The sequence below is a fragment of the Thamnophis sirtalis genome, unplaced genomic scaffold (genome assembly GCF_051295495.1).
Source record: "Thamnophis sirtalis isolate CommonGarterSnake01/CBP01778 unplaced genomic scaffold, rThaSir2_p1.2 scaffold_13, whole genome shotgun sequence".
In the NCBI taxonomy this organism is placed as follows: Eukaryota; Metazoa; Chordata; class Lepidosauria; order Squamata; family Natricidae; genus Thamnophis; species Thamnophis sirtalis.
Genome location: NW_028261393.1, coordinates 6825983 through 6886853, shown reverse-complemented (window position 1 = coordinate 6886853; position 60871 = coordinate 6825983). Strand labels below are relative to the sequence as shown.

The window sequence follows — 60871 nt, the reverse complement described above, 5'->3', positions numbered from 1 at the left end:
GAACCCGGAGGAGGCCGACACTGTGAGATCTAACGGGTCTTTGGGAGGTAATTGGCAGCAGGCGGTCTCTCAAGTACCCAGGTCCAATACCATGAAGGGCTTTATAAGTTACGACTAGCACCTTGAAGCGTATCCGGAGACCGATCTGTAGCCAGTGCAGCTCGCAGAGGGTAGGTGTAACGTGGATGTACCAAGGTGCACCCACAATTGCTCATGCGACTGCATTCTGGATGAGTTGAAGTCTCTGAATACTCTTCAAAGGCTGCCCCATGTAGAGCGCAACTGTTTAGCAACTGTTCACAGTTATAGCATTAATAGAAAAGTAACTTTATGACTGGGCTCACATCTTCATAAGTGTATAAAGCAAAGGAAAGCTGAAATACAATCCTAAGCACAAACTTAGCAACTGTTTTACTTAAGATTGAATTGCCGGTCCATTTGTGGTCACTAATTGACAACTACCTATACTATTCTAGGACAAATGATTGTTCAATCTTTTCTGAAAATTTCTTGAAAGTCTTAAATAATTTCAAATGTAGAAAAGCACTTTCTTTATTTCATTGAGGCCATGCTTAATCAACAAGCAACTGTTTCAAAAGCCCTAATAATATCATTATCTCTCATCCTGAAGGGGACATAAATATATCTTTCCAATGTTTCATTAATCTCTTAGCAATAAGAGCAGTACAGTTTGTAATGCAAACATCAGTTTCCATGGAATGGTTACGAGGCTCAAGAAAATGCAGGTGTATACAAAAGTATTAAACCAAGGTTATCCAACCATGACGACTTTAACACCTGTGGACTTCAACTCCCATAATTCCCCAGCCAGCCATTAATTTGACTTTGAGACAAGGTTTAATACAGAACTTAAGATTTATGAACTTAATTTCTGTATTAAACCTTGTCTCAAAGTTAAATTAATTAATATATGTAATCGTTTCTTCCCAGAACCTCAGGATCTGGGAAGGCATACATTTTAATGAAGTATTATTCTCATTTATCTATCCTGTTTTCCCAAATATAAGTCCTCCCTGGATAATAAGCCTAATCAGGCTTTTGAGTGTATGTGCTAAAATAAGCCCTCCCCTGAAAATAAGCCCTCCCCAAAAATATTGCAACACAGCAGCAGCCATGAGGTGACCACACTCACCACCTCCTGCACCTCAAAAATAATAAGACCTCCCCAAAAATAAAGCCAAACGCTTATTTTGGGAGCCAAAAGAAAATAAGACACTGTCTTATTTTCAGGAAAACACAGTAATACAATGTTTCTCATGCTTGGCAAATTTAAGACATTAAATTGGCCTTCAACTCCCAAAATTCCTCAGCTAGCATGCTTGTTAGCTAAGTATAATAAGCCAGTGTTTCTCAACCTTAGCAACTCTTAAAGATGTGTAATGGCTGGGGAATTCTGGAAGTTGAAGATTATAATGTCTTAAAAGTTGTCAAATGTTAAGAAACACTGGTCAAAAATTACGAGCCACACAATTAATGATTTAACCCAGATACACAAAGATGTCACAGCAGAATTTAGCTTCCTGCTCAACTACCTTGCTTTAGAAAAGCCACAAAATTCTTTTTCGTAACCACAAAGCTGGCACCTTTGCCTGACCCTCAGTGTCCTGTATAATAAACAGGTGTGTTCATTGCCTAAGGCAGGAGGTATATTGTTTTGTAGGTACACATTTAATTATGTTCTCTTCCTTGTAAAATTAGAAGGAATGTCCTCTACCCAACGAAGCTTCATTGAGAATGTGTGAGGATTGGGTCTCAGGCTGGATGGTGTGTGTGTGTGTGTGTGGACAATCCAAGAGGTCAAAAGAGGATCCAAAATTTCATTTTGTTCGGAAAAAAAATGGGAAGTCCAGAGGGACAAGTCCTACTTCCATTTGCACCCTTAAAATCTTTTACCGATAGCCCAAGAATTCCTTAGAGAAAAATTTACCCAAGCATTTTCCCCGAACATAAAGGGATGCTCAGGACATGGTCAACCATGGGGATGGGTGGCATGGAAAGGAAAGGAAAGGAAAGAAAATTAAAAGAGGGAAGAGAGAAGAGGAAGGGAAGGAAGGAAAGCTTACAAAAATACCGAGTCAAGATTAATCACATCATGCCAAATGCTTTTAAGAAAAAGTCAACCACCACAATCCTAACCTCTGTTTCACAATTGAGTCGCCATGGGTCATTAGGTAGCACTAGCAATATAAATTAAATCAATCAATCAATCTAATACATGTTGGTCAGCTGAGAGCATTGGAGAGACCAGTGTTTCAAGTTACAACTTGCATCTTTGTGTGTCTTTGCTTCGGTTAACAATTGTGGGTGTGGGTAACCCTAACCCCAAAACAAAGAATAGCTTTCTTCAGAGCCAAATTTAACATTCTTCCTTCAGCACTCCTCCAGGGCAGGTATAAGAGAACACCTATAGCAGAACGGGTTTGTATATGTGGTAAAGGAGAAGTGGAAGATAATTCACGTGTTTTATTACACTGTAAGCTATGCAGAGCTTGTAGGTCTGCACATTTTCTCCCCTTATTAGAGAGATTGCCAGGGAGGGCAGACCATTTTTATCTAGGCTTTCTCCTCCAGGACACTAACCCGGTAACCACATATGCAGGGGCAAAGTTCTGTGCTGCTGCAATGTCCATAAGAAACAAATTGGCTACAGAAGTATAGTACCATCTTGTACCAATTATCTGCACATACCTCTAACAATCTTTGGACCATTATGTTATTATCCACTTTTAATGTCAATACTTTTTAATTATATTTTAATGTTAGTATTTTTTTAATATAGTGTAAACACTAATGTTTCTGGTCTTTGACTGTAATAAAGATTTTACTTACTTACTTACTTACTTACTTACTTACTTACTTACTTACTTACTTACTTATGGGTGAGGGAAATGATTTTGATTAGGAAGCAGGTAAACACCTTGTGTTTGATTTCCACAAAAACTGGCCAAGTCTAAAGTCCAATTTACAAAAAAAAACTAATTACAGGGACAAATATTTACACATTCAGTATGTCCAAGGTAACACAGATTTGATTTCCTTCATGCAAAGGGCAAGATATGACTGTCCCAAGACATCCTCTATTGCGCTGTTATTCAACCTTGGCCGCTTTATGTTCCACCATAACTCTGGAACGCCTCAAACAATTTCAATCAAACTTGGTACATAGATGACTTACTCTCTGGAAACAAATACTGTGGGGGTAAGACACCCCTACAACCCCTCGGGGGTATGTGTTCTGTTAAGATACAGCCTGTTGTGCCTTAAAATGGCTTTTACTGTACTGCCATAAAATGGATTCTACTGTACAGTGCAGTGGAGTTGCCATGGTAATGGCTTCGCAGTACTCCACAAGGGGGCTCCCTCTGGTAAGGTGGAAAATCCAACATTAGAAATTACATTTGGTCCATACATTATATATATGTGTGTGTGTGTGTGTGTGTGTGTGTGTGTGTGTGTGTGTGTGTGTGTATGTATGTGTATATATATGTATGTATGTATGTATGTATGTGTATATATGTATGTATGTATGTATGTATGTATGTATGTATGTATGTATGTATGTATATACTTAAAGTCACAACCCCTGGTATGCCCAAGTATGGGAGGAAGGTCACACTTCCACTCTCTGTCATTAGGCTCGTCACAAGAGACCATCCAGACAGAAACCCAATATTTTTTACTGTTGCCTTTTTGTTACATTTGTTATATTTATGCTGATAAATAAATAAAGGGAGACTAGTATAGATCTATTTCAAGCTATTTAGCTCTCATCAGCTAGCCATACCTATGTTTGGGAATCGAACCTGTGCTCCATTGCCTCCCAGGCAGGGAGTTAACCATTTGAGCTACAGAGAACAACTCCTTATCAGCCAGCCAGGGTGGGAGGTATATACTTAAAGTCTGAGTCTAAGTCTGAGTCTAAGTGCTTGGCCTTATTTTGGGGGTGGTGTTATTTTTGAGATGCAGGTGGTGGTGAGCATAGTTACTTCATGGCTGCTGCTGTTGTGTTGCAATATTTTTGGGAGGCCTTATTTTCGGGGTAGGGCTTATTTTAGCACAACAGCTCAAAAGCCCGATTGGGCTTATTATCTGGGGAGGGCTTATTTTGGGAGAAACAGTATATATATATATATAGTTCACAACCCCTGGTAAGCCCCAATTATGGGAGGAAGCTAACTGCTTCCATCATCTGTCAATCGGCTCGTCACAAGAGTCCATCACGACAGAAACCCAATATTTTTACTGTTGCCTTTGTTATATTTGTGTTTTATTTGTGCTGATAAATAAATAAAGGGAGACTAGTATAGATTTATTTCAAGCTATTTAGCTCTCATCAGCTAGCCATACCCTTACTGGGATTTGAATCCCAGTTTCGAATCCCAGTAAGGGTATGGCTAGCTGATGAGAGCTAAATAGCTTGAAATAGATCTATACTAGTTTCCCTTTATTTATTTATCAGCACAAATAAAACACACAGACACAGACACAGACACACACACACACACACATATATGTGTGTGTGTGTGTGTGTGTGTGTGCACACACACCTTTTGGAGTGGGATGGAAGCTGTGTTCACATTTGATGCTTTTTCCATCTGGTTTCGGCAGCCCAATCCGGAGTTGCAGGCAGGGTTTTTTGAAAAAGTGAGTTAATGCCTCTTTGAGAGTGGCCTTATCCCTGCATGTGAAATGGGACCAAAGTTCCTTCTTATATCTTCCTTCCCTGGAGAAACGACTGCAGAAACTTTCCCATAGGTGCCTCCAGCATGATTCACCTGAGTCCCACAACTGTGGGAGATAAAACAAGAGCCGCACCTAGACCATTTCAGAAGTGGTTGGCCTTCTTTCTAAGGGCTGAGAGAAAGTGACTGGCTCAAAAAAATAAAATAAAATAAAAAGCCCAGCTGGCTTCATGCTTAAGATAGGAGAACAACTAACTCATGGTGTCCCATTTTCAAGAACTTGTACCTTACTCACCGCACCACATTGGGACTTTTGTTTCTTTCTGTCAGATGCATAAAAACTAAAGTTTATGCTTTAAAACAGCGTCCCAAGGGTGCTGGTTCGGCACACAAAAATATTTGTTCCACAAGCATGCACTTTTGCGCCTAAAAATGTCTGTGTATGCACACGTTAGAAAAGGGGAAAAAATACATTTTTGTAGTGAAGATTGAAAAACCAAACATCAAGCTGCCGATAGAATCAGTTTGGGGGCACGGCAGGCCAAGTTACTACCTACTATAAGAGCCGAGGTGGTGCAGTGGTTAGGGTGCAGTACTGCAGGCCACTTCAGCTGACTGTTATCTGCAGTTCAGCGGTTCTAATCTCACCAGCTCAAGATTGACTCAGCCTTCCATCCTTCCGAGGTGGGTGAAATGAGGACCCAGACTGTGGGGGCGATATGCTGACTCTGTGAACCGCTTAGAGAGGGCTGAAAGCCCTATGAAGCGGTATATAAGTCTAACTAGTATTGCTACTCAGCCGAACCGGGCCGAACCTGTTCGGCTGAGTAGGCCACCTCTGCAGCGGCCCCCAACCTTTTCAGCTTTATAGGACTGTCGGTGTGGGGGCTTGAGACAGGATGGGTCCACATGAGTAGCAGATCAATGCATGCACAGTGCGGGCGCCCACACATGCTGCCCACACAAGTAAAGCTTCGCGTGTGGACCCATTCACCCACCGCTCGCCACAAGTGGAACTGTGTGTCAGGATTCCAAGTAACAGACCCAAAGCAATCCAGACTCTGAGGCTAGAGTTTCCTCAAAATATAAATTTATGAGGAATGTCATATTGGCACAGCTGGTGAAAACCCGACTCTGAAGGACCTGGAGTTTTCCCTCAGCCAAATCAAAACCCCAAGTTTTTATCTCTATCTCCCCCGTCCCCTCACGTTCCCACAGCTCCAACCGGCCTTACTGTGGCAGCCATGAAGAAGATGCTCCCAAAATGGCTTCAGGGCTGACAGTGTGTACATGTGTGAGCTTGTGTCCTGAGGCCCGGTTCTGAATGGGCTACGGCCCAGAGGTTGGGGACCCCTGCTTTAAAATAGAATAGAATGACAGAGTTGGAAGGGACTTGTAAGTCTTCTAGTCCAACTCTAGGCAGGAAACCCTACGCCACTTCAGACAAATGGTTATCCAACATCTTAAAAACTTCCAGTGTTGGAGCATTCACAACTTCTGGAGGCAAGTTGTTCCACTGGTTAATTATTCTCACTGCCAGGACATTTCTCTTTAGTTCTAAGTTGCTTCCCTCCTTGATTAGTTGCCACCCGTTGCTCTTTGTTCTATCCTCAGGTCAGTGGTGGGTTTCAAAAATTGTTGGAACCTACTCTGTGGGTGTGGCCTCCTTTGTGACCGGATGGGAGTGGCTTGCTGCCCATGTGACCAGATGGGAGTGGCTTGCCGCCTATGTGACCGGATATGAAATTATGAATTAGTACTTAGGTTGGTCCAAGTAGCTATTCAGAAGTTAGTGGTTAGAAGGAATCGTAAAGCAAGATATGGAATTAAAACCAGAAATATTTTGTTGGCTATTTGAAAGGGAGTATAATATATATTTAATTTTACACATGTTAGCAGCTGCTGGAATTGTGTTTGCACAACAGTGGAAAAACAGAGATATGTAAATGAATAAATATTACAATGTTCAGGAATAAATAAATTGACAATTAAAATCAAGAAGGTTTTGAATACTTTTTCATGTGGGATTGGTTTTAGCAATTGCCAACTAACGGAAACAGAAATTAGAAATCCAATAGTATGAAAGAAAACACCAATTATGTAAGGAAAGGTCCCTAAAATGTACGAGGAAATATTACTAGATCATTATTAATGCGTAGATAACTGCGGGACATTACACACCCACCAGGGGTGGGTTTCAAAAAATTTTGGAACCTCTTCTGTAGGTGTGGCCTGCTTTCCGGGTCCACTGGTGGAACCTCTTCTAACCGGTTTGGTAGATTTGACGAACCGGTTCTACCGAATAGGTGCCAACTGATAGGAACCCACCTCAGGTGCTTTGAAGAATAGAATAAAACATCATGGCTGTTTTAAAAACACAACATCCGAATCACAGACAACAATTTCTAAAGAAGGGCATGACTCATTTTCAAAGCTGGTGGCAATTAATCCCAAAAGGAAATTATACGAAGGTATGCTCAAGTAACACATCTGTTTTGTGAAGGCAAAGCAGTCTGCCCCGGTTGATTGCTACAGAAAGGATTGTCAGCCTTTTTTAAAAAAAAAAAAGTTTTTTTTTATTTTTCAACATATAAACATTTCATTTCCCTTTAAACAGTGTGTCGTCTGGGCACAAATATCTCTGTGCATCAGCTTTCAGCATTTACAATATCATTCACATTAATATTGACTCTTAAAATCGTAGTATATTAAACAATTAAACATTATTAACCTATTCATTTTTCTCAGCATATCTTCTAAAAAAATACAATGATAACATTAAGCACGATTATCTTCCTCATCATAACACTAACAATTTTCATCTTGTTTATACCTCTACCTTAACATATTTTCTAGTCTAATTTAATATTCTTTCCTTATTTCCAGGATTGTTAGACTTTTTAATCTAGAGCAGTGGTTCTCGACATTTTTTTGGCCAGGCCCCACCTAAGCATCTCTAAAATCCTGAGCCCCACCCTCTGTGATGTATAATTCTTACTTTACTCAAAAAGTGAACTCTACTCACACAGAAGAAGCCTAAAAGGCCGTTAACTTGGTTTAAACAAGGTTCAAATTGCCCCCATTAGAAATCAAATTTGCCCCCTGTGGGATCTGGGCCCCACGCTGGGAACCACTACTCTAGAGAGAACCAGCTTGTATAGGTTTAGTTGCCATGAAAATTACCAGGAGGGGTTCAGTTTACCCAGATTTCAAAAGAATAATTATCTGAATAACTATGAAACTTCTTAATCCTTGAGACTATGACCAATACTTGAAGCTGTAATGTATATTGTTCATCGTTCTTACGTCACTGTTCGGGAATAAAAGATATTGGGTGTATCCCTACTATCAGACACGGCATGGCTAAAAACAACACAGACGCCACAGAATGAGAACTCACAAGCGATAACTAACTTTATCACAATGGACAAGGAGAAAAGTTTCTTTCTTTTTACAGTTCATCATAGCCCCTTTGCCCACTTAAAAATCTATCCCCCTAGGAGCAAAAATCCCATCCTTTGCCCAATATTGAATAGGCACACAAGATAGGAGGAAACTGCAGAGAACGTGAAGAAACCTTTATTGATAGCAGTTCTGAGAAGTTCTGTTGTTGCTCATATAAAAAACTAGCTGAATACCCGTGCTCCACTAATGTGTTCGGGCTTGATAAAGCGATACTTACAGCTTGAAAATTAATGAGTAGTTACAATCGGACTCTTCTCTCCCCTTCTCTCCCTCAGGCTGGCCCCACCGAAGCTGTTGGAACAGAGTTATTTTCAGGTGGGGAGGGGGAGTAGAACATAGAACTCCTTAGTATCAGAGTGTGTTAATAATAATATAAGAAATACTAATGCTCTGGTAGTTGCTTCGAAAAATCCTTTCTTAGTGAGCGACTAGAAGCCAAGAGGAACATATGAGGCTTTATAGCTCTTGATGTCACATGAGTGGCATTTCGTAGATAGATAGATAGATAGATAGATAGATAGATAGATGGATGGATGGATGGATGGATGGATGGATGGATGGATGGATGGATGGATGGATGGATGGATGGATGGATGGATAGATAGATAGATAGATAGATAGATAGATAGATAGATAGATAGATAGATAGATAGATAGATAGATAGATAGATAGATAGATAGATAGCATGGGTCTAATGCTGAAATAAGCCATCTGAGAAACAACTTTCAACTTTTCCTTGTAACTATCATCTCACAAGTGGCATTATCCACTAAAACCACAATTTTCACTTTTGCCACAAGACCACCATCATGCCCTGGCATGCGGCTTCCTGGATTTGCATCCTCGGACTGAGAAATGGCTGATGATCTTTGCCTTCTATTCGATCCAACATCTCCACATTTCTGTAGATTCACTTTTGTCTCATTTAAGGCCTCTTGGGATGCATGGACTTCAGCTCCCAAGAATTCTCAACAGCGGGCCAGGCTGGCTTCCGAATTTTAGGAATGGTTAAGGTTAGGTAAAAAGGTAAAGTTTCCCCTTGCACGTATGTGTAGTCGTTCCCGACTCTAGGGGGCGGTGCTCATCTCCGTTTCAAAGCTGAAGAGCCAGCGCTGTCTGAAGCCGTCTCCGTGGTCATGTGGCCGCCAAAGGTGCACGGAACTCTGTTACCTTCCCACCAAAGGTGGTCTCTATTTTTCTACTTGCATTTTTTAAGTGCTTTTGAACTATTAGGTTGGGAGAAGCTGGGACAAGTAATGGGAGCTCACTCCATTACGCGGCGCTAGGGATTCGAACCGCCCAACTGCCGACCTTTCTGATTGACAAGCTCAGTGTCTTAGCCACTGAGCCACCCTATGATTAAGGTTAGGGGCCAGCAATATGTCTTTTCTGAGTTCCCACTTGGGTGTGATGCCGGAGGACCAGGGTTCTCTGTGGATCAGTCCCCCAGTACACAATGCTACTCTTCAGAGCAGAGACCTCATTTAATTGGGAGAAAGTCAAGTGGCATTTTAAGGAGGGGAAAAATACATGAGCCATCACCGCAGCTCAGCTCCACTGGTCAGCTAGCCTTCGTGTCTTGCGGGGGGAGCCACACGCGCATGCATGGAGGCAGGTTGATGTGGAGGGCGCACGCGCGTTGCATTCTGGGGGTTCGGCATGCGTGCATTCAGGCACGCACGCACACACTTTGTGCACTCGGTCCAGAAAAGGTTAGCCATCCCTATGGTAGACCAACAACAACTCACTATGTTGTTGCTGGATTCTCTAAACCAAGGATTACCTGCCGTAGCAACTTTAGAATTCCTCCTCAGGCAGCACGTTTACTGAAGGATTTTGTGAGCTTTCGTGTGACATTTCATTTCTACTTTCTTCCATATCTGGAGTAGTTAATCATGTGGGGCAAAGAAAACACGAGGCATTAGAGAACAAAAGGAGTTTCACTTCCTTATGCCAGAGGGCGTAACAAAAGAAGTCCTAGCTACTTCTAGAAAATACCAGAAGGAAATAATTAGCATTAGCATGCTTTGGAGGAGGAGAAATTAAGGAAGATGTCAATTTCTCTCCATTCTCTTTCCGTCTGGTGGTGCCTTTTTTACCCACGAACTCATGGCATGTATGTGTCTAAGGGATTTTAACGTAAGGGATCTCCTGCTATACAGAGATGAAAAACAATACCTTCAGGGCATTTGTCCCAAGATGGGGGATCTGGCCAAAGCTTTCCTAGAAAGCCAGCATGCCACCCAAGCGGCCGATGAATTAGCTACTGGCTACTGACACCCTGATCAGGATAACAGAAGAGTTGGAAGGGACCTTGGCTGTCCTCCAGCCCAACCTCTGCTCAAGAAGGAAGCCCTGTAACATTTCAGACAAATGGATGTCCAATCTCATCTTAAAAACATCCAGCACCCACAACTTCTGGGGACAAACAGTTCCACTGGCTAATTGCTCTAATTGTCAGGAAATTCCTCCTTAGTTCTAGGTTGCTTCTCTCCTTGATTAGTTTCCACCCATGGCTTCTTGTCCTGCCCTCAGGTGTTTTGGAGAATAGGTTCTTTGTGGCAGCCCCTCAAATATTGGAAGACTGCTATCACGTCTCCACTAGTCCTTCTTTTCATTAGACTAGACATACCCAGTTTCTGCCACTGTTCTTCATATGTTTCAGTTCCCAGGTGAAAAAAAAATATCTTCAGGGCATTTGTCACAAGATGGGGAACCTGGCCAAAACTTACCTCCACCCATTCCATTTTTCCTGGAAAGCCAGCAGTCTACCAATGCAGCTGATGAATTGGCTACTGGCACCCTGATCCATCTACCTCAGTAGGTGTCTAATTGCCTTACCCAATCTGGGTGGGATGTGTGATCCAACATCCATAATTTCCCAGCAAGTAAGGCAGAGGTCGGTTCCTACCAGTTCGCACCAGTTCGGTAGAACCGGTTCGTCAAATCTACCGAACCGGTTAGAAGAGGTTCCACCAGTGGACCTGGAAAGCAGGCCACACCTACAGAAGAGCTTCCAAAATTTTTTGAAACCCACCATTGAAGTAAGGCCATTGCCGAACCTTCCAGGAGTTGGAATCTACTTGTCTGGATCAGAGTCTTGATCTTATAGATAAAGGTTCCCCTCCTACGTACATGCTAGTCATTCCCGACTCTAGTGGCGGTGCTCATCTCCGTTTCCAAAGAGCCAGTGCTGTCCGAAGACATCTCCGTGGTCATTCGGCATGACTAAATGCCAAAGGCACACGGAACGCTGTTACCTTCCCACCAAAGGTGGTTCCTATTTTTCTACTTGCATTTTATACAACTGCTAGGTTGGCAGAAGCTGGGACAAATAACGGGATTCAAACCGCCGAACGGTCAACTTTTCTGATCCACAAGCTCAGCTTCTTGGCCATTGAGCCACTGCATCCTCTTGATGTTAACATGACCTCAAGGGCATCTTTTCTCAAACTTAGACGGGCAGGGCCTGATCTATTTATATCTATTTATTTATTTATTTATTTTTATTAGAATTTGTAGGCCGCCCTTTTCCCTGAGGGGACTCAGGGCGGCTCACACAAAAACTGGGAAGGGGGGGAATACAGGCAGTAGGACAAACATGTAATAAAATAGCAAACAACATACATTCATCATTCGGGAGGGGCAACTATCCTATCCCCAGGCCTGACGGGCGAGCCAGTTCTTTAAGGCTATGCGGAAGGCCTGGACGGTGGAGAGGGTACGGATCTCCACGGGGAGCTCGTTCCAAAGGGTCGGGGCTACTGCTGAGAAGGCCCTCCTCCTTGTAGTTGCCAGCCGACACTGGCTGGCCGATGGAATACGGAGGAGGCCTAATCTATGGGATCTTATCGGTCGCAGGGATGTAATTGGCAGAAGGCGGTCTCTCAAGTATCCAGATCCACTGCCATGTAGGGCTTTATGGGTGATTAATAGCACCTTGAAGCGCATCCGGAGATCAACAGGTAGCCAGCGCAGCTCGCGGAGGATAGGTGTAATGCGGGTGAATCGGGGTGCACCCGCAATCACTCGCGCGGCTGCATTCTGCACTAGCTGAAGTCGCCGGATGCTCTTCAAGGGCAGCCCCATGTAGAGCACATTGCAGTATTCCAGCCTAGAGGTCACAAGGGCCCGAGTGACTGTTGTGAGAGCCTCCCGATTCAGGTAGGGTCGCAACTGGCGCACCAGGCGAACCTGGGCGAACGCCCCCCTGGTCACAGCCGTTAAGTGGTGGTCAAATGACAGCTGTGGATCCAGGAGGACTCCCAAGTTGCGAACCCTCTCTGAGGGGTATAAAATTTGACCCCCCAGCCTGAGTGGTGGAATAGTAGCCAAATCTTTGGGAGGGAAACACAACAGCCACTCGGTCTTTTCTGGGTTGAGCACAAGCTTGTTAACCCTCATCCAGTCCATAACGGCCTCAAGGCCCCGGCACATCACGTCCACCGCTTCATTGAGTTGGCACGGGGCGGACAGATACAATTGAGTATCGTCCGCATATTGATGGTATCTAATCCCGTGCCTGCGGATGATCTCTCCCAGCGGTTTCATGTAGATGTTGAATAGTAGGGGGGATAAGACCGAGCCCTGAGGCACCCCATAATTTAGGGGCCTAGGGGACGATCTCTGCCCCCCCACTAACACCGACTGTGACCTGTCCGAGAGGTAGGAGGAGAACCACCGTAGCACGGTGCCTCCCACTCCCACCTCCCGCAGTCGTCGCAGAAGGATACCATGGTCGATGGTATCGAAAGCCGCTGAGAGGTCAAGGAGGACCAGGATGGAGGAATGTCCTTCATCTCTGGCTCTCCAGAGATCATCCATCAATGCGACCAAAGCGGTTTCTGTGCTGTAACCGGGCCTGAAGCCTGACTGGAAGGGGTCTAGGTAGTTTGCTTCCTCCAAGGACCGTTGGAGCTGGAAGGCCACCACCTTCTCAACAACCTTCCCCAGAAATGGAAGGTTGGAGACTGGACGATAGCTATTAAGAACAGCTGGATCCAAGGATGGTTTCTTCAGGAGGGGTCTCACCACCGCCGCTTTCAATGTGGCGGGGAAGTTCCCCTCCCGAAGGGAGGCGGTTACAACCGCCTGGATCCAGCCTCGTGTCACCTCACTGCAGTTAGTAACCAGCCATGAGGGACACGGATCCAGGACGCAGGTGGAGGTACTTACAGCTCTCATGGCCTTGTCCACATCCCCATATTTTGATTCCTATCCTGCCTTACGTTCAGCACAAGGGGCATCTTCCGATGTTTTCCCCTACAATAACCCCGTGTATGAGATAGACAGGAGAACTTGCTGCATCTCTTCTGAATCTTCTTCTGGTCCTTTTAATAGTCTGCACAAAGAGAAGCTTCGGGACGAAGGGGAGACGGCCACATGCTAGCCAGGGAATTCTGGGAGTTGAAGTCCACACCTTTTTTTCAGATGCTAAGGTTAAGAAACATGGGTCTGAGATGACCTGATATTTCCTGCAGAGGCTTGGCCTGTGATTCCATTCTTTTCATTATTAGAACACCAAAATCTCCATATTTTTTTGCAATGGCAAGAGTACTAGTGAACCAGAGAGTATTGCCGATCAATACTTAGAAAGCCACTGCGTTTACCAATGCCTGTGCCTTTCGCGTCTTCTAAGACATTTTAAAGATGCACATCTCCCAGTCCAGCACGCTAAACAGAAATACACCTCCAAATGAATCATCTGTTTGCCCCACTATGTTACCATGTTTGTTTTAATCTCATATCCGCTCCGCCCATCCAAATATAAAGAGGCACCAGAACGACACTGCACCCTTGTTTTGCCTATAAGCATCGTACCACAAAAGTTATCAAGGAGCCAAAGAGAAAAGTCAACAGGTAAGAGAGGAACTTAGATATTCATGGTGTTAAATCTTTTCAATTTGCGCCTGGGAATTGCTTGAATGGAGCTACGAAGGAAAATAATTTGATCCAGCTTTACTCTGTTGTTGTTTTTTTTCCAAAGAATTTTTTTATTTTTTTTAATCTCTTACATACCATTTTAAGTATACATTCACATAATTGTTATTATTTTTTACATTTATCATTCTTACACATTTATTATTTCATTTAATAGGTTATGATATACAGTTTGGGTTGCTTTATTCACCATCGCTTCCTCCTGTTGTAATACCACCGTGTTTCCCCTTTCTTTTTTCCCTCTTTCCCTTCTCTACTTTCTTCCTTCCTCCTCTCCTTCCCCTTCCTTCTTCCCTTCCCTTTCTCCTACCTTGTCTCTTCTCTGTTGCGTAGACGTTTGGGGATTTTCTTGGGAGGGGAGAGAAACACTGTTTGTGTGAGGTTTTTATTTTTTATTTTTTGCTACCGGGCCAGAATATTCCTGGCTCTTGGAATCACTATGGAGAAGGCCAGGAAATAGGAAAAGATTAAGTAACCCAATAGTGCCCTGGTAGTGACAGATAGAAATTTTGAAGTCCTGGGTGGCTTAGTGGCTAAGACGCTGAGCTTTTTGATCAGAAAGGTCGACAGCTTAGTGGTTTGAATCCCTAGCACCACGTAACGGAGTGAGCTCACATTACTTGTCTCAGCTTCTGCTAACCTAGCAATTCGAAAGCATGTAAAAAAGGCAAGTAGCAAAAATAGGAACCGCAGTGGTGGGATTCAAATAATTTAACAACCGGGTCTCTGCCCTAATGATTCCTTCCAACAACCAGTTCACCAAACTGCTCGGAAACTTAACAACCGGTTCTCTCGAAATGGTGCGAACTGGCTGAATCCCACCACCGCCTTCAGTGTTTAGTCATGCTGGCCACGGAGACGTTTTCGGAAAGCGCTGGCTCTTCGGCTTTGAAACGGAGATGAGCACCGCCCCCTAGAGTCGGGAACGACTAGCACATATGTGCGAGGGGAATCTTTACCTTAGGTATCTAGAGAACTTCATTTCCATCCATCATTCCTCACGGACCTCTTTGAAGAAGGACTGCAAAAGTTGTGGACTCACCCAAAGTGCCACGTTTTACTTCCCCCTGCAGTCAAATACGTTTTAAGCATTTGCGGGTTTATTTACTCCTTCGTGGATTTATTTCGATTTTTGTGCCACATCTGACAAGGTTTCTCCATCTCTTGAGATGTCTGCATTTTGAGATTGAAATTGAAATTGAGATTGAAATTTATTTATAGGTCGCCCTTTTCCCTGGGGGGACTCAGGGCGGCTCACAACTCATGGGAAGGGGGGATACAAACAATAACAAACAATAACACATAAGAGCATACATAATTAAAAATAGAGCACAACATTCATACCATTCGGGTGGGGGTGAGATACATTCTTTAACCCCAGGCCTGACGGGATAGCCAGGTTTTAAGGGCTATGCGGAAGGTCTGGAGGGTGGTGAGGGTACGAATCTCCACAGGGAGATCGTTCCAAAGGGTCGGAGCTACTACCGAGAAGGCTCTCCTCCGCGTAGTTGCCAGCCGACACTGACTGGCAGATGGAACTCGGAGGCTGGAGGCAACTGGGATATTACATGAAGTTATATAATACTAGGACTGGCTCAATTCATAAATTTGCAGCTGTTGCTTTCATCTTTTTCACTAATTTGCATAGGGAAAAAAGGCGCACCTGCCCAGGAACCAGAGTCACCTCTGATATCCTCAAATATATCCCTCTTTTTCGACCTGTAGGCATGGCTACTACTTTTGTGCTCATTCTAATTGCTTCCTGCTAGCTATGATCTATTGTTTTCCATTGGCATGTTGTGGGCCTTTAAAGCACAGAGTGTTTGTTCTAGTTAAAGATATAGTCACTCAGCCTGTTAATTATTTAAAAGATCCATCAGCTGATGTTTTATGTGTGTGTGTGTGGGGGGGGGAATAGCACTGGGCTTAATACCACCCATTTGCTCATTTGTGCAAAATAGTCCAGAAGAATTAAAACGAAGCACAATAATGGCACAAAATGGCTTTTTATAGCAAACCACAAGATGTTTAACTCTACCTCTGCTCTAGATTAGAATTAAAGAAAGGTGCAAGAAGTTTTTTTTTTAAAAAAAAAAACTTTCTTTGTCCCTTGTTAGGGGTCTTTAAAAATTCGTTTGAAAATATGAATAGCAAGGTATTAAAAACTGGAGCACCGATAGAAAAAATATATATTGATAAATGGCATTTATACGATGAAGTGGGTGGGAGGTTTAAAAAAAAAACACCCAGACCTTCTAGATACATTATGGTGATTCAAAGAAAGCTAACCAACAAAAAAAGATTATACAATACTACTGTGTTTTCCTCAAAATAAGACCTACCCGGAAAATAAGCCCTACTCCCAAAAGAATCCCTAGTTAAGACCCCACCCACTCTGTTGCACCTGGCAACATGGGGTGGGGCGAGACACACAGGTACAAATCAAGCTAGGGTGGGGATGGGGAGTGGAGCTGCTCACTAGCCGAGGTGGCGCAGTGGTTAGAGTGCAGTACTGCAGGCCACTTCAGCTGACTGTTATCTGCAGTTCAGCAGTTCAAATCTCACCGGCTCAAGGTTGACTCAGCCTTCCATCCTTCCGAGGTGGGTGAAATGAGGACCCAGACTGTGGGGGCGATATGCTGACTCTGTAAGCCACTTAGAGAGGGCTGAAAGCCCTATGAAGCGGTATATAAGTCTAACTGCTATTGCTATTGCTACTTTTGGACAGTTGCAGCCAGGTCTCGCACACCAAGAGACTTGCCTCACCTTGCCAGCCCACTTCTTCTGCGCTCACTTGTTGCTGCTTGCGCTTGTGGCCCTCTAACCTCCTTTTCACCATCAGAGGTGCCATCAAAGCTCATTTCTCGGGTGTGGAGGCCTTTCCTGAAGGCCTCTGATGACAAAATGGAGGCTGGGGGCCCTGCGTGTAAGCATCGGCAAACAGCCGCAGAAGTGGGCCAGCAGTGGCCACAAGATATCCCCTGAAAATAAGACCTAATGCTGCTTTTGAAGGCCAAAAATAAAATAAGACCAGGTCTTATTTTTTGGGGGTGGGGGCGAATGGTACTGATGGGATTATAACATTTATTGAGGTTCATCATAAAATACAGCAGTCTTGCAATTCTTGAAGTACTGCCACGCAGGGAAGAGGGTATAGATTTTTTTTCTCCCTAGCACTCGAGAATCCTACAAGAAGTTACAAACTGAAGCTACCTAGAGAAAGATTCGAACTTGGTAAGATGGCATCTCCTGATTATGACTGTTATGAAGCAGTTGGACAACCTACCTCCTGGAGTTGTGGTGGCTTCACCATTGGGAGTGTTGAAGCAAAGGTTGGATAGCCAATGGTCTAAAATCATGCGTCTCAACCTTGGCAACTTCAAGAAGTCTGGACTTCAACTCCTAGAATTCCCCAGCCAGCCTTGCTTCTCAGCAATTTTAAGAAGTGTGGACTTCAACTCCCAGAATTCCGCAGTCAGCAAAGGGACTCTATAGGTTTGAAATTCAGTTTTTGTCAACAGCCTCATAATTCTTCAACTCTTGCTTAGTTACTCTGCCAAGGCGTCAACCCCAGATACAATCAAGCTGGCTTCCTGAAGCAAGTTCCAGGATTCCCCCTTTCCAATCAGGTCTACAAATTAAGAAGTTTTTTTGTGTGTGGTCTCCCATTCACCTAACCACCTATTCTGATCCTTTCCCCTTTTCAGAAATCAGCCAGGGTCAGCCACGGCAAGCATATTTATATTATTTCATTTACGTTTGTACAGTATTTGTATTTAAATGCAAGCACATTTCTTTTTCCCTGTGGCTCTCAGCCAAAACTAAAGTGCCCAACAAAAGATAGAATTTGTCATTTAGGGTGGGGAAGGCTTGGTTATGAAGAATTGGGAAATCTTAGTTATTTCTAAGCCATCATGAATAGAAGGTAATTTCTATTTCCTCCACTGTAAATGTACACCTTTGAAGCAACGTTTCTCCCAAATATGCTCATTATTTTTCCAGTCAGAGAATTTTAGAGATAAAAAATTTATATATATAAAAAAAACCCTATCCAACTCATGATTCACCAGTTTCATTAGCTTCCCTCCAAGTTCTCCGTTGTTCGTTTGCCATATTAATTCTCTCTTGCTCTTTCTCCCTACAAATTTCTAACCTGAAGAAATTCGTTGTTGGAACATTTATCTCTGCAAACTGAAAGTTCTCCATTCCCAGAAAACAATGAAGTACCTTATTTTTTTCACTGCTTTGATCACTACAGGTAAGTCCGGCAAACACTTGGAACATAGCCTCTAGACTGGGAGGGCGGAAGGCGAAGTGTGATGAAATAGTTATCCACTGTAATTGGAGATTATTGATCGATTAACATTAACATCCATGGTGTTCTCTGAGCTTGCTGGTTTTCTTACAGATGTTTCATTACCCTGATAAAGTACCTTGATGGTGTTACCTAGCTGGGTAATGAGTGACCAGTGTATTGATGCATAAGCCACGATTAGGACACGTTTTTACAGGGTCAGAGAAGGTGCACTGGTCACCATTCCATGGAAAAAGAATTAGATTAGAAAGCATAAATACATAAATCATTAGTGATGCTTTTCCATTCCAAATCATTGTTATTTTATTTTCTACCCCAACCCAACCCAAACAGCAAATGCCCTGGTCTGCCAATGTAACCCGTGTTCAGAAGCAACTTGTCGAGATGCGGAGAACTGTTATTCATCTGACTACGAAATCTTTACCGGTAAATGCTGACACTTCCTGGTTGCTTTTCTGAATATCTACTTCTAGGAACTTTCTCAATTGAAAGAGAGGGAAGGAGGGAGGGAAAGAGGAAGAATGGAGAGAAGAGGAGAGAAAGAGAAGAAGGAAAAGACAGGGAGAGGAGAGGAGAAAGAGAGAGAGAGAGAGAGAGAGAGAGAGAAAGAAAGAAAGAAAGAAAGAAAGAAGGGAAGCAAAAGAGAGAAAGAAAGATGGGAAGAGAAAGAAAGAGAGAGAAAGAAAGAAAGAAAGAAAGAAAGAAAGAAAGAAGGGAAGCAAAAGAGAGAGAGAAAGATGGGAAGCGAAAGAGAGAAAGAAAGAAAGAAAGAAAGAAAGAAAGAAAGAAAGAAAGAAAGAAAGAAAGAAAGAAAAAAGGGAAGCAAAAGAGAGAGAGAAAGATGGGAAGCGAAAGAGAGAAAGAAAGAAAGAAAGAAAGAAAGAAAGAAAGAAGGGAAGGAAGGAAGCAAAAGAGAGAAAGAAAGATGGGAAGCGAAAGAGAGAAAGAAAGAAAGAGAGAAGGAAGAGAGGAGAAACAAGGAAACAAGGAAGGCTACCCTGATTGCCTCCACAGAAAAGCCAAGCTTCCATTCTCGTACAATCGAAAACACAAAGAAGCAGGTAAAAATTCTGCCACACTCAGTGGCTCAGTGGCTAAGACGCTGAGCTCGTCGATCAGAAAGGTCGGCAGTTCGGCGGTTCAAATCCCTAGCGCTGCGTAACGGAGTGAGCTCCCGTTACTTGTCCCAGCTTCTGCCATCCTAGCAGTTCGAAAGCATGTAAAAATGCAAGTAGAAAAATAGGAACCCACTTTGGTGGGAAGGTAACAGTGCTCCATGCGCCTTTGGTTGGTTAGTAATGCTGGCCACATTACCATGGAGATGTCTTTGAACAGCACTGGCTCTTCAGCTTTGAAACAGAGATGAGCACCACCCCCCAGAGTCGAGAATGGCTAGCACATATGTGCGAGGGGAACCTTTACATTTACCTAAAACGCCTGTATTTGAGAATTTCCTTTAAAAGTCACCATTCCATTAATATTTGGGGGGCACAGACACACACACACACACACACACACACACCTCCAATGATCCCTGTTGCAGTCTCTGTTCATTTAAAACTGGAGTGTGGAGTGGGGTGGGATGGTAGAGATGGTGTTTAAGCCTCATGGCTGAAAAAGTCCTTGAAGTTACCTTTCCATAATGCCAGGAAATTGTGAAAATTTATACCACATTTAATTGTTGGGAAACTCAGCTGAGCCTCTGTAGAGTAGACCTAAAAGGTGAAGGCACAGGATCCTAACTCCACACCTGGACTCCACTGAGAAATGTCAATTGTGGGGGGGGGGACCTCCCCCTAGAAGTATGAAATATTTTGGGGGATATTAAAAGTGGCAGAACACTATATTTCCCCAAAGGAGAAATGGAGCTTCCTGCATTGCAAAACAGCCTCCAGCAGATGGAGAAATCTTTAGAAATGAATATTTGTGCCCCATTAAGAAATCCACACCAATCTATTCATAAACAAAATAGCTTTAGCTCAAATGAAGGAATTAAAGGACAGCAGATGGTCTTAACCCCAGTTCATTGAGAAAAGTGGAAACAAAAGGGCCCCATTAAGAAAGGCGGGCTGGAGGAAATAGGTAACAGCATAAAATTAATTACATCTCTTTGGCAGGATTAAGTCAAAGGAAGCTTTAGACCAGTAATGTCTAACCCAGTGTTTCTCAACCTTGGCAACTTGAAGATGTCCGGACTTCAACTCCCAGAATTCCCCAGCCAGCGAATCTGAACATCTTCAAGTTGCCAAGGTTGAGAAACACTTTTTGATGTTGTGTGCTGAAAGCCCATGAGTTCACCCATAATGCAATACGCGTTATTCACATGTTATTAACACGTTATTAACGCAATACCACCACCACCACCCCGTGCACATACATGGCAGAGACCCAAAAGCCATCTGGCTTGCGCGAAGCACACACACATACACAGTGGAGCTAAGCTGGGGCGTGCCACCTGTTTGCCATAGGTTTGCCATCCCAGCTGTAGACCCATTACTAGCTTTTATGGAAACAAGCCAGCCAAAATCAAATAACAAACCTCACAAAGCAAACCTCCAGATTAAAAAGTGCTGTGAAAAAAAAGAGAAAGAAACCTATATAAAAGTACAAAGCAAACCAATTGGTCAGCTGTCCCAGAACTTCACGCTGTGTGTGTGTGTGTGTGTGTGTGTGTGTGTGTGTGTGTGTGTGTATTGGTTCTGCTCAAGAAATAAATGGACCTTTCTTTCTTCAGCAGCCCCCATTTTATTCTTGGCTTGGACCTGGATTTCTCTTCCAACATAGCAATAGCAATAGCAGTTAGACTTATATACCGCTTCACAGGGCTTTCAGCCCTCTCTAAGCGGTTTACAGAGTCAGCATATTGCCCCCACAGTCTGGGTCCTCATTTTACCCACCTCGGAAGGATGGAAGGCTGAGTCAACCCTGAGCCGGTGAGATTTGAACCGCCGAACTGCAGATAACAGCCAGCTGAAGTGGCTGCAGTACAGCATATAACATTACAGAGCTGTGATAGTGAATCTATGGCATGCGTGCCAGAGGTGACATGAAGAGGCCTCTCTCTGGGCCTGTGCGGCGTCACCAGCTGCTCCTCTGGATTCCGGTTATGCGCATGCATGCCAGCCAGCTGGTCTTCGGGTTTCCAGTTCTCCAGCACATGCATATGCACTTGCCCATGCGTGCTTGTTCCGATTTGGGCACAGGGTTCCCCATCACGGTTATAGGGGTTCTCAATCATCCAGGTCATGGTTGTCCCAAAAGTCTTTTTCCAAAAGGGAATGGGAGTTTCTCCCTGAAAACGTTTTTCGTCTCATGCAGGAAGCTTTTTCGAGAAACGTTTTCAAGGGGAAGACATCAAGAAGGTCCCGTTGCCATTTGTAAAGCAGCCTTGGGGATTACTGAGCAGTGCTTTTAACAAATGGCAACAGTTGTCTTTTCAGCTCCTTTGTAACACAGTTTTCCTCCCCTGTCTCTGCAGGGAAAGACACACTACGTAATGCAACAATTAAAGGATGCCAGTCCAGCACAGTGAAGAAAGATATCTGCACACAAGGCTTTGTCATCATGTCCTCTGGAAGTGCTTTTTATCTGATGAACAACGTTACATGCTGTAAAAGCGGAGATTCATGCAATAAGGATATCACTGCACGTAGGTGGAATCACCATTTGATTTTCAAATCTGCTTTTATTTGCATTTCTCCCCCCCCCCCCCCGATTGCCATTTCATCCTGCCCCCATTTTAATAGCAATCTCTCTGGATGGAATTCTTACTGTATTCTTACTTAGCCCTACATGGTTTAGGACCTGGCTACCTGAGAGACCGCCTCCTGCCACTTACCTCCCAACGGCCAACAAGATCGCACAGGTTGGGCCTCCTCCGGGTGCCGTCGACCGGACAATGCCGGCTGGCGACCCCCCAGGGGAGGGCCTTCTCCGTAGCTGCGCCGGCCCTGTGGAACGATCTACCCGTTGAGATCCGGACCCTTACCACTCTCCCGGCCTTCCGTAAAGTCACCAAAACCTGGCTGTTCCGGCAGGCCTGGGGCTGTTGATTAATATCCAGCCCCACTTAGACGGAATGCATGATGTGGAATTTTAATAATTGTATCTTTTTAGTCTTAATTTTTAATATGTTTTTTTTACCTTGCCTGTAAGCCGCCCAGAGTCCCAAGGGAGTGGGCGGCATACAAATCTTATTAAACTAAACTAAACTAAACTTATTAAACTGTGTAGTTAGGTGACTGTATTTATAATGCACCAGGTAAACCCGCAAGGTAAAGAAGGAACATTAGGCTTAAATGTCTAAATCGTCCATTAAAATGTCTGGACCTCAGGAAATTAGACCTAAACGTCCCTTCAATCCAAAGCAGAGGTCACACCTCCAGCTGTTGATTCACAACAGCACCATTCATTGTGCGGGGAATGAATATCTCTCTTTCTACAAATTTTGGGGAGTGGTATCCCCCAAAACAGAACTGGATTAGATTTCCCCTCCCAAATAACCCTGGGATAATTTTGCTCATGGAAGTAGCGCAGAAGGTTCGGCTCAGCGCTAACTCATTGATGTCTTAATTCTTCCAGCACTTAACAAGAATATTCCCAACAGTAAACTGGTTTGCCCATCATGCTTTGCTTTCAATAAAACATGTGTCGCCAAAATAATGAAATGCAACGATCTCCAGAAGAAATGCTTCAATATCACCGGGAAAATCACAAAAGGTAAATCAGTGTTGTGGCCCACCAGTGGAGCTGGCAGAAGATTCGGACAGTGAGGAGGTTGGGGAGGAACATGGGCCAGTCCTGGAGTCTGGGGAAGGCTCTGATGAGGGCTCTGGGTCGGAGGCAGAGAGGGGACAGAACCATATGCCATTTATCAGCTGCCTTTGGAGTCAGACATAAGTGAGGCAGATGAACAGCTGGAGCCTGTTCCCAGTGTGTGCATGCGCAGAGTGGCCAGACGAAGGGAACAACTAAAGAGCAGGGGTCGACTTGGGAGTAAGTCCAGACGAGGAATGGCCCCTCCCAGAGGAAATAAAAGAGGAGCGAAAGGGGAGTGGAGTTTGCAGGAGACAATTAGTTCGCTTAATTGGTTCGTGACTCTCCAAGACTCCTTGCCAAGTTTTGCAGATATCGACCTGTCAGCTCTCCAAGCCAGATACGGTCTGTGACTATAAATCCTCTTTATGGAAGTGAATAGGCACAGAATTCACTGTAAATTAAGAAAAGGGGATTTTGCCAGGACAAGGAGTTGGTTTCATGCTCTTGGGAAGCCTCAATCAGAACAATCAGAGACACCGCATAGATTCATTACATTTTAATCCAGACTCTCATCCCAAAAGCTGTATCCGCTTCTATGTCTAGACTTGACTTAACCACAATTGAGCTGGGGGATTTCTATTGCTAAGCAAGCTGGTGGTTAAATGAGGAGCGCCCGATTTTTTGACCGTTTTTGCCACGGCTGTTAAGGGGGTTCACTGCAGTTGTTAAGTAAATCAAATGGTCATTAAGTAAAGCTGGCTTCCCCCATTGGCTTGGCTTGTTGGACGCCTGGTGGGAAGATCACAAGTGGCTCTCTCACTGCACGACACTGCAACAGTCCTAAATATGTGCCCATTTCCCAGGCATCCAAATAATGAAACATGTGACCATGGAGATACTGTGACAGGAGTTAAGTCACTTTTTTTCAGTGCCACACACAGTAATTTTGAACAGTCTCTAAGGGAATGGTTGTAAGTTGAGAACTACCTGTAGGAGAAGGAGAAATGTTCCATTAGTCTGAGCACATCATCAAATGAGTGGAAAAATATCGGAAGTCAAGGCAAGTGCTGTGTTGCTATTAAGGTCATCGGAAGAGCTGTTGACCTTTGTTCTTATAGCTTCCGACCAGAAATTCTGAAAGGGACACAGTGGCTGAGTGGCTAAGATGCTGAGCTTGTCGATGAGGCAGGTCGGGAGTTCAGCGGTTCGAATCCCTAGCGCCCCATAACGGAGTGAGCTCCCTTGACTTGTCCCAGCTTCTGCCAACCTAGCAGTTCGAAAGCACGTAAAAATGCACCTAGAAAAATAGGAACCACCTTTGGTGGGAAGGGAACAGCGTTCCGTGCTCCTTCGGCGTTTAGTCATGCCGTCCACATGACCACGGTGACGTCTTCGGACAGCGCTGGCTCTTTGGCTTTGAAATGGAGATGAGCACCGCCCCCTAGAGCAGGAATGACTAGCACATATTTTACCTTGTAGAAATTCTGAGAGTTTTCCGCCACTCCATGATGGGCAATACACAAAAAGTCCTATGGAAAAAACGTAACCTCCACTCTCTTCTCTATGGCACAGTTTCAACTGAGCCATGTACCCATTGCAAACATTCCAGACCCCAATTACAGGTAGTCCTTGACTTATGACCACAATGGAGCCCTGGGTGACTGTTGTTAAGGGAGACATTTGTTAAGTGAGCTTTGCCCCACATTACAACCTTCCTTTGCCACAGTTGTTAAGAGAATCACTGCAATTGTTAAGTAAATCCGGCTTCCCCATTGATTTTGCTTGTCAAATGGTTGCAAAAGGGGCTCCCATGACTGTAAAGGTTGTAAATATGAACCTCTAAATATGAATTTTGATCACGTGGTCATGGGGATTCTGCAAAGGTCGTAAGTGTGAAAAAACGTCATGCCACTATAACTTTGAACGGCCACTAAATGAACTCTTTACACCAAGGACTACCTGTAATCCAGTAGGAAGGCAGAAGGTAACAATAGCAATAGCACTTAGATTTATATACTGCTTCACGGTGCTTTACAGCCCTCTCTAAGCGGTTTACAGAGTCAGCCTCTTGCCTGCAATAATCTGGGTCTTTATGTTACCAACCGTGGAAGGCTGAGTTAACCTTGAGCCAGTGAGAATCGAACTGCTGGCAGTTGGCAGAATTAGCCTGCAATCACTGCACCACCAACGGCTCTGATAAAAAGTGCAGACATCCCATTGGTTTTACTATCAATTCATTGATTTAGGTATGGGCCAAGTCAAACAAGTCAGGATCCAAGAATAAAAATAAAATAAAAAAGCAATTCACTCATTTTTAGTGAAAATGGCAGGGGATGGAAGAGTAGGGGGGGGCATAGGTGAGCCAAATTGAGCATCGCTCCTGGGGAGAAAAACATGCTAATTCTAGTCCCTCCTCTATCCTTTGATTTCACAGGCACAACTCCAGCTCAAGATTTCACTGCCAGGGGATGTGCTGTTGAAAACAACATCTTCAAAAACGGTTCCAGTCTGGTCTCAGGAGACACAACTTATGCACTTGAAATTGTCACTTTTCGGGATGCCAAAAGTGGTGCCAGCCAGATTTCCAGTTGCCTATCTTTTGCTATCCTTCTGCCCAGTGTCCTTTGGTTGCTACTGGACAGATCCCTGTATTAACCCCAACCTACCAATGACCTCTCGACTCAAATGTGTGTGTGTGTGGAATCTCCCATTGAATTGTACCAAGGAATCCGAGAGGTTTTGGCTTCAGCAATTGTTGGTGCCCATGTGTGTCTCAATTGCTGGTTTTTGAGTCTCTCTCTCTCTCTCTCTCTGTGTCTCTCTCTCTTTTCTCTTTGTTCAGTAAAAAGGGATTTTAATGTATCCAATTAATGCATATCTTAAATAAGAATAGAAATGAACGTTGGTATTAAGAATGTCACGCAAGTAAAGGAATCCCAATGATACAGATATTGTTTAATTTAATGAGATTTTTACATAGTGGTTTGAAAAGGCTTGGTTAAGATTGGAATAGATTAATTGATTTAAATAATTAAGCTTCCAACGATTGAGTTAAGGCTACAATCATCATACTGAAGAACAAAAATATATATTGGTGTGTCGTTTTTTTTCTGATGATGTATGATTCCCATCTAAGGGGCACCCTTGTGTATGTGTGTGTGTGTGACATTGTAATGGAATGTCTCTTATAAGACAATGCCATCTTTCATTTTTTCTTATATTTAAAAAAAAATCAACTCAGAATAAATGTGCCTGGCAATTATTATTTAAATAAAAAACAAATTAGCAAACTGTGTTCAGAAGTAAATCAATGGCATCTATTTTCTTATAAATGCAGTGGTGGGATTCAGCCGGTTCGGACCAGCTTGGACAAATCGGTACTTATATCCAGCAGCTGGGGCCGCCCACCCACCCACCTTGGCGCTATCTCGTCTATATAATCACCGTGGTTTTGATACAGAGCACATGCGCGCAAGGCACACATGCAAGCAAAGTTATCCCATCTTATACAATCGGCGTGGTTTTGACACAGCGCACATGTGCGCAAGGCCCGTGCTCACATTTTTTTATTCTGGGCTAACGGGTTGTTAACTTATGTGAAGCCCACATCTGTATAAATGGGTGTAAGGTCATTGATGGAGACAAGATTGGAACATGTTCATAGAATTTTAGGGCTGGAAGGGACTTTGGAGGTCTTCTGGTCTAACCCCTTGGCTAAGGCAGGAGTTCTTATTCCATCCCCAACAAATGGATATCCCATCTTGAAAACCCATGACCCTGGAAGGCAAGCTGTTTCATTGACTAATTGGTCTCCTTGCCAAGAAATTTCTTCTTTCTTTTAGGTTGGTTCTCTCCTTGATTGGTTTCGACCCATTGCTTCTTGTCCCACCCTCAGTGAATCAATTGCAAGTTATCCATTGTTTCCTTCTGTTCCTTGGTCATGTTTTGCTTAAGAAAACTCAGGTTTTACTGATAGCTTCTAACTGCCAGGATGACACTAGATCAAGATGAAACTTAAGCCTTCCAAAGAGTCCGTTTTAGGGTTGGTCCCGGGAAAGACCATGTTTTGTCTTGATTATTTTTTTCTTCCTTGTATTTGCATCCTCTCTCTTAAGATTGTGAACCCCCATTGACCATGGATATTGACCTGTGATAGATGGAATGGAATGTAATAGAATAGAATAAAATAGGGAATAGAAAAGAATACAGTAATGGAATAGAATAGAATAGAATAGAATAGAATAGAATAAGAATAAGAATGGAGTGAAGTGAAGTGGGGTGGAGTGGAGTGGAGTGGAGTGGAATGGAATGGAATGGAATAGAATAGAATAGAATAGAATGGAATAGAATAGAATAGAATAGAATAGAATAGAATAGAATAGAATAGAATAGAATAGAATAGAATAGAATAGAATAGAATAGAATAGAATTTTTATTGGACAAGTGTGATTGGACACACAAGTTGTCTTTGGTGCAGATGCTCTCAGTGTACGTAATGAAAAATAAAATAGAATCCATTCATCAAGAATCGTAAGATACAACACTTAGTGATAGTCATGGGTTACTAATAAACAATCCAATTATACTAGGAAACAAACAAAACAATATAAATTTGAAAGGTACAAACAACATGGTTATAGTCATAAGCAGGAAGAGATGGGTACTAGGAAGGATGAGAAGAAGAATAGTAATACAGTCTTAGTAGATAATTTGACAGTATTGTGGGAATTAGTTGTTTAACAGAGTGATGGCATTCAGGGGAAAAAAAACTGTCCTAGTTTTTAGTGTCTAGTTGTTCTGATGTGCAGGGCCCTATAGCGTCATTTTGAGGATAGAAGTTGAAACAATTTAGGTCCAGGATGTGAGGGGTCTGTAGATATTATATGAGAGGATGATACTTCTGTGAAGTAAGGTTAATGGGTGTAACCAGAAACCCTGACCAGAATCTACCAGTATGTTTAATTATTGCAACGGCTAAAGTTGCAATAAATTACATTCTGTCTCAGTGAGCTGAGAACTAGGCTGACATTCTGGGCTGCAATATTTTGGTTCTGTATGTGTGGTAAACACAGCCACTGAAATGACATCAACAACCCACACCACTTCTGAGCGAGTTTGGGCGCACAACGGGGATTAGCAATCCTCCCGAGAACTCTTACTTGGCATCTGGCCATCTGTGAGGAGAATCTGTCACATCGTATTTTCTTTGATCAGCGCATGATTAGAAAAGTAAACGGCCAGTACTTCTTTTGCCTTTGACTTCAGCATTTCTCAACGTGGGAAAAGCACTACTTATTGTCTATGGGGATTCTCAGTCACCCAGGTCATAGTTGCCCCAAAGGTGCTTTGGGATCGGAGGATGGGATGGAAGGAGGATGAAATCCTTCCTTCATCCACCATTCAGTCAAAACTGAAGAAGCTTCTTGGATGAAAAGCGAAATGTCTTCAAAGAAAATCTAAGTACCTGGGCACACAGGTACTCCCATGTTACACCCCTTTTAGGCGGCCTGCACTGGTTGCCAGTTGTCTTCCGGGCGCGATTCAAGGTACTAATTATGACCTTTAAAGCGCTCCATGGCTTAGGCCCAGGATACCTGCGAGACCACCTACTGCCACCAGTAGCCTCCCACCGCCCAGTGCGATCCCACAGAGTTGGCCTCCTCAGGGTGCCGTCGGCCAGACAGTGTCGGCTAGCAACCCTCAGGGAGAGAGCCTTCTCTGTGGGAGCGCCTTCCCTCTGGAATGAGCTGCCCCCGGACCTTCATATAATCCCTGACCTCCGGTCCTTCCGACGCGCCCTAAAAAGTTGGCTTTTCCAGCAAGCCAGCCCGGCCTGAACAAAGCAAAACAAATTATTGATTACTGTTAATTTTAATTCTTTTTTTAAAAAAATGTCATTGTCCATTTTAATTGGGTTTGGGTTATCCTATTTAATTTCTTTTTAACTTTCGTATTATGTGTTTCTTTTAATGTTGTACGCCGCCCTGAGTCCTTGGGAGAAGGGCGGCATATAAATCGAATAAACCTAAATCAAATCTCACTGGCTCAGGGTTGACTCAGCCTTCCATCCTTCCGAGGTGGGTAAAATGAGGACCCGGATTGTTGTTGGGGGCAATATGCTGACTCTGTAAACCGCTTAGAGAGGCCTGAAAGACCTATGAAGCGGTATATAAGTCTACTGTTATTATTATTATATAAACCTAAGAAAATCCAGTCACCTTTTGAAAAAGCACCTCTGGGACAAGTAAACTTTAGTTTACACATGGAACCTTTACCTTTACCTAATCCTCTCATTCTTATCTAACAAAACTCAAATATAGATAGGTAGGAGGTAGGTAGGTAGGTAGGTAGGTACGTAGGTAGAAAGAAAGAAAGAAAGAAAGAAAGAAAGAAAGAAAGAAAGAAAGAAAGAAAGAACAGATCTGTATGGCCTAAAGCTCATTTTAAAAAGTGGCAACAGCAACAAAAGAGAAGTCTTCAAATTGAATAAACCAAATCTGACATATTGTTAAAATCGTGACGCCAAGATAAGAAGGATTTGCTTCTCAGTGGCTTGGTGGGTAAGTGAGACCTGGTCATCTACTTTCAGAAATTACTATATATTTTGCCTCGATTGTAGTCTTTTGCAAGGACACAAGGCTACATGAGAATTTAGTTGCATCCCTGTTTTATGGTGGCAGCTTTTAGCAAGTTCAATCGGCTAATCATGTTTGTTTGCATAACTTTTGAAATGGCTCCCAACCCATTCACATGTTGCCAGGAGTAAATATGTACATGTGAAACACCCACACCCACTCACGTGATCTCAAAAAGCTAACAAACCACACCGGATAACATATCACCAGAAACCCCTGGAGATAATCAAGTGGAAAGTACTTCTTGGTTAAAAGTATTCAGTTCCATTTCTACAACAGATACATCAATGTGTCCGGGGAGTCACTAAGAATTGAAGAATCTTTAGGCTTCACTCTCTCTTTCTTTTAGCTCTTTATTGGGAATAATCTTTTTTTTTTTTTTGTATTATTGACTTTCTTCGTCATCCAAAGCAGACTCCACCTGCAAGCCAAATTTGCACACCTGGGTGTTATGTTTATTGTTCCATCCATTCTAAACTAAGCAGCCTTTGTGTTGTTGAGACATAATGGAGGTTTTGTAGATTGGCCCTTCCGGGTTGTTTTAAACCTTTTATTTCTTTTCATGTCTTCTACTCTCAGGACTCAGGCATTAGGTACAACCGCTGGGAATTAAAATGGACTGCCCCCTCCTCTCCCCAACTAGAGATGGCAACCTGCAATTTTGCAAAAAGATATATTTTTTATGGGTAAGAAAAATATAAGGGAGTGATTAAGTTCCTGAAGGAATCCAAGGCAGATGTTCAATGCAGTGTGATGTCACTATCCTACTTGCAAATCTTGTGGGAAAATCTGTCACTTGTTAGCTTGAGAGATTGTCTTTCGTCCAAGGGCTTTGAAAGATGGACGTAGCACACCAGTGTTTCTTAACAACAACAAGAACTTTGTGTCAACGTAACTGGTTAGCTAAGGCTGAGAAACAGTTTCAGAGCATAAGGGCAAGGTAAGAGCAGAATGGGAGAACTTTCCACAGCCAACTTGCTGCGGCCAACTTGCCACAATTCAGTGTGGCCAGTGGTGGGTTTCAAAACTTTTTAGAACCTCTTCTGTAGGTGTGGCCTGCTTTGTGGGAGTGGCTTGCTGGCCATGTGACCAGGTGGGAGTGGCTTGCCGGCCATGTTACCGGGTCGGCATGGTACAACTTGTAAAACGTGGTGAAACTCACTTAACAACCCTCTTGCTTAGCAACCAAAATATTGGCTCAGAAACTCTGGCATTTGAAGCACACAAGTCTTAAAGCTGTCAAGTTCCAAGACCCTTGCACTCCTAACCCTTTAGGAAAAAAACCCCAGAGGTGTTCAAACTTGACAGCTTTAAGACTTGTGGACTTCAATTCCCAGAATTCCTCCTCCAGTCATGTTGGCTCAGGAACTCTGGCATTGAAGTGTGCAAGTCTTAAAGCTGTCAAGTTTGAACACCCCAGGGTTTTTTTTTTCTAAAGGGTTGCTAACCCTTTAGGAAAAAAATCCAGGGGTGTTCAAACTTGACAGCTTTAAGACTTGTGGACTTCAACTCCCAGAATTCCTCTTCTCGCTCTTCATCTTGATGATGTGCGGACGGGCGGGGGGGGGGGAGAGCTGGAACCGGTTCTAAACGGCACTGTAGATTTGTGGAACCTCTTCTATAGAAGTGGTTAGAACTGGCAGGAACCCACCCCTGAGTGTGGCCAACTTGCTGTGGGACAATTCACCATGGTCAACTTGCCACACAGGACAGCTTGCTATGGGACAATTTGACAAATCAATGTAGACTTAGAAGAACTTCATTGTCACTTTGAATGTACACTAATTGGCATACATTGAAATGAAATTTCATTGCATAAGCTCTCAAAGGCTCTCCAATATACACTACATAACCATGACAGAATGAATGAATGAATACAAAATTATGCATATACCCACATATATTATGTGACACAGGGAAACAACACAGTCTACTTCGGATGTATACTTGGACATGGACATCGAGAGAAAAACAAATTGTGAGAGTTTACCAGATGGACAGGGAACAAAGCTGTTACAGTACCTGCTAATCCTGCCAGAAATACTTCGTAACCTTAATTATTTAAATAAGTTTTGAAAAATATTTTAATTTTGGTCATTTACATTTCATTTGATCCCTCCTTCGGCATCCTTTCTTTAATGATTCTACCCCACTATTTCTTCAATATTAGTGAACTCTTCCATGATGTGTTGGACAGGGTTGAGTTGGCTGTGGCGGGTTGCCTGTGGTGAGTTGGATACAGCAAGTTGACCACGTCAAGTTGGCAGTTGTCACAGCCCCGTTTCTTCGACTAACTGCTTCAAGGAGAAACTGTGAATCCCACAGAATCTGAGCCAAGATTTGTACAGAGAAGCACGACTCCAGACAAAAATAACAATGGAACATGTCCGCAGCCAAAGAGCATACATGTCCAAAGCCACTCTGACTTAAAGCAGAATTACCACTTGATTTAAACAAATATTATTAAAAAAAGAAGAAGCAGAAAACATTGGAGGAAGTTTCAAAAATTATAATGTTGCGTGTATTGAAAGGAGGGAACGTAAAGACAGTAAATATCATCGTTCTTTATGTATCTTGTGGTTAATTTTTGATGATGTGCCATCAAGTTGTTGCCAACTCTTAGCAGCCTCACAGATAGATTTTTCTCTACAACAAATTGACTCCAATCTGGTTTTCAAGTTGCACACACCTTTTAGGTTTAGTCAACTTGTTTTAAGTTACATTTAGCTGAATATATATTTTTATAGAAAGCCAGTTTGGCGTTGTAGTTAAGGCATCAAGTTACAAACCGGGAACCCAAGAGTTTCGGTCCCACCTTAGACACAAAGCAGGTGGGGCAACCTTCGGCCAATCCCTCTCTCTAAGGCCTAGGAAAAAAACAACAAGAAATCACTTCTGAAAAAAAAAACCTTGCCAAGAAATGTGGCTCTGACCTGCTTCTTTCTAGAAATTTCAAGAGAAGACTTCCCTTTTTAGGTACATAACAGGGATGTGCAGTCAGAGGAGGCAGAGCCTCACCACTGTCATCATAAAAATAAAAATAAATGTAAAAGGAAAAAGGCAAGAACTGAGGTCAGGCTGAGCTAGTTGCTGCAGAGTCACCGTGGATGACTCTGCTTAGTGCTTAACTGTTTAAAAAAGCCTCTTAAAAAGCGCCCTCTACAGGAGAAGGCAGGAGAACAACATGCCTCACCTACTGGTGCAACTTTGTGTGTGTGTGTGTGTGTGTGTGTGTGTGTGTGTGTGTTTGAGAGAGGGGGAGGGAGGGAGAGAGGGAGGAAGGAGGGGAAGGGAGAAGAAAAAGAAAAAGAAATAAAGAAACTTATTTAGCAAAGGAGAAAAACAAATGCTGTCGCTTTAAATCGGAACTGAGCATGCCTGGCTGTGGAATTCTGGGAGTTGAAGTCCACAAGTCTAAAAAAATTGCTGCCTCACCAGCCATAAAACTCACCGCACGTCACTGGCACATAATATACCTGAAGATAGACGTAGAACTTGTCTTCTTAACTAGTTCTCTTCTTGCTTTGTGATTTGTTCAGCAATGCTTTGTGGGGCGGGATTCAATTAACAAAATCACCAAGTTTCTATTCAAAATATTCTTAAAAAGAGGATAAAGTTCACTCTTCAGTTATTCTTGTTAGGTATAATTACAGACTGTACAGTTATAGAGACTAACTTGATTCTGAACTTAACAACGGCAGCAAGATTGTTGGTGGCGCAGTACTGGAAGAAGGAAGAATTGCCTACTATTCAAGAATGAACGTTAAAAGTAACAAACCTAGCAGAGATGGCCAAAATCTCAGCATATTTGAAGGACCATTCAGATGAGAAATACAAGTTGGAATGGAGAAGATGGACTGATTATATTCAAAATAAATATGGGACTAAGAAATTTCAGTTAGCTTATGAATGAATGAACAAGGAATGTTACAATTTACTTAAAATTAGCTTAATAGCAATAGCAATAGGAGTTAGACTTATATACTGCTTCATAGGGCTTTCAGTCCTCTCTAAGCGGTTTACAGAGTCAGCATATCGCCGCCACAGTCTGGGTCCTCATTTTACCCACCTTGGAAGGATGGAAGGCTGAGTCAACCTTGAGCCGGTGAGATTTGAACAGCCGAACTGCAGAACTGCAGTCAGCTGAAGTAGCCTGCAGTGTTGCACTCTAACCATTGCGCCACCTCGGCTTAATAAAAGGGGAGTTAAAGTATAAGTGAAGGTACAACGCTAAAGTTAGTCAATTTATGTTAGTGTATGATTGTTAAATGTTTATACCCTGTATTTTGCTCTGGGAAGTTTGGGGGGGGGGGTTGGAAGGGGTATGGGGTTGGGGTGGAGAGAGGAAAGGGGAAGGGCAAATACTTGCAAAAGCTATTAAAACTCTTTAATTTAAAAAAATCACCAAGTTTCTAGTAACCAGATTACTCGTGCCCAATCAGTGTTCGTTAATTATTATAGTTACATCGATCAAGTGTAACAGGGTTTATGTGAAAGGAGATTTTCCCTAATGTAATCCTCAGAATAGCAATCTCTTGTGTAATTGTAATGGTGTAATTGGCTAAAAGTCGCCCCATAATTGGCTTTACCACAACATAGGTAACAAGCATTGGGAGGATTCAGTCGGTTCGTACCTATTCGGGAGAACTGCTTTCTGAGCAGTTGGGAGAACCGGTTGTTGGAAACAAAATCTCCTTCCCACAGCGTTTGTTTTCCCCCCGCTTTACAGGAAGGCATTCAGACAGAAAGGTTTAGGTTTCCATAATGGCTGTGGCTATTGCTGATCTTCAGTGTCTATTCCCCCCAGTGGTGGGTTTCAAAAAATGTTGGAACCTACTCTGTGGGTGTGGCCTCCTTTGTGGGAGTGGCTTGCCACCCATGTGACCAGATGGGAGTGGCTTGCCGCCCATGTGACCGGATATGAAATTATGAATTAGTACTTAGGTCGGTCCAAGTAGCTATTCAGAAACTCTGGCATTGAAGCATGCAAGTCTTAAAGCTGTCAAGTTACAAGATCCTTGCCAGTGGTGGGTTTCAAACAACTTTGGAACCTCTTCTGTAGGTGTGACCTGCTTTCCGGGTCCACTGGTGGAACCTCTTCTAACCGGTTCGGTAGATTTGATGAACCGGTTCAACTGAATAGATGCGAACTGATAGAAACCCACCTCTGCTTCCCCCCATTTCTAATCTAATGATTAATATTTAGGGCAGCTTTTTGCAAGCAAAGAAGCTATTTGTGTTTCTGTACAGGTAACCCTTGCCTTACAATGGTGAATTTATTGACAATTCAAAGTTACAATGGGACTGGAAAAAAGGGGGTCGTTTTTCACACTTATGACTGTTACAGCATCCCCATAGTCATGGGCAGCCAGGCGAGGCGACGTGAGTGGCATCAAGTTGGCCACGCCCACCCAGTCACATGATCACCCAGGTAGGTACGCCTACCCAGCTGGTCATTAGAGCAGAGAAGTGGTTGTTAAATTATTTCAATCCCACCACGGTCACAAGGCCAGGTAATCTTCATCTTACAACAATCCATTTAGCGACCGTTTGAACTTACAACGATGCTGAAAAAAAAGTGTCTTCTGACCAGTTTTTCCCACACTCACAACTTTTGCAGGATCCCTGCAGTCATGTCATCAAAATTCAGGGGCTTGGCAACTGGTTCCTATTTATAACGGTGGGTCACGTGATCCTTTTTTGCGGCCTTCCGGCAAGCAAAGTCAACGGGGAAACCAGATCCACTTAACAACCGTGCTAACTGAACAACTGCAGTGATTCCCTTAACCACCCTATCAAGAAAGGGCGTAAATTGGTTGAAAACTCAGTTAACAAATGTCTCCCTTAGCAATTTTGAGCGCCATTGTGGTTGTAAGTTGAGGACTATCTGTAATCCCATTTTCTTTGCGTGCTGAATAATGCTCAGTTCATTTATAAGACAAAAAAACAACAACCCTAAAGTCAATAGCTTTGGTGACATTTGTCATGTTATGCAAATACAGCTTCTAATTTTGGAAACACACACCTGAGCTCTGTCGCCGAGCAGGAACTTGAGTTTTCTTGATTTGTTTATGATAAGCAATCTAATGAATCATCATGACAGGGCTAGGCTGACCTAAGGGTGTGAATACAGCCATTAAAATAAATATAAAAAAGTTATATTAAGTGGAATGTTATAACGAGCTATAGATAGCGTCAGAGCAGAAAACGCAAAGATGTGTAAGAGGCATAGAAGATATCAGCATGCAAATAGTGGGAAGATTAAAAAAAAAGGATGGGTAGAAATGCAAAGGGGAATTTTTTTAAAAATGGCTATGTGAAAGGTGAAGCAAGTCAAATTGACTGTAGTTTGCAGTGTTGAGCTCTAAACAGAAGGGGGAAATAATCACCTGACGAATTCTGAGAATATTTGCGTAGAACCTGGCAATGTTGAATGTTGTAACAGGGCTGGTACATAAAATCAACAGGGAGACGTAAAACTGTGAATCCTGGACAGTTATGTAATACAGGGAGTCTCAGCTTATGACCACAATTTAGGCCCAACATTTCTGTGGCTAAATGAAACCTTTGTTAGGCGAGTAACAAGTAATTTACTTGAAATTTGGCAGTCATTTAGAACATGGAGGGGGGAGACCTGAGAGGTTTGAAATACTGTGTTTGGGGCAATTCTCTGAGGGGAACGTGGTTTTTCTCTAAACCAGGGCTAGTCTACCTTTTTATACCTACCGCCCACTTTTGTATCTCTGTTAATAGTAAAATTTTCTAACCGCCCACCGGTTCCACAGGAATGGTGATTTATAAAGTAGGGAAGTCAATTAAATTTTAAAAAAGGAAAGTGCTTCAATATCGGACAAAACCCCTACCGCCAGGGCCGGATTTAGATGAAAAGAGGCCCTAGGCTATTCCACTTATGAGGCCCTTTCACCTCCCATTTCTAAGTTTGTAAATTACACGAGAGACAATAAAATACATCATTACTGTGATATATATCAATATATATCAATATATATAGCTGGCCTCCTGACGGAGGGCGGCTCTGCTCTGCAGCAAAGGCAGCGAGGCCAGCCGCCTCCCCTGCTGCGCTCAGCTGCCCGGCTCGGCCCCCTCGCCCTCACCTGCCTGGCCGCTGGTGGGCTCCACGTCGACGGGGCGGCTACTGGGAGCGGCCACGCTTCTTGCCTGACCGCCAGTGCCAGGAACGTGGGTGGGCTCCTCAACTGCCGCGGCGCTGGAACGATCTTAACCAATACATTCTTATGTTTGTTTATTAGTCATATGCGTAGAATTTCTCCTTATTTTCGGTTCAGTGTTTTAGTGTTCACTGTTTTTAGAATAGTGTGATTTTAATTTTGCTAACAATTTGAATGTAGGCCCCTCTTGATCTTGAGGCCCTAGGCTGAAGCCTAGTTAGCCTATAGGAAAATCCGGCCCTGCCTACCGCCCACCATGAAAATTGGAACGCCCACAAGTGGGCGGTAGGGACCAGGTTGACTACCATTGCTCTAAACAATCCATTTTCACTCAATCGTAATGAAAGTAAGTTGTGGCAACTAAAGTATTTGTGCCTGGATATTTTTCTAAGGAGAGGTTTGAACAAACACGAGACGATAGCATTGATACCCAGGTGATTCCCTCTTCTGATGTCCTCCATTTGTTTACTCAATTCAGCTATACTCTTAGCCACTTTTCTTTTGGAATACATTCCTATCATTCTATCCGCTCATATTACCAGAGAGTTGTAATGTAGTAACTATGAGAGGGATAGAATAGAATAACAGAATTGGAAGGGACCTTGGAGGTCTTCTACTCCAACCCCCTGCTTAGGCAAGAAACTCTACACCACTTCAGACAAATGGTTATGCAAAATCTTCTTTAAAACTTCCAGTGTTGTGGCATTTAGATCCCAAAAAGTTAGTTTGTATGTATCCGAATTTACAATCTAAATGCTGGAGATGTGATTGTGTTGACGCCACGTATTATCATATAAGGTGGACTTGTAAAAAAGTTAAAGCATTTTGGATAAACATATGGTGGATTATTCAAAATATTCTTTAAAAGAGGATAAAGTTCACTCCCCAGCTCGTCTTGCTAGGTATAATTACAGACTGTACAGTTATAGAGACTAATTTGATTCTGAACTTAACAACGGCAGCAAGATTGTTGGTGGCGCAGTACTGGAAGAAGGAAGAATTGCCTACTATTCAAGAATGGGCATTAAAAGTAGTAAACTTAGCAGAGATGGCCAGAATTTCAGCATATTTGAAGGACTATTCAGACGAGAAATACAAGCTGGAATGGAGAAGATGGATTGACTACATTCAAAATAAATATCGGACTAAGAAATTTCAACTAGCTTATGAATGAATGAACAAGGAATGTTACAATTTATCTAAAGTTAGCTTAATAAAAGGGGAGTTAAAGTACAAGAGGAGGTGGGATGCTATAGTTAATTAGCTTATCTTAGTGTATGATGGTTAAATGTTTATACCCTGTATTTTGCTCTGGGAGGTTGGGGGGAGGGAGGGTTGGGGCAGGGGGAGGGAAGGGGAAGGGGAAACATTTGTAAAATCTATTAAAACTCTTTAATAAAAGAAAAACCTTCCAGTGTTGGAGCATTCACAGCTTCTGGAGGCAAGCTGTTCCCCTGATTAATTGTTCTGTCAGGAAATTCCTCCTCAGAAGTTGCTTCTCTCCTTGATAGTTTCCACCCATTGCTTCGTGTCCTACCCTCAGGTGCTTTGGAGAATAGTTTGACTCCCTCTTGGTGTCCTAGCGGACAATCACTTAAATATGAGCCAGCGGTGTGTTGCAGCTGCTCAAACCTTTTCTTTTGGAATACCTCCTAACATTCTCTTTTGTCACATACTTCTCCCCAAAGGTAATGGGTCCAAGAAGATATCTAGGAGTGTTCCATAAATGTTGGGAAGAGCTTCTGTGTCTAATGCCATAGGAGTTGGGTATGCCGGATGCCAAGGCTAATCTATGGCTAGTATGACTTGGGTATGGGTAGCCTAGAGAAAAGAAGGACTAGGTGTGACATGGCATGGTTGAACAGGGGCAGCTTGTTGGTCTGCTGCTGGGAGTGGTAAGCCCCTTGAGTGGTGAGCCCCTCTGCTGATCCACACCCATCGGTTGGGCAAAAGCCTGTGGAGGCATTGCCGGGGAGGCTGGACCCGGCAGCGGTCCCATTCTCTGATGTAACTTTCAGAATTGGGATAATGTCAGCGTTCCAAATATCATGCACAATTAAATCAGAGTCAAAGGCAAAACTATGCTTAAAGTTCCAATTTAATAAGGCAGGCATGTTGGCATCGTGCTATGGAATCCCAATTCTGGAAGTTACATCAGAATCCCACCCAGTTAAAAGTTCATGATCCTGTCCCCACACCCACAGTCCATCACATGGTCCAATCTTCTTCCACGCTGGCACCTACGCCCAACTGCTTCCGATCAGCTGCAAAGGTTTGGGAGACAAAAGATGACCTTGAACTTCTAGAAAGGAATTTTTTTATTTTGAAAACAACACATTCTACCCCTTGCTAATTCTCCCCCTTAATGAGAGTGTGGCAGGCCAAAGATTCTTAAAGGAACCGCTGCAGGCCTGAAAATCGCATTATTCCAGTATTTGAGGAGCTGCCACAAAGAACAAGGGATCAATTTATTTTCCAAAGCACCTGAAGACAGGACCAGAAACAATGGATGGAAATTAATCAAGGAGAGAAGCAACTTGGAATTAAGGAGAAACTCCGTGACATTGAGGACAATTAACCAGTAGAACAACTTGCCTTCAGGAGTTGTGGGTGCTTCAACACTGGAGATTTTTAAGAAGGAAAGCTACTGGAATGGAATAGGGTCACCTGTTTGAGCAGGGGGTTGGATTTGAAGACTTGAAGACCTCCAAGGTCCCTCCCAGGTGTGGTGGTATTTACATGGGCCATTCTTGGGCTACCAAGAACTGCCTGCACCAATGCACTCTGCACCATCTGTGTGCGAATGCTAATATTGGGCTTTTTCAGCCCTAGAGTTTCATTACACAATAAAATGGGGGGGGGGATGTGACAAAAGAGAATGGTAGGACTTATTCCAAAAGAAAAGGTTTGGTTAGCTGCAACACACTGGTGGCTCATATTTAAGTGATTTTCCACCAAGAGGGAGTCAAACTATTCTCCAAAGCATCTGAGGGTAGGACAAGAAGCAATAGGTGGAAACTAATCAAGGAGAGAAGGAACGTCTGAGGAGGACTGAGGAGAAATTACCTGATTGAACAATGAATAATTAGTTTAGTTTAGTTTTAGTTTTATTAAACATTTATAGGCCGCCCTTTTCCCTGAGGGGACTCAGGGCGGCTTACAATAATAAGGGAGGGGAGTGCAGAACAAAACACAAAAAGAAAATGTGAATAAAAATAATTAACGGTAAAAACACAACATTCATTCAGCATTCGGGAGGGGCGAGAATAAAGTCTTATCCCCAGGCCTGATGGGATATCCAGATCTTAAGGGCTGTGCGGAAGGCCTGGACGGTGGTGAGGGTGCGGATCTCCACGGGGAGATTGTTCCATAGCGTCGGAATAAGTGGAACAACTTGCCTCCAGAAGTTGTGAATGCTCCAACTATTATGACCAAATAAGAAGAATGACCAAAATAAGAAGAGTTCTTTGTATATTACTAGGCATGAGAAGGCATGTTGATACAGTAGCTTCTGTCAAGCCCAAGGCAGGGACAAGATCCAGTCACACCTAATTGACAGAATCTTGCCAAAATAAAGTTGTAAATTTCTTACCTGCTAGATGCATCGTGAGAGATTCTAGGATGTGGCTACCATGGACCTCCTCCCTCCTCCCCATCCAGCTTGGGACTGCACAGTCTCTTAAGCTGCGCCCCTTTGTGGGAAAGCTTTGTGTTGCCAAAAATCTTCCCCCACTGCTCCCACAAGTACACATTCCGTCACCTTTTTGTGCAGTATTTGTTAAGATGTCTTCTTGTGATTTATATGGGAAAGCAAGACTGGGTGAAGAGATTCTACCAAGCGATTGGTCAGATAAGACACAGTAGAAAAGATGGACTTACTTGGACTTAATCTTCGTAAACGTCAACGTCCACAAGGCAGTGATCGTTGCATTGTGAAGGCCAAAGGCAGAACGTCACAGATTACAGAGTTGTTTATCCGTGTGTTGTCCTGCCATTGGATTCTCAGCTTGTTTCACGGTTCCGTCGCCACAGGAACCAACACTCCCCATTTATCCGGGCTTGTGACCGGCTATGGTTTCCCATAGGCTGGGTTAGTAGAAAAGATGACTTCAACAACAGAGTGGTCAATGTCTGGAATGCACTACCCGACTCTGTTGTGACATCCTCAAATCACCATAACTTTAACCTTAAACTGTCTACTTTTGACCTCACCTCATTCCTAAGAGGTCTGTAAGGGGAGTGCATAAGCGCACCAGCATGCCTACCGTCCCGTGACCCGACAAATGCGCATACGACAAAAGCACACCGACAAAACTGTGGCGAGAAAATCATGACGTCATACACACGCCCACAAGAATGTGTTGACAAAACCGTGCCCACAAAAGCGTGATTTCAGTTAAGGTAAGGGTTAGGTTCAGGGTTAGGTTTAGGGTTAGGTTCAGGGTTAGGTTCAGGGTTAGGTTCAGGGTTAGGTTCAGGGTTAGGTTCAGGGTTAGGGTTAGGGTTAGGGTTAGGGTTAGGTTTCCATTTAGAACTCGTGGTTACTACTTGTTTGTTGAAGGTGCGCTTTTGTCAGTGCGCTGTTGTCGGTGAACCCTACCGTACCTGTCCTACTGTCCCTATTGATTTCTACCTATTGCCTGTGTTCTTAGTCATGTTTATTCTTATTCCTGTTATTTTGTACATGTGACAAACTAAATAAGAAATAGTCTGCAAATAGACAGTGGGCGAGACAAGAGAGTTAGAAGGGAAAATCTCTAGTCTCTTGGGCTATAAAAAGGATGGGGGAATTGTACTTTCAGACCTGTAAGATTCAGTTAATGCAGCTTTACAATAAAGTAGAATTAGTTCATCTAATTGGGTTCCTATCTGATCTACCTAGTAAGCCAGACACAACAGTCACCAAATCATTCAAAAATCATAAGTCTTGTTTTCTCCCATATCTGCTAATTTGCCAGACGAGTGCAGACCTTGGCACATTCAGCATTCTTCTACTGGTTGTTACTGTTGTTGTTGTTCAGTCACTAACTCGTGGCCCCACGTGGCCTGTTTTTGGCCAGTAGAGTTTTGCAGGAGGCCAGGGAGACTGAAAAAAGGCCATGGGGCTAATGCACATGTTTCCCCAGCCCGTTTTGGCCAGCAGAGCAGTGGTGGGATTCAAATAATTTAACAACCAGTTCTCTGCCCTAATGACCAACTGGGTAGGCATGGCTCGGTGGTCATGTGACTGAATGGGCTTGGCCATCTCAAGGTCACTCATGTCGATGGGCACTTGGCCTTAGCTTGTAATAAGGGTTAACCGGAGAGGCAGTTTCTATAAGCAGGACAATCAAAATTAGGCTAGAAAAAACACCAGAATGTTTCCTTCCTGCCTTCCTTACAGGATTAGCCCTGTAAAGTGGAAAAAAACAAAATGAGATTTCTTCCAACAACCGGTTCTCCAACCTGCTTAGAAAGTTACCAAGCGGTTCTCCCGAATAGGTGTAACTGAATCCCACCACTGCAGCAGAGGCACATTACTAATGTGTCCTCTCTTCTCATTTGGTGGCCGGAAAATTTGAGCTTCAGCTTCAGGATCTGTCCTTCCAAGGACGGGGTTGATGTCTCTTAGGAATTCATCTATTACTGACCAACAGAAATCCCCATTAAACCATTGCAAAAACACCATACAAGTTTAATCTCCATCCCTGATAAAGTTGAACATCCCACAGCAACCTCCTCCTTTCTCTTCCAATAAAAGAAGCTGGGTTGGCCAAGACCTCCAGTGAATAGTTGAGTAGTGGTTATGGTCCTATGCTGTTTATCAATGAATCAAACAAAATAACATCCTTCATCGTCATCACTGACCTGCCTTGGACATGTTGGCACATAGCAAGCATCCTCTAATTCTCCTTTCTGAAATAAAATAAAATAAAAGAGGAGGGAGATATTTCTTCTTCAACCCCCTACTTATGATTGCAACCGATTCTTGCTTAACCTAAAGAACCCACAGAGTTACTGGATGATCCCAACAAGCCTCAACCAACTTGTTGGTTCTCCATTGATGTTGCCCCGTTGGCCATTTCATGGTGCAAGTTGTTATTACTCTACCCTGTGTGGGATTTGGCGATCACTCATGTCTTCCATTCCACCCACTGGAGGGAATCAATCCAAAACATCCTACAGGGGAGCCATGCTCCAATAACTATAAAATTCAGTCCCTTTATTTGTTGGTTTCAGGAGAGCACTGGAGTCACTCTGCAGATACAATGGCTGCTGGTCTTGTTCTCTTCTTCTGTCTCATCTCCTCAGTCTTACTGACAGGTGGTGAGTATTGCTATTCAACACTGAGATTCTAGAGCAGAGGTGTCAAACTCTATTTCATTGAGGGCCACATCAGGGTTGTGTTTGACCTCGTGGGGGGAGGAGGGAGGCTGGGGTGGTTGTGGCCAGCCTGATGTCACTTGTGTCGGAGGCCCGAGTGCTCTACCACCAAAAACAGATCTCCTCATCTCTGTTTTTGCCTGTGATGGCCTCCTGCAACCCTACCTTCCAGTGAAAATGGAGCTCACATGCAGCCCTGCTGAGCTCCGTTTTCAGATGGGTCAGTCTCCTGCAACCCTCTGCCAGTGGAGTGACAGTCGGCTGTCAGACTCCTGGACACGAAGTGACATCATAACTAAGTTGTACGATGGAACTTGCAGGGCCAGTGCAATGTGTAACATGTTCTCAGTAGGGTAATGGGACTGGATTTTTTTTAATATGATTTATTGGGTTAGGGATTTTTTTTCTTTGTCTTCACTGTGAGTTGTACTGTGCTGGAGGTGGGTTGCACTCCTCCAATCTCATTGTACATATGTTGTGCACGACAATAAAGAATTATTATTATGAAATGGAGCTCGGGAGGGCTGTGCAAGGTCCTCGTGAGCTCCCTTTTCGCTGGCAGGTCCTTTGCTATTTCTAGGGTGGTCCCATGGGCTAGATCTAAGCACCCCGTGGGCTGGATCCAACCCCTGGGCCTTGACTTTGACACCCCTGTTCCAGAGAGTAAGTAGAAGGAGGTTTCTTAAATGGATAAAGACACATGGATGGAGAAGCATCTTCAGCTCTCTGCTTGTTTTAGCTTTTTAAATAAATGAACGAGGAGGTGAATCAGCAACCAGATAGTTGCAGGATGGGCAGGAGGCTAAGAGTTGGTCTTTTGAGTCAGCCTTCACCCCTGCTGCCAGCAGTAAGAGTATAAGCTATTTTCCTGGCCATATTTTGGAGATGCTGTACCTTCTTCTTATGCTAAGGAGTGACTGGTCCAAAGTCCCCAAGCTGACATTTGTGCCTAAAGCAAAACTAGAACGCAGAGTTTCCCAGCTCCTAATTCAATGTGTTCAACCAAAACACTAAAACAAAAGTCATAGCTTATAAACTGTGAATTCTTCATAGTCTCAGGATACTCTGTATTGGTTCTTAATCTGCTGGCACTCAATCAGCTTGTTTAGAAGGCTGATCTCAATCAACAATAAAAAGAAGTCTTTCGGAGAAGATCACATCTAAAGAAGAGAATGAAAGATCATGTTTTCCTATTTAAAAGCTGAGCTAATTTCTGATATCCATGTTTTTCAATCTCTAACCTTCGAAGTTTCAAATGTGTGCTAGAAATGGATACACACGTAGAAAAAAATGTTATTATTTTTGAAGTCTACACAGGGCTTTTAAATAACTATTGCATCACCCGGTTGGCTCACTGCATGTATAATCATTTTGCTTCTCTCCTCTGCAGTCAGATCTCTAAAATGCCAGACATGTTTTGCCACTAGAGGAGAATGCAAAAACGAAGACATGAAATTGATGGAGTGTAAACAAGACCAAACACATTGCCTTTCCTTGTCTTATCTTGCTACGTTCAGTGAGTGAAATACCTTTTCAGTTTAGCGGAAAGTCCTTATTACCATCACTTAGTATCTCAAGCATCAAGGAATAATTAAGTTTTCTTGAAGGTGGATTTCATCATTGACTTCAACTAATGGCAACATATTTTGCCAATTTCAGTGGGTTATGCTTACTAGAAATGTTGTGTTGGTGAAAATATTATTTTCTGTTACTCTACAGTACATGGAAGGGACATGGTGGCTCAGTGGCTAAGGTGCTGAGCTTGTCAATCAGAAAGGTCGACAGTTCAGCTGTTCAAATCCTTAGCACTGCATAACAGAGTGAGCTCCTGTTACTTGTCCCAGATTCTGCCAACCTAGAACTTTGAAAGCATGTTAAATGCAAGTAGAAAAATAGGAACCACCTTTGGTGGGAAGGTAACAATGTTCCATGCGCCTTTGGCGTTTAATCAGAGGTCTCTTCGGACAGCGCTGGCTCTTCGGCTTTGAAATGGAAATGAGCACTGCCCCCTAGATTTGGTAATAGCTAGCACATATGTGTGAGGGGAACCTTTACCGTACATGAAACACACTGGGGGCAAAGTGGTAAGAGAAAGAAAGGGATCCAATATCCATTTAACAGTGCAGAATAGTTTCCAGAAGTTCACCAGTCAAAATTAACTCTTCCTCCCTACCTGAAATAAATGGAGGAAACCATCTCCAATCATGCATGGGGTAATTTTGTTCCTTGAAATGACTATTTTTGTGACTATTTTCTTTCTCCTATTAAGGAAAACCATATAATCTTCTTGTCCAGCCAACATCCATTAATATAAGGGATCTCAAACAAAATATTGAATTGAGCTCAGTGCTTTTTAAACACTGCCTTTATTTTCTTTTTTTCTAAATCCCAGCATTTCATCTCTGTTTCATAGCTAGTCCTTCACTCAGTTACACAGCTAAGACTTGTGCAAAGGCTGAGGAATGCAATGACGGCTTTTACAGCATGACCACTGCACAGGGACATTATACTCAAATAAACCTTTTCTGTTGCCAGTCAAACGGTTGCAATGTCCTGCCTCTTTGGTGTAAGTAATTCAACTCAATGTTTATTTGCATAAGGTAGAGAAGTTTAAAGGTTGGCAGTACTGTGGGCAGGAAGTGAGAAAGCCAGGGGAGCAAATTTGACCCAGCTTAAGGAGAAAGCAACATCTAAATCATACCTGTCTCCACAGAGATGCAAAGTTTCAAAGGAGCAGCAAGCTTCAGGGGGTGAGAGGGTGAGGAATAACAGCATAACAGAGTTGGAAGGGGCCTTAGAGATCTTCTAGTCCAACCCCTGCTCAAGCAGGTAATCCATTTCAGACAAATGGTTATCCAATTGCTTCTTTAAAACTGATAAATTAATGAAAGTTCATTTCTTGAGCGAGCCATTGTTGGGTCAACCACAGGTACTCCTCAAATTACAGCTATGATTGAGCCCCAAATTTATGTTGCTAAGTAAGAAGTTGGCTATCTGAACTTTGCCCCATTTTACGACTTCTCTTGCCACATTTCCTAAGTGAATCACTGCAGTTGTTACATTAGTAATACGGCTGTTAAGTGAATTGATTTTGACATTGAGTTTGCTTGTAAGAAGGTTGCAAAGGGACCCCAGGAGTGTCATAAATGGCAGTCAATCATGAAAATCACGTGACCCTGGGGATGCTGCAGTAGTCATAAGAGGTGAAAAATGGCCGTAAGTCACTTTTTTCAGGGCCATTGTAACTTCAAATGGCCAAATGGTGGTAAGTTGAGGACTCCCTGCATAGGAGAAAAATAGCATCCATGTGTCAGTGGAGAAATGGCTGCCCTGGGTTGCAATCAGCCATTGGAGGGAAGCGCTTCCCATCACTGAAGTTGCCAATCAGAGCTGGGATTGTCATAAGGGGAGGTGAGCCCTGCAGGCTGTCCTCTCAAAAGGGCTTATTAAGGGGTAAGGAGAAAAAAATGCCTATTTTGAAGGGGGCCCTCAGGACATTTGGGATGGAATGATGGAGTAGATGGAATATGGTGCCATTTTCATTGCTGGTCCAACTCTACCTTCAGACCAGGGGTGAAATCAACTTACCTTCACTTTCGGTTCAGAAAGGTGAGCGTGTACCACATACACATATGTGCAGGAGCTCCCGAGCATGTGCAGGAACTTCTGAGCATGGCAAGGAACTTCTGAGCATGCACAGAGCATCAAAAATGGGATGTGATGATTTCTGGGTGGATGTCCAGGGCCTCCCACCATCACCACAACCCGTTCTCCTGAACCAGATAGAACTGGCTGAATAGCACCACAAATCCAAGAGTCCTGGCTGGGAATTCTGGAAGCCAGAATGTGAAAGAGATCATGAAAAGGTTTGCTAAACTTGTGTTGATTGATTCCTACAGCGCCACTCCGTGATGAACTCAGGCCCAATGGATTGGTATGTTCTGGATCATACACAAGACACGGAGATTCTATCCAGCCACCTCAGCAAATTCTCTGTCTCGGCCAAGAGACCCATTGTGTCAACCTTAATTTTACCATGAATACATGTGAGTGCAAACTTTTATTTTTTAAATCAGAGAAACCATAGAAAGAGAAAAAGGAAGTCCAGGTTATTAAAAATAAATAATTAAAATCTTATAAATTGTGGTGAGGGGAATTAAAAATTGTGGGAATCTACGTTATTCATAGGGTTTTGAACAGATAATTGCAATATAGAGTGGGGTTTGGGGGAAGGAACCTGGAGGAATATTACTACTGTTTTCCATATATTTCTCTCCTTAATGCAGATATCCTTAGCAGTGGTGGGATTCAAAATTTTTTGCTATCCGTTCTGTGCGCGTGGCTTGGTGGGCATGGCAGGGGAAGGTTACTATCAACTGGGACTCAGGAGGCAGAGAAGAGATGGGGGCAGGGCCAGTCGGAGGTGGCATTTGCTGGTTCTCCAAACCACTCAAAATCTCCAGTATCGGGTCTCCAGAACTGGTCAGAACTTGCTGCATACCACCTCTGATCCATAGACATTTTCCCTGCCTTTTGGGTGCAATTTCGCCTGATATAACTATCCTTACTCTGCTAGAATATACACATTGCAGTAAAAAAATATTTCCCAAGAAACTGCATTTTTGCACAATACTCATTCTGAGAAAAGCCTTTTGGTGTAGCTGATAAATATTTCATTGGAACTGTACCTGTCAGATATGTAAACATTCAGAGAAATACGAAAATGCACTCTTGATCACAAACCTTCCAGTGAAAAATTAAGTGTGCAAAAGTTCAGCAACATCCTGTGATATATACTATGCCTAGAGTTGAGATAACTAATGGTCAGATAAAAGAAATTTGACTCTGGGCCAGAACTGAAACCTGAGTGCCCTAAGGGGGGAGCGCAGGGGGATCGTGCACAGGTGTGCCACAACCTTAATGCAACACGCAACACCCCCCCAGTGCACATGCGCGAATGAGAGGCGTGACCCTCCCCATTTTTTGCATGCTTTTTTTGCCCTCCCCAGACTCCAAAGGCTTTATAGGAGCCTGGGGAGGGTGAAAACAGACTCACCCGTCGTAGTCCCCGGACGCCCTCCGGAGGCTTCAGGGACCTTCAGGAGGCTTCCATGAAGCCTCCGGAGGGCAAAAAACGACCCTATAAGCAAATCGCAATAAAGTCTCAGATTCTTATTCTTCCTTTTTCCTCTACAGTTGGAGCTATTGAAGAAAGGGGTATGCTCCGAGGATGCGCAACCCCAAACGTATGTTCCTATCCTGCTGGAGAGACAAGCATGGCCAATGGCCTTGTAACGTTCAACATCATGAAAGAGTGTAACACTATTCCATTATCACTTGATCGTGCTTTTCTCCTCAAGTAGTCAGGACATAGCCTTCTGCCTTTGTCTTTCAGGGTTTATAAAAGTGAGAAGGTGATTGGAGCTTCAGAAGTAAGATGTAACAGGGGTTTGGGGTTAAGTATTCTTGACAGCTTGTTAGTAATTTAAAATATGGAGGTGGAGCAGACCTGAGAGGGTTGAAATGCTGTGTTTGGCCCTACTAGCTGAGATGAATGTGGTTTTTCTCTCAACGTTCCCTTTTCACTAAATCATAACGAAAATAAATTGCGGTGTTGAAAGCATCTGTGTCTGTGTACTTTTTTTTTAAGGAGTGCTTGAACACACAGGAGAAGATAGATTTGATGAACTGGCCATTCTCTCCACTATGTCACCCATAGCTGTCACCCATAGACTCAATTCAGCTATATCCTTAGCAGTGGTGGGATTCAAATAATTTAACAACCGGTTCTCTGCCCTAATGACCATCTGGGTAGGTGGGGCTTGGTGGTCATGTGACTGGGTGGGCGTGGCTAACTCAAGGTCACTCACGTTGATGGGCGCTTCCCCTTAGCTGTTGCAATATAATAAGGGTTAACCGGAGAGGCGGTTTCTGTAAGCAGGGCAATAAAGATTAGGCTAGAAACAACACCAGAATGTTTCCTTCCTGCCTTCCTTACAGGATTAGCCCTGTAAAGTGTGGAAAAACAAAAGTCGATTTCTTCCAACAATCGGTTCTCTGAGCTACTTAGAAAGTTACCAAGTGGTTCTCCCGAATAGAAGCGAACCGGCTGAATCCCACCATTGCAGCAGAGGCACATTTCTAATGTGTCCTCTCTTCTCATTTGGTGGCCAGAGAATTTGAGCTTCAGCTTCAGGATCTGTCCTTCCAAGGACGGGTTTGATGTCCTTTTGGAATTCATCTATTACTGATCAACAGAAATCCCCATTAAACCATTGCAAAAACACCATACAAGTTTAATCTCTATCCCTGATAAAGTTGAACATCCCACAGCAACCTCCGCCTTTCTCTTCCAATAAAAGAAGCTGGGTTGGCCAAGACCTCCAGTAAATAGTTGAGTAGTGGTTATGGTCCTATGCTGTTTCTCAATGAATCAAAACAAAGTAATGTCCTTCATTGTCACCACTGACCCACCTTGGACCTGTTGGCACATTGCAAGCATCCTCTTACTCTCCTTTCTGAAATGAAATAAAGTAAAATAAAAGAGGAGGGAGATATTTCCTCTTCAACTCCCTACTTATGATTGGAATCGATTCTTTTTTTATTTTTTTTAAATAAATTTTTATTTTAAACACATAAACACATCAACGAAAACAAACACATGACTTAAGACAACATAGGAACAAGAAGTTCCATCGTATATCATACAGCAGTTCCGCATCGGTTTCTTTGAGTTAGTGTTTTCCCTTCTATACATTTCTATCTTACATTCATTGTCTCCTTATTCGTTATCCATTTTTATGTACAATTCTATATTTATTTATACTTGGCTATTTATAACCAAATATTGTTTACCTATATTGTGCTATATATTCTTACTATCACTTATTCTCTTACATACAATTCTAGGTACCGTATATACTCGAGTATAGGCCGACCCGAATATAAGCCGAGGCACCTAATTTTACCACAAAAAACTGGAAAAGTTATTGACTCGAGTATAAGCCTAGGGTGGGAAATGCAGCAGCTACCGATAAATTTCAAAAATAAAAATAGATACCAATAATGCCATTGCCCATTGAATAACATATACAGCCTGCCTGTGCCCATTAAATATACAGTAGCCATTGTAAAAATTTGCTCTGCATAACAAATTATTATCACACAATACCGGTGTATTCAATGAAATACTTCACTCACCTTATGATGCTGATGTCCCGCTGTGATGATGATGTCCCGCCTCCTATGACACACGGCACAGTGATTCCTATCATTGGATCACTGTACCAGAGGAGGTGGGACATCGCTATGTGGCTGCTTGCCATAACAAGGAGGAGGTAGGACATCATTGCAGAGCGGCAGGAGGGGGAGGAAGGGGAATCGTAAGATAGCCCTGCATTACATTAGAACGTGAGGAGGGGGGATGGTGCGGTGCACGCTGCGCGGCAAACTGACACAGAGGGAGGGGAAACTCACAGGGGCGCTGGGCCATTCACGAGCGTCACCCAGCGGCATGGCCCCGCCCCTATTTCTCCTCCATTTCGGGCACATTTTTCACTGACTCGAGTATAAGCCGAGGCGGCTTTTTTCAGCCCAAAAAGTGGGCTGAAAAACTAGGCTTATACTTGAGTATATACAGTATACATTCACATGGTTATTCTTTTTCTTTGCCATTCTTATACTATTGTTATTCCATTTAAAAGATTATCAGGTACAGTTTGGATTGTTTTGTTTATCATCCCTGGCGCCTGTTTTGACACCACCTTATTTTCTCTTTCTTTTCTTTTCTCTCTCCCTTCCTTCTCTACTTCCTTGCTTACTCCTCCCCTTTCCCTACTTTCTTCCTTTACCTCTCCCCTACTCTTACCCTCTCTCTTCCCCTTCCTACCTTCTCTCCTTCTCTTTCTCTCCCATCCTCCCTCCTCTCCTTCTCTTTCTTTCCCTTCCACCCACCTCTCCTTATCTCTTTCTTCTTCCCTTACCTCTCCTCCACTCTTCCTCTTCCTTTCCTACTATTCTTCTCTTTCTCTTCTTTCCACCCTCCTCTCCCTTCCCTTCCTTCATCCTTCCCTTCTCTACATCCTTCCTCCTCTCCTTCCTTCTTCCCTCCCTTTCTTTTTCTATTGTTATAGTTGTCTCTTTCAAATCTCAATTTGTGTTTTCTTGTGGATGATATTTCCACAAACCCATATAGTTTCATATCATTTCCTTTTTTTCTCTTTCATTCTACAATCTACATACCCGCAATCATCCTGAATTGATTTCACCATTCTTAACCTTCTTATTTTATTAATCATCTGGGCTCTTTTTTTTTTTTTGGTGCATTCAGTCCATTCAAATTTATCGAGGTAATTGTTGTTTCTGAACCATCTTTAACTGTGGTTGTTTTTTTTACTTCTAGTTTGTATCTGACTTTTCTCTCATGTGCATTCCTTCTCTGCTCTCTCTCTTTCTTGCCTGTATTCTTCTCTCCTGTTTCTTTCATTATGTTCTAATATTTCTTCCTCTTGACCTCTTCTATATTCCCTATCTTATATTTTTCTCCTTGCCAAGATACTAGAACCCCTTCTGGTACCAATCATCTGTACATTATTCTGTTTTTATTTAACTGGTTTGTTAAAAATTGATACTGCCTACGTTGTTCCTGAATTCTTCATGGAATCTGTTTGAGCGTGATCAACTCTTTTCCCTGTAGTGTGATTGTCTCTTCTCTGATTTTTTTGTATACTTCATCTCTCATTGTTTTCTTAGCAAATCTTACATGCACTTCTCTCAGGAGTCTATGTCTTCTGGCATAATTAGTATGCACCCTATAAGCTTCATCAATGCCACCTCCAATGTTCCCCCTAATTTTTTTCTGTGTGCAGAAAAGTATAGTGTTTGAGCGGCACATTTTCATGTCTGAGCACCTGAATTTTTTTCACAGATGTTTCACAGAGCAATTGATTTATAGGATCTGAATTGGAATGGAGAAAAATGGTTGTGTGTGTGTGTGTGTGTGTGTGTGTGTGTGTGTTTGAGTGTAAGGGAACTGTGCCTATTTAGGAAAGAAGGTAAATTATTGCAAACATGATCAGTCAAAGATAAGTATGGGGACAGGTTGGGCAGTAGAGAGAAAGTGATAAAAGAGTAGGAGAGAGGAAGAGAGGAAGAAAAAAGAGGGAAGAGAGACAGAAAGAGACAGAGAAGGAGAGAGAAAGTGACAGAAGAATGGGAAAAAAGGAGAGAGAAAGAGAGACAAAGAGAAAGGATGAGACACAGAGAGGAGAGAGAAGGGAGAAGGAGAAAGAAAGTGACAGAAGAATGGAAAAAAGAGAGAAAGAGAAGAGAGACAAAGAGAAAGAGGATGAGAGAGACAGAGAGAGAAGAGAGGAAGAGGAAAGAGGAAGAGAGAACATCTCATTTCAACCCTGAGGTGCAAATATTCTCTTTGATTGGTAATTTTATTTATCCATTTACTATCCAATACTCTCATTCCTCCTTAAGTTCATCAAGAATTTCTTTCTTTTTATTGAATTTATCACAATACCTTGAGAACAACTTTTTCAGCACAGCTTTACAGCTATTTAAAATATATAGAAATTTAGGTCACGTTTTCAGAACATTAGTCTACTATTTATAAGTCACTAAGTCAAAGAAACAGAATTCAGAAAGTTGGCTTCCCTTTTTGTAATTGCCTATTGCCTGCTTAACTTTTTACCTACATTTTTGATAACTGATATTCACTGTTGACCCAAGAAGCCCATCGTAGAAAGAAACCCTCCATATGAACTTGGTTTGGTTTCCATGGAATGAAGTTTGGTCTTTTTCTCAACCATACAGTAGCATATTCTTTCTAAGGAGGATATAATCAAGATAGTCCATAATTGCGTACCAATCTAACAGTATGGCAATTGACAATCTCTTTATATTTCAACTCTAACTCTTTCAGTCTTAAAGGTTTGGTGAGGAGAAATCCAAAAATTCTTTTAAAGAGGAAAAAAATGCTTGCAGAATTGCACCCATGGAGACATGTATATATGCACAACACACAGAGGAACAAACTTAACAGAGTGCTAAGTCTGCCCACCAACTAACACGAGAGAGAGAGAGAGAGAGAGAGAGAGAGAGAGAGAGAGAGAGAGAGAGAGAGAGAGAGAGAGAGAGAGAGAGAGAGAGAGAGAGAGAGAGAGAGAGAGAGAGAGAGAGAATCCCTCCTTCCTTCAGCCCAACACTCTCGCTGGCATCCAGGCCAGATGAGAGGGATTACAGAGGGTCTCCTAGAGTCTAGGGCAGCGAGTCATTCGATGGGAAAGTTGCCTCTTGGAAGGAATGACCCGGATGGCTTCCGCTTTCGATCTGCCGCCCAAAGACTGAATGGAGAAGAAAAGAGGCAGGTGAGACGAAGCAGGAGAGATGAAGCGGGAGCCAATCCGAGTCATTCTTTCCAAGAGACAACTTTCCCATCGAATGACTCACTGCCCTAGACTCAAGGAGACCCTCTGCAGTCCCTACCATTTGGCCAGAGAGAGTGTTGGGCTGAAGGAAGGAGGGATACTCTCTCTCTCTCTCTCTCTCTCCCTCCCTCCCTCCCTCCCTCTCTGGCAAATCTGAGCAGCCGCTGCTGGGAGCCCATCCCATGCCTTCTCCCAACCCCCACACCCCTTCTCTGAGCTATTTCCTTTCTGCCTTGTGGACCTAGAACTGATTGCTGTCTCCAGGCGGGCTCTCCTCTCCTATTATGGTGGAAGTCGTCTCACAAAAACCACTGCGCAGCAGTTGGAAACTGCTGCACAGTGTTTTGTTGCCACGTGCGTGGCCACACGGCCGTGCAGCTTAGAGGGAACATTGGCCACCTCTCAATTCTTGTTCTTTTTTTTGAAGAGATTTAATGAGGATTTTAATTACTTTTCCTTTCAGATCTTCCTCCTTCTCTTCCGGTATGTTTTGGAATCTTAGGTAGAATGCAGCTCTTTCATTTTCAAGTTGGATTATTGATAGTTCTAAATCTTTATTAAGTTGTTTATATTCCATTTCCATTTTTCCCATCTTCTGGTCTGATTGTTCTATTTTTTCTTCCATACACTGGATTTTCTGTTCATTGATTGTTAAGGTATTCTGTATCTTTTTAATTTTATCATCTACATTCTTGATAGTTCCTTTCAATTCTCCCATTTCATTTTTTATTTCTTCACGAGATTGGAATCAATTCTTGCTTAACCTAAAGAACCCACTGAGTTACTGGATGATCCCAACAAGCCTCAACCAACTTGTTGGTTCTCCGTTGATGTTGCCTCTTTTGCTATTTCACATTGCAAGTTGCTATTACTCTACCCTGTGTGGGATTTGGTGATCACTCATGTCTTCCATTCCACCCACTGGAGGGAATCAATCCAAAACATCCTACAGGGGAGCCATGCTCCCATAACTATAAAATTCAGTGCCTTCGCTTGTTGGTTTCAGGAGAGCACTGGAGTCACTCTACAGATACAATGGCTGCTGGTCTTGTTCTCTTCTTCTGTCTCATCTCCTCAGTCTTACTGACAGGTGGTGAGTATTGATATTCAACACTGAGATTCTAAAACAGGGGTGTCAAACACTATTTCATTGAGGGCCACAACAAGGTTGTGCTTGACCTTATGGGGGTAGGGGGGCTGGGGTGGTTGTGGCCAGCATGATGTCAATTGTTTCAGAGGCCCGAGTGCTCTACCAGCAAAAACAGATCTCTTGATCTCTGTTTTTGTCTGCGATGGCCTCCTGCAACACTCTTCCAATGAAAATGGAGCTCAGGGTGGACACGTGCAGCCCTGCTGAGCTCCGTTTTCGGATGGGACAGCCTCCTGCAACCTTCTGCCAGTGGAGTGCCAGTCGGCTCTCAGACTCCTGGACACGAAGTGACATCATTATTAAGTTGTATGATGGAAGTTGTGGGGCCAGCGCAATGTGTAAGATGTTCTCAGTAGTGTAATGGGACTGGGTGTTTGTTAATATGATTTATTGGGTTAGGGATTTTTTTTTTGTTTGACTTCACTGTGAGTTGTACCGTGCTGGGGGAGATGCACGCCTCCAGTCTCATTGTACATATGTTGTGCACGTCAACAAAGAATTATTATTATGAAATGGAGCTCAGGAGGGCCGTGCGAGGTCCTCGTGAGCTCCATTTTCGCTGGCAGAGGCACCGCAGGCCAGTCCTTTGCTATTTTCAGGGTGGTCCCATGGGCTAGATCTAAGCACCCCGTAGGCTGGATTCAACCCCTGGGCTTTGAGTTTGACACCCCTGTTCCAGAGAGTTAGTAGAAGGAGGTTTCTTAAATGGATAAAGAGACGTGGATGGAGAAGCATCTTCAGCTCTCTGCTTGTTTTAGCTTTTTAAAGACATGCCCTCAATAAATGAACGAGGAGGTGAATCAGCAACCAGATAGTTGCAGGATGGGAAGGAGGCTAAGAGTTGGTCTTTTGAGTCAGCCTTCACCCCTGCTGCCAGCAGTAAGAGGTCAGCTATTTTCCTGGCCATATTTTGGAGATGCTGTACCTTCTTCTTGTGCTAAGGAATGACTGGTCTGAAGTCTCCAGGCTGACATTTGTACCTAAAGCAAAACTAGAACACAGAGTTTCCCAGCTCCTAATTCAATGTGTTCAACCAAAACACTAAAACGAAAGTCATAGATTATAAACTGTGAATTCTTCATAGTCTCAGGATAATCTGTATTGGTTCTTAATCTGCTGGCACTCAATCAGCTTGTTTAGAAGCCTGATCTCAATCAATAATAAAAAGAATTGTTTAGGAGAACATCTCATCTAAAGAAGAGAATGAAAGATCACATTTCCTATTTAAAAGCTGAGCTAATTTCTGATATCCATGTTTCTCAATCTCTAACCTTCGAAGTTTCAAATGCGTGCTAGAAATGAATACACACCGAGAAATAATTGTTATTATTTTTGAAGTCTACACAGGGCTTTTAAATAACTATTGCATCGCCTGGTTGGCTCACTGCATGTATAATCATTTTGCTTCTCTCCTCTGCAGTCAGATCTCTAAAATGCCAGACATGTTTTGTCACTAGAGGAGAATGCAGAAACGAGGACATGAAATTGATGGAGTGTGAACAAGACCAAACACATTGCTTTTCCTTGTCTTTCCTTGCTACTTTAAGTGAGTGAAATACCTTTTCAGTTTAGCGGAAAGTCCTTATTACCATCACTTAGGATCTCAAGCATAAAGGAATAATTCAGTTTTCTTGAAGGTGGATTTCATCATTGACTTCAACTAATGGCAACATATTCTGCCAATTTCAGTGGGTTATGCTTACTAGAAACGTTCTGTTGGCAAAAATATTATTTTCTGTTACTCTACATTACATGGAAGGGACACGGTGGCTCAGTGGCTAAGGTGCTGAGCTTGTCGATCAGAAAGGTCGGCAGTTTGGTGGTTCGAATCCTTAGCACCGCATAACAGAGTGAGCTCCTGTTACTTGTCCCAGCTTCTGCCAACCTAGCAGTTCGAAAGCATGTAAAGTGCAAGTAGAAAAATAGGAACCACCTTTGGTGGGAAGGTAACAGTGTTCCATGCGCCTTTGGCGTTTAATCATGCTGGCCACATGAACACAGAGGTGTCTTCGGACAGAGCTGGATCTTCAGCTTTGAAATGGAAATGAGCACGGCCCCCTAGATTTGGGAGTAGCTCACACATATGTGTGAGGGGAAACTTTACTGTACGTGAAAAAGACTGGGAGAAAAGTGGTAAGAGAAAGAAAGGGATCCAATATTCATTTAAAGGTGCAGAATAGTTTCCAGAAGTTCACCAGTCAAAATTAACTCTTCCTCCTTACCTGAAATAAATGGAGAAAACCATCTCCAATTATGCACGGGGTAATTTTGTGCCTTGAAATGACTATTTTTGTGAGTATTCTCTTTCTCCTATTAAGGAAAACCATATAATCTTCTTGTCCAGCAAACATCCATTAACACAAGGGATCTCAAACAAAATATTGAATTGAGCTCAGTGCTTTTTAAACACTGCCTTTATTTTCTTTTTTTCTAAATCCCAGCATTTCATCTCTATTTCATAGCTAGTCCTTCACTCAGTTACACAGCTAAGACTTGTGCAAAGGCTGAGGAATGCAATGACGGCTTTTACAGTATCACCACTGCACAGGGATATTATTATCAAGTGAATATTTTCTGTTGCCAGTCAGACGGTTGCAATGTCCTGCCTCTTTGGTGTAAGTAATTCAACTCAATGTTTATTTGCGTAAGGTAGAGAAGGTTAAAGGTTGGCAGTACTGTGGGCAGGAAGTGAGAAAGCCAGGGGAGCAAATTTGACCCATCTTAAGGAGAAAGCAACATCACCCACCAAACCTGTCTCCAAAGAGATGCAAAGTTTCAATGGAGCAGCAACCTTCAGGGGGTGAGAGGGTGAGGAATAACAGCATAACTGAGTTGGAAGGGACCTTGGAGATCTTCTAGTCCAACCCCTGCTCAAGCAGGTAACCCTACACCATTTCAGACAAATGGTTATCCAATTTCTTCTTTAAAACCGATGAATTAATAAAAGTTCATTTGTTGAGCAAGTCATGGTTGCGTCAACCACAGGTAGTCCTCAACTTACAGGTGAGCATGCACTACCTTCACACATGCGCAGGAACTCCTGAGCATGCACAGGAACGTTCGAGCATGCACAGTCCATCAAAAACAGAATGTGATGATGTCTGGGTGGGTGTCCAGGGCCTCCGGCCATCACCACAACCGGTTCTCCCGAACCAGATAGAATTGGCTGAACAGCACCACTGCTTCAGACTCTTGGATTACAAATCCTACCCCGGCTGGGAATTCTGGAAGCCAGAATGTGAAAGAGATCGTGAAAAGGTTTGCTAAACTTGTGTTGATTGATTCCTACAGTGCCACTCCGTGATGAACTCAGGCCCAATGGATTGGTATGCTCTGGATCATACACAAGACACGGAGATTCTATCCAGCCGGCGCAGCAAATTCTCTGTCTCGGCCAAGAGACCCATTGTGTCAACGTTAATTTTACCATGAATACATGTGAGTGAAATCTTTTATTTTTTAAATCAGAGAAACCATAGAAAGAGAAAAAGGAAGCCCAGGTAATTAAAATTAAATAATTTAAATCTGATAAATTGTGGTGAGGGGATTAAAAATTGTGGGAATCTACATTATTCATGTGGTTTTGAACAGGTAATTGCAATATAGAGTGGGGGTTGGGGGAAGGAACTTGCAGGAATATTACTACTGTTTTCCATATATTTCTCTCCTTAATGCAGATATCCTTAGCAGTGGTGGGATTCAAAATTTTTTGCTATCCGTTCTGTGCGCGTGGCTTGGTGGGCATGGCAGGGGAAGGTTACTGCAAAATCCCCATTTGCTCCCGATCAGCTGGGACTCAGGAGGCAGAGAAGAGATGGGGGCAGGGCCAGTCAGAGGTGGCATTTGCTGGTTCTCCAAACCACTCAAAATCTCCAGTATCGGGTCTCCAGAACTGGTCAGAACTTGCTGAATACCTCCTCTGATCCACAGACATTTTCCCTGCCTTTTGGGTGCAATTTCGTCTGATGTAACTATCCTTACTCTGCTGGAATATACACATTGCAGTAAACAAATTTCCCAAGCAACTGCATTTTTGCACAATATTCATTCTGAGAAAAGAATTTTGGTGTAACCGATAAATATTTCACTGGAACTGAATCTGTATATATATAAAGATTCAGAGAAATACGAAAATGCACTCTCGGTCACAAACCTTCCAGTGGAAAATTAAGTGTGCAAGAGTTCAGCAACATCCTGTGATATATACTATGCCTAGAGTTGAGACAACTAATGGTTAGATAAAAGAAATTTGACTCTGGGACAGAACTGTAACCTGAGTGTCATAAGGGGGGAGCGCAGGGAGGTCGTGCGCAGGTGTGCCACACTCATAATGCAACATGTGACACACCCCCAGTGCACATGCGTGCATGAGAGGTGCGACCCCCCATTTTTTGCATGTTTTTTTGCCCTCCACAGACGCCAAAGGCTTTATAGGAGCCTGGGGAGGGCAAAAACAGCCTCCCCCCCCCCCCCGAGAGACCCTCCAGAGGCTTCAGGGACCTTCAGGAGGCTTCCATGAAGCCTCCGGAGGGCAAAAAACGACCCTATAAGCAAACCGCAATAAAGTCTCAGAGATTCTTATTCTTCCTTTTTCCTCCACAGTTGGAGCTATTGAAGAAAGGGGTATGCTCCGAGGATGCGCAACCCCAGACATATGTTCCTATCCTGCTGGAGAGACAAGCTTGGCCAATGGCCTTGTAACGTACAACATGACGAAGGAGTGTAACACTATTCCACTATCACTTGATCGTGCTTTTCTTCTCAAGTAGTCAGAACATAGCCTTCTGCCTTTGTCTTTCAGGGTTTATAAAAGTGAGAAGGAGATTGGAGCTTCAGAAGTAAGATGTAACAGGGGTTTGGGGTTAAGTATTCTTGAGAGCTTGATAGTAATTTAAAATATGGAGGTGGAGCAGACCTGAGAGGGTTGAAATGCTGTTTTTGGGCCTACTAGCTGAGATGAATGTGGTTTTTCTCTAAACATTCCGTTTTCACTAAATCACAGCAAAAATAAATTGCGGTGTTGAAAGCATCTGTCTCTGTGTATTTTTTTTTTTTTAAGGAGTGCTTGAACACACAGGAGAAGATAGCTTTGATGAACTGGCCATTCTCTCCACTATGTCACCCATAGACTCAATTCAGCTATATCCTTAGCAGTGGTGGGATTCAAATAATTTAACACCTGGTTCTCTGCCCTAATGACCATCTGGGTAGGTGGGGGCTTGGTGGTCATGTGACTGGGTGGGCATGGCCAACTCAAGGTCACTCATGTCAATGGGCGCTTGGTCTTAGCTGTTGCAATGTAATAAGGGTTAACCGGAGAGGCAGATTCTGTAAGCAGGGCAATCAAAATTAGGCTAGAAACAACACCAGAAGGTCTCCTTCCTGCCTTCCTTACAGGATTAGCCCTGTAAAGTGGAAAAAAAAACAAAAGGAGATTTCTTCCAACAATCGGTTCTCTGAACTACTTAGAAAGTTACCAAGCGGTTCTCCCGAATAGGTGCAAACTGCTTGAATCCCATCACTGCAGCAGAGGCACATTTCTAATGTGTCCTCTCTTCTCATTTGGTGGCCGGAGAATTTGAGCTTCAGCTTCAGGATCTGTCCTTCCAAGGACAGGGTTGATGTCCTTTTGGAATAGATCTATTACTGACCTACAGAAATCCCCATTAAACCATTGCAAAAACACCATACAAGTTTAATCTCCATCCCTGATAAAGTCGAACATCCCACACCAACCTCCTCCTTTCTCTTCCAATAAAAGAAGCTGGGTTGGCCAAGACCTCCAGTGAATACTTGAGTAGTGGTTATGGTCCTATGATGTTTATCAACGAATCAAAACAAAATAATATCCTTCATCATCACCACTGACCCACCTTGGACATGTTGGCACATAGCAAGCATCCTCTTACTCCCCT

At 43.1% G+C, this 60871-nt stretch overlaps 3 protein-coding genes across 3 annotated transcripts; all 3 read left to right on the top strand.

Moving 5' to 3' along the window:
* Positions 1-13903: 13903 nt before the first annotated feature.
* LOC106548107 (uncharacterized) lies at positions 13904-26475 on the top strand. Its single transcript, XM_087727981.1, has 6 exons — positions 13904-14028; positions 18269-18367; positions 18758-18850; positions 21831-22073; positions 23006-23143; positions 25617-26475. The coding sequence occupies exons 2-6, from the start codon at positions 18328-18330 to the stop codon at positions 25835-25837; spliced, it is 735 nt and encodes a 244-aa protein (XP_087584107.1). The 5' UTR covers positions 13904-14028; positions 18269-18327; the 3' UTR covers positions 25838-26475.
* A 16780-nt stretch (positions 26476-43255) lies between these two features.
* LOC148042947 (phospholipase A2 inhibitor and Ly6/PLAUR domain-containing protein-like) lies at positions 43256-48851 on the top strand. Its single transcript, XM_087727188.1, has 5 exons — positions 43256-43313; positions 44761-44886; positions 45784-45936; positions 47270-47416; positions 48567-48851. Exons 1-5 carry the CDS (start codon positions 43256-43258, stop codon positions 48731-48733), a joined length of 651 nt encoding a protein of 216 aa, XP_087583314.1. The 3' UTR covers positions 48734-48851.
* A 5990-nt stretch (positions 48852-54841) lies between these two features.
* LOC148042946 (phospholipase A2 inhibitor and Ly6/PLAUR domain-containing protein-like) lies at positions 54842-59725 on the top strand. Its single transcript, XM_087727980.1, has 5 exons — positions 54842-54899; positions 56377-56502; positions 57419-57571; positions 58248-58394; positions 59559-59725. Exons 1-5 carry the CDS (start codon positions 54842-54844, stop codon positions 59723-59725), a joined length of 651 nt encoding a protein of 216 aa, XP_087584106.1.
* Positions 59726-60871: the final 1146 nt, after the last annotated feature.

Excerpts from the sequence above, each read along its gene's own strand:
- LOC106548107 (XM_087727981.1), top strand. The coding sequence starts at position 18,328 with ATGAAGTACCTTATTTTTTTCACTGCTTTGATCACTACAG. Across the intron at positions 18,851-21,830 it reads TGACTACGAAATCTTTACCG|TGCTTTTAACAAATGGCAAC; the intron begins GTAAATGCTGAC and ends ATTACTGAGCAG. Across the intron at positions 23,144-25,616 it reads CACCGGGAAAATCACAAAAG|GCACAACTCCAGCTCAAGAT; the intron begins GTAAATCAGTGT and ends TTGATTTCACAG.
- LOC148042947 (XM_087727188.1), top strand. The coding sequence starts at position 43,256 with ATGGCTGCTGGTCTTGTTCTCTTCTTCTGTCTCATCTCCTCAGTCTTA. Across the intron at positions 43,314-44,760 it reads CTCAGTCTTACTGACAGGTG|TCAGATCTCTAAAATGCCAG; the intron begins GTGAGTATTGCT and ends TCTCCTCTGCAG. Across the intron at positions 44,887-45,783 it reads GTCTTATCTTGCTACGTTCA|CTAGTCCTTCACTCAGTTAC; the intron begins GTGAGTGAAATA and ends TCTGTTTCATAG.
- LOC148042946 (XM_087727980.1), top strand. The coding sequence starts at position 54,842 with ATGGCTGCTGGTCTTGTTCTCTTCTTCTGTCTCATCTCCTCAGTCTTA. Across the intron at positions 54,900-56,376 it reads CTCAGTCTTACTGACAGGTG|TCAGATCTCTAAAATGCCAG; the intron begins GTGAGTATTGAT and ends TCTCCTCTGCAG. Across the intron at positions 58,395-59,558 it reads TAATTTTACCATGAATACAT|TTGGAGCTATTGAAGAAAGG; the intron begins GTGAGTGAAATC and ends TTTCCTCCACAG.